General features: G+C 48.7%; 1 protein-coding gene and 1 long non-coding RNA gene across 2 annotated transcripts; both read left to right on the top strand.

Annotated features, from left to right (window-relative positions):
• Positions 1-28,084: 28,084 nt before the first annotated feature.
• LOC100381877 (uncharacterized) lies at positions 28,085-32,028 on the top strand. Its single transcript, NM_001347137.1, has 9 exons — positions 28,085-29,172; positions 29,260-29,439; positions 29,550-29,735; positions 29,847-29,932; positions 30,043-30,285; positions 30,386-30,500; positions 30,694-30,915; positions 31,005-31,081; positions 31,222-32,028. The coding sequence occupies exons 1-8, from the start codon at positions 28,184-28,186 to the stop codon at positions 31,036-31,038; spliced, it is 2,055 nt and encodes a 684-aa protein (NP_001334066.1). The 5' UTR covers positions 28,085-28,183; the 3' UTR covers positions 31,039-31,081; positions 31,222-32,028.
• A 2,901-nt stretch (positions 32,029-34,929) lies between these two features.
• On the top strand, positions 34,930-38,931 carry LOC103639173 (uncharacterized). The gene is made up of 4 exons (XR_559277.3): positions 34,930-35,372; positions 36,794-36,875; positions 37,058-37,138; positions 38,604-38,931. It is a non-coding gene; the product is annotated as an uncharacterized lncRNA (long non-coding RNA).
• The last annotated feature ends 32,698 nt before the right edge of the window (positions 38,932-71,629 follow it).

Raw genomic sequence — 71,629 nt, 5'->3', positions numbered from 1 at the left:
TTGGCCTTCCTTGTTGGCCTCCAACGGCTCCTAGCTGCCTTGGTGAGAGCACCTAGAGGGGGGTGAATAGGTGATCCTGTAAAACTAATAGCCACAAAACTTGGTTAAGTGTTAGAATGATAAAACCAAGTGACTATAGATCGAGCTCTTGCGAGTCACAATAATCACACAGAAAAGCAATCATAAGAGACACGCGAGTTATCCCGTGGTTCGGCCAAGTATAATACTTGCCTACTCAGAGCACCTAGAGGGGGGTGAATAGGTGATCCTGTAAAAACTTCAAACTTACAGCCACAAACTTGATTAAGTGTTAGAGCAATAAAGCTAAGTGGCTAGAGAGGAGTTCTTGTAAAACACACCAACCACAAAGAGATAAACACAGAGACGCACAGTGGTTTATCCCGTGGTTCGGCCAAGTTCAACACTTGCCTACTCCACGTTGTGGCGTCCCAACGGACGAGGGTTGCAATCAACCCCTCTCAAGTGATCCAAAGATCCACTTGAATACCACGGTGTTTCTTCCTTTCACTATTTCTCGTTTGCGAGGAATCTCCACAACTTGGAGTCTCTCGCCCTTACAAAAGATTATCACAAATGAACACGGAAGTAAGGATGGGATGAGCAACACACACAAGTCTACAGCAATACGCACACACACGTCCAAGACTTGAGCTCAAATGAATATCTCAAAGTTCTCACTAGAACGGAGCTCAAATCACTAAGAATGTCAAACGAGTGCGCAAAGACGAGGTGTGAATGATCAAGAATGTTCAAGGTACGCTTGGTGTCCTCCTTCATGCGCCTAGGGGTCCCTTTTATAGCCCCAAGGCAGCTAGGAGCCGTTGAGAGCAATCCAGGAAGGCAAATCTTGCCTTTTGTCGACTGGTGCATCGGACAGTCCGGTGCACCACCGGACACTGTCCGGTGCAGATCTCTTTCCTATTCTGGCGCAGCCGACCGTTGAAGATTTGGACCCGTTGGCGCACCGAACATTGTCCGGTGCACACCGGACAGTCCGGTGCCCCCATCAGGCCGTTGGCTCGGCCATGCGTCACGCGCGGATTGCACGGCCAACCGTTGGCCCAGCCGACCGTTGGCTCACCGGACAGTCCGGTGCTCCACCGGACAGTCCGGTGAATTATAGTCGTACGCCGCCGTTGAGTTCCCGAGAGCAGCCTTTTCACTAGAGCCAGCCTGGCGCATCGGACAGTCCGGTGCACCCAGACTGAGCAGAGTCTTGGCTGCTCGAGCCAAGTCTTTTCCATCTGTCTTTTCTCTGATTCTAGCACTTAGACAAGTATGTTAGTACACAAAAACCAATGTACTAAGTCTAGAATCATACCTTTGTATTGATTTGCACTTTGTCCACCATTTGGCATAGTTTAACACATGACCATTTGTGTTGGACACTTAATCACCAAAATACTTAGAAATGGCCCAAGGGCACATTTCCCTTTCACCTACTTCCACGTTGTGGCATCCCAATGGACGAGGGTTGCACTCAACCCCTTTCAAGTGATCCAATGATCAACTTGAATACCACGTTGTTCTTCTTTCTTATACTTTCTCCCGTTTGCGAGGAATCTCCACAACTTGGAGCCTCTAGCCCTTACAACTGATGATCACAAAGAAGCACAGAAGTAAGGGAGGGAAGAACAACACACACAAGACTCAAAACCAGAGCACAATCACGCACACAAGCCACAACTTGAGCTCAAAACACAACTCAAGGAGTTCTCTACTCAATTGGAGCTCAAGTCACTATCTCAAAGAGTCGAATGCGTGAGAATGGAGTCTTGGTGCTTGGGAATGATCAAGGAATGCTTGGGTGACTCCTCCATGCGCCTAGGGGTCCCTTTATAGCCTCAAGGCAGCTAGGAGCCGTTGGAGGCAATCTTGGAAGGCTAATCTTGCCTTCTATCGGGTGGCACATCGGACAGTCTGGTGTACCACCAGACAGGCACTGTAGCATGTCTGGTGCGGATCTCCTTCCTAATTTGGCACAGCCGACCGTTGCAACTCTAGCGTCGGTTGGCGCACCGGACACTGTTTGGTGCACACCGGACAGTCCGGTGCCCTTTCCGACCATTGGTGCGGGCCACGTGTCGCCCTCAGATCACGCTGCCGACCATTGCGAAGTTGACCGTTGGCTCACCGGACAGTCCGGTGCCTCACCGCCGGACAGTCCGGTGAATTTTAGCCGTACGCCGTTGAACTTTTCCCGAGAGCGACGACTTCGCCGCGGCTGACCCACCGGACAGTCCGGTGAATTATAGCCACACGCCGCCGTCGAGTCCCGAGAGCGGCCTGTTCACCTTGGACCCGTCTGGCGCACCGGACACTGTCTGGTGCTCCACCGGACACTGTCTGGTGCACCACCGGACAGTCTGGTGCACCCAGACAGAGCAGCAGTTGGCTGTACACAGCCAACACTTTTCCAATCCAATTTTTCTTGTTTCTTGCACTGAGACACAAAACATTAGTACCCAAATCAATGTACTAAGTCTATAAACATACCTTCTTGTTGATTTGCACTTCATTCATCATTTTGCATATAATAACTCACACAATATGTGTTGGACACTTAATCACCAAAATATACTAGAAATGGCCCAAGGGCATATTTCCCTTTCACTTGGGGCTATAAAAGGGACCCCTAGGTGCATGGAGGAGTCACCCAAGCTTACAAGAAAGATCCTAAGACTCCAAGACTCCATTCTCGCGCATTCGATTCTTTGAGATAGTGACTTGAGCTCGATTTGAGTTGAGAACTCCTTGAGTTGTGTTTTGAGCTCGAGTTGTGACTTGTGTGCGTGATTGTGCTCTCGTTTTGAGTCTTGTGTGTGTTGCTCTCCCCTCCCTTACTTTCGTGCTTCTTTGTGATCATCAATTGTAAGGGCAAGAGGCTCCAAGTTGTGGAGATTCCTCGCAAACGGGAGAAAATCTAAGAAAGAAGAACACCGTGGTATTCAAGTTGATCATTAGATCACTTGAAAGGGGTTGAGTGCAACCCTCGTCCATTGGGACACCACAACGTGCAGGTAGGCAAGTGTTATACTTGGCCGAACCACGGGATAAACCACTGTGTCTCTTGTGTTGATCTCTTTGTGATTGTCTTGTCCACAAGAACTCGCTTCACAACTTCTTAGTCACACTAACATAACCAAGATTTGTGGCTATTAGTTGTTGAATTTTTCAGGATCACCTATTCACCCCCCTCTAGGTGCTCTCAATTGGTATCAGAGTCGTTCTCTTCACGTAAGGGACTAATCGCCCGAAGAGATGGATCCTAAGGGAAAGGGAATGGTGGTCAATGACAAGGAGAAGGAGTCTTTCCTCAACGAGCCTAGAGATGACAAGCCAACCGACTCAAGTTCGAGTCATAAGAAAAGAGATGGAAAGAAGAAGAGGCGCATCAAGAAGATCGTCTACTACGACAACGATGAATCTTCCTCTTCACCAAGAGACGACGACGACGAGAAAAAGAAACTGGTTAATTCAAATTATTCATTTGATTATTCTCGTATTCCTTTTAATTCCAATGCTCATTTGCTTTCAATTCCTCTTGGTAAACCTCCACACTTTGATGGAGAGGACTACTCTTTTTGGAGTCACAAAATGCATAGTCATCTATTCTGTCTCCATCCTAGTATTTGGGAGATAGTTGAAAATGGAATGCAATTTGATAGTACGGATAACCCTATGTTTATTAACGAGCAAATTCATAAAAATGCACAAGCTACCACTATTTTGCTATCATCTTTGTGCAGGGATGAGTACAACAAGGTGAGCGGCTTGGACAACGCCAAGCAAATCTAGGACACCCTCAAAATATCGCATGAGGGAAACGATGCCACCATGATCACCAAAATAGAGTTGGTGGAAGGCGAGCTGGGAAGGTTCGCTATGATCAGGTGAGAGGAGCCAACACAGACGTACAACAGGCTCAAGACCCTGGTTAACAAGATTAGGAGCTATGGGAGCACGAGATGGACGGACCACAACGTCGTCCGACTTATGCTCAGGTCTTTTACTGTTATTGACCCTCATCTTATGAACCTCATCAGTGAAAATCCCAGGTACACAAAGATGACACCCGAGGAAATACTCGGAAAATTGTGAGTGGGCGCATGATGGTCAAGGAGGCAAGGTATGTTGATGATGCATTAAACGGCCCAATGCTCATCTACGAGCCGCAGCCCGTTGCGCTCAAGGCAACAAGCAGCAAGGAGGTGCTACCAAGCAAGGTAGCACAAGTAGAGGCTGCCGGGCTCAACGAGAATGAAATGGCGCTCATCATCAAGCGCTTCAAGACCGCTCTTAAAGGACGCAAGGAGCACCCCAACAAGAACAAAACAAGGGGAAAGCGCTCCTGCTTCAAATGTGGTAAGATTGGTCACTTTATTGCAAACTGTCCCGATAATGATAGTGACCAGGGACAAGAAAAGAGCGGGAAGAGGGAGAAGAAGAAGACCTACAAGAAGACGAAGGGCGAGGCACATCTTGGCAAAGAATGGGATTCAGACTGCTCTTCCTCCGACTCCAACGATGATGGACTTGCTGCCTCAGCCTTCAACAAGTCCTCGCTCTTCCCCAACGAACGCCATACTTGCCTCATGGCAAAGGAGAAAAAGGTAAGCGTTCGAGAAACCCCTAAGTACACTACTTCAAGCGATGATGATTCTAGTGATGATGAAGTAGATTATACCGATTAATTTAAGGGTTTAGATAGAGCAAAAGTAGATAAAATTAATGAGTTAATTGATGCTTTAAATGAAAAGAATAGACTTTTAGAAAAGCAAGAGGATATTTTGTATGAAGAACATGATAAGTTTGTTAGTGTGCAAAAATCTCTTGCTTTAGAGGTTAAAACGAATGAAATGCTTTCTTCTGAATTATCTGCTTGTCATAAAACTGTGTCTATCTTAAAGAGTGTTAATGATGATTTAAATGTTAAGCTAGAAGTAGCTAATAAATCTAGTTCATGTGTGGAACATGTTGTAATTTGCAATAGATGCAAGGATTTTGATATTAATGCTTGTAATGAACATCTTGCATCCATTACTAAATTAAATGATGAAGTGGCAAGTCTTAATGCTCAACTTAAGACTTGCAAGATAGATTTTGATAAATTAAAGTTTGCTAGGGATGCCTACACAATTGGTAGACACCCCTCGATTAAGGATGGACTTGGCCTTCGAAAGGAAGCCAAGAACTTATCAAACCAAAGGGCTCCCATTCCCAACAAGGAGAAAGGGAAGGCCCCTATGGCTAGTAGTAATCAAAAGATTCATGCTTTCATGTATAATAGGAAAATTGCTAGTCACAATAGGAGATATGATCATGATGCCTGTGATTCACATGCTATGTTTGCTTCAAGTTCTAATTTTAATGGTAGGCCTAGGAGAAATTTTGTGTCTCATGCTCCTAAGAAAATGTGTAATAAACCTACCACTGTCTTTCATGCTTGCAACACTACGTTTGTACTTTCATGTAAAAATGAAAAAGTGGTTGCTAGAAAATTGGGATCCAAATGCAAGGGAGATAAGACTTGTATTTGGGTTCCAAAGGCTATTGTGACTAACCTTGTAGGACCCAACAAGAGTTGGGTACCTAAAACCCAAGTGTAAATTGCCTTGCAGGTTTATGCATCCGGGGGCTCAAGCTGGATTATCGACAGCGGATGCACAAACCACATGACGGGGGAGAAGAAAATGTTCACCTCCTACGTCAAGAACAAAGATTCCCAGGACACAATTATTTTTGGAGATGGAAACCAAGGCAAGGTTAAAGGCTTGGGAAAGATAGCCATCACAAGCGAGCATTCTATATCCAATGTATTCTTAGTAGAGTCATTAGGATATAATCTCCTGTCTGTAAGTCAATTGTGCCACATGGGCTACAATTGCTTGTTTACAAATGTTGATGTTTCTGTCTTTAGAAGGAGTGATGGTTCATTAGCGTTTAAGGGTGTATTAGACGACAAACTCTACTTAGTTGATTTTTCAAAAGAGGAGGCCGATCTAGATGCATGCTTAATAGCTAAGACTAGCATGGGCTGGCTGTGGCATCGCTGTCAGCACATGTTGGGATGAAGAACCTTCATAAACTTCTAAAGGGAGAACATGTGTTAGGACTAACCAATGTCTGCTTCGAAAAAGATAGACCTTGTGCAGCTTGTCAAGCAGGGAAACAGGTGGGAAGCACTCATCACAACAAGAATGTGATGACTACATCAAGACCACTGGAGCTTCTCCATATGGACCTCTTCGGACCCGTCGCCTACCTTAGCATCGGGGGAAGTAAGTATGGTTTAGTAATTGTTGATGATTTTTCCCGCTTCACTTGGGTATTCTTTTTGCAGGATAAATCAGAAACCCAAGGGACCCTAAAGTGCTTTCTAAGGAGGGCTCAAAACGAGTTTGAGCTCAAGGTGAAAAAGATAAGAAGCGACAACGGGTCTGAGTTCAAAAATCTGCAAGTGGAGGAGTACCTTGAGGAGGAAGGCATCAAGCATGAGTTCCCCGCTCCTTACACACCACAGCAAAATGGTGTGGTAAAGAGGAAGAATAGTACGCTTATCGACATGGCGAGGACGATGCTTGGAGAGCTCAAGATGCCTGAGCGGTTTTGGTTGGAAGCTGTGAACACAGCTTGCCACGCCATAAACCGGCTCTACCTTCATCGCCTCCTCAAGAAGACCTCGTATGAACTTCTTACCGGTAAAAAACCCAACGTCTCATACTTTCGTGTATTTGGGAGCAAATGTTACATTCTAGTGAAGAAAGGTAGAAATTCTAAATTTGCTCCCAAAGCTGTAGAAGGGTTTTTACTAGGGTATGACTCAAATACAAGGGCGTATAGAGTCTTCAACAAATCATCGGGTTTGGTTGAAGTCTCTAGCGATGTTGTATTTGATGAGACTGATGGCTCTCCAAGAGAGCAAGTTGATCTTGATGATGTAGATGAAGATGATGTTCCAACAGCCGCAATACGTACCATGGCGATTGGAGATGTGCGACCACAGGAACAACAAGAGCAAGATCAACCTTCTTCCTCAACGATGGTGCATTCCCCAACTCAAGATGATGAACAGGTTCATCAAGAAGAAGAGTGTGATCAAGGGGGAGCACAAGAAGAACCAACTATGGAGGAAGAAGCACCACATGCACCTCCAACTCAAGTCCGAGCGACAATCCAATGGAATCACCCCGTTGACCAGATTCTGGGTGACATAAGCAAGGGAGTAACTACTCGCTCAAGATTAGCTAACTTTTGTGAGCATTACTCGTTTGTCTCTTCTATTGAGCCTTTCAGGGTAGAAGAGGCCTTGCAGGATTCAGACTGGGTGTTGGCCATGCAGGAGGAGCTCAACAACTTCAAGAGAAATGAAGTTTGGAGCCTGGTGCCACGTCCAAAGCAAAACGTTGTGGGAACCAAGTGGGTATTCCGCAATAAGCAAGACGAGCACGGGGTGGTGACAAGAAACAAGGCTCGACTTGTGGCAAAAGGTTATTCCCAAGTCGCAGGTTTGGATTTTGAGGAGACTTTTGCTCCTGTGGCTAGGCTAGAGTCTATTCTCATTCTATTAGCCTATGTCGCTCACCATTCTTTCAGGTTGTTTCAAATGGGCGTGAAGAGCGCTTTCCTCAATGGGCCAATCAAGGAGGAGGTGTATGTGGAACAACCCCCTGGCTTTGAGGATGACATGTATCCCGACCACGTTTTTAAGCTCTCTAAGGCGCTCTATGGACTTAAGCAAGCCCCAAGAGCATGGTATGAATATCTTAGAGATTTCTTAATTGCTAATGCTTTCAAGGTTGGTAAAGTCGATCCCACTCTTTTCACTAAGACTTGTGACGGTGACCTTTTTGTGTGCCAAATTTATGTCGATGACATAATATTTGGTTCTACTAATCAAAAGTCTTGTGAGGAGTTTAGCAGGGTGATGACACAGAAATTTGAGATGTCGATGATGGGCGAGTTGACATACTTCCTTGGGTTCCAAGTGAGACAACTCAAGGACGGCACCTTCCTCTCCCAAACGAAGTACACTCAAGATCTTCTCAAGAGGTTTGGGATGAAGGACGCCAAGCCCGCGAAGACGCCAATGGGAACCGATGGACATGTAGACCTCAACAAAGGAGGTAAGTCCGTTGATCAAAAGTGAGAGCACCTAGAGGGGGGGTGAATAGGTGATCCTGTAACACTTCAAAATCTTAAGCCACAAAACTTGATTAATTGTTAGCACAGTAATTTGCCAAGTGGCTAGAGAAGGATCTCAACACAACACAATAACCAAGAGATATCAATCACAGAGATGGCACGGTGGTTATCCCGTGGTTCGGCCAAGACCAACGCTTGCCTACTCCACGTTGTGGCGTCCCAACGGACGAGGGTTGCAATCAACCCCTCTCAAGCGGTCCAAAGACCAACTTGAATACCACAGTGTTGCTTTGCTTTACTTAATCCCACTTGCGAGGAATCTCCACAGCTTGGAGCCTCTCGCCCTTACAAAAGATGTTCACAAAGAACCACGGAGCAAGGGAGGGATTAGCAACTCACACACGACACAAAGATCACAGCGAATACGCACACACAAAACCCAGACTTGAGCTCAAGAGACTAGCACACTAGAACGGAGCTCAAATCACTAGAATGTCGAACAAGTGCGCAAGAATGTAGTGTGAGTGATCAACAATGCTCAAAGGATGCTTAGTTATCTCCTCCATGCGCCTAGGGGTCCCTTTTATAGCCCCAAGGCAGCTAGGAGCCGTTGACAGCAAATCTGGAAGGCTGATCTTGCCTTCTGTCGACTGGTGCACCGGACAGTCCGGTGCACACCGGACACTGTCCGGTGCCCGATTTCTTTCCTTAAACGGCACAGCCGACCGTTGGCCGCCAGAGAGCCGTTGGCGCACCGGACATGTCCGGTGCACACCGGACAGTCCGGTGCCCCCTTCTAGCCGTTGGCTCGGCCACGTGTCCCGCGCAGATCGCGCGGCCGACCGTTGACCCGGCCGACCGTTGGCTCACCGGACAGTCCGGTGCACACCGGACAGTCCGGTGAATTATAGCCGTACGTCGCCGGTGAATTCCCGAGAGCGGCCAGTTCGCCCGAGTCAGTCTGGCGCACCGGACACTGTCCGGTGCACCACCGGACAGTCCGGTGCTCCAGACCAAACTGCCTTTTGGCTGTACACAGCCAACTTTTCTCTGACTCTATTTCTCCTGTTTCAAGCACTTAGACACAATACATTAGTCTTCAAAACAATGTACTAAGGCTTAGAAACATACCTTTACTCTTGATTTGCACTTTGTCCATCCATGGGTATAGATTCACATTTAAGCACTTGTGTTGGCACTCAATCACCAAAATACTTAGAAATGGCCCAAGGGCACATTTCCCTTTCAATCTCCCCCTTTTTGGTGATTTATGCCAACACAACATAAAGCAACTAGAACAAGTGCAAAATCACTTCAAATAAAAACTCAAATTTGTTTTGGTTCAATTTTGGCATATATGGATCATCCTTTGCCACCACTTGGTTTGTTTTTGCGAATCAACCTCAAATTTCTATCTCTAAGTCAAACACACATGTTAAGGCATAAAGAGAGTCATTCCAAGAGTATTTGATTCAAGATTTCAAAAACTCCCCCTTTTTTTCATAATCAACATTTCTCCCCACAAGAAGCCAAATTTTGACAAGAGAGACAATAAAAGAGTTTTGACAAAACAAAAAAACTCTATTCTACTATTTTCAAAATCTCTCAAGTGGTAGCTGATCCATTTATCGCTTTGGCCCTTTATTTTCTCCCCCTTTGGCATCAAGCACCAAAACGGGATCAATCTTGGCCCTTTAACCCCATTGCCTCACCAAAATCTTCAATTAAGAGCAAATAGGCAATAAGAGTTAAAAGATGAACTTGGAAAAGTTACTCTTTTCATCGGAGTGCAGTGGAAGTCTTGCATGGTCCAGGTCCACCTTTTCCCTTTCAATTCTCCTTCGAGACTAAATCAAGCAAACTCAAGCATATGGTTAGTCTCAAAGGGTCAAGTTGTAACACATCTCCCCCTAAAACTGTGCATCACTTTGCAACGGACTTGTGAGGTCCAGGGAGTGTTTGTACAACTTGAGCACCATACTAAGCAACAAAATGCAAAAAGGAACATGATCAAGAGCATAAATACATGTATGCTACAATTCAATCCAAGTTCCGCGAATCTAAGACATTTAGCTCACTACGCAGCCTGCAAAAGGTCTTCTCATCTAGAGGCTTGGTAAAGATATCGGCTAGCTGGTTCTCGGTGCTAACATGAAACACTTCGATATCTCCCTTTTGTTGGTGGTCTCTCAAAAAGTGATGCCGGATGTCAATGTGCTTTGTGCGGCTGTGTTCAACAGGATTTTCCGCCATGCGGATGGCACTCTCATTATCACATAGGAGTGGGACTTTGCTCAGATTGTAGCCAAAGTCCCGGAGGGTTTGCCTCATCCAAAGTAGTTGCGCGCAACACTGTCCTGCGGCAACATACTCGGCCTCAGCGGTGGATAGGGCAACGGAAGTTTGTTTCTTAGAGTTCCACGACACCAGGGACCTTCCTAAGAATTGGCACGTCCACGATGTACTCTTCCTATCGACCTTACATCCAGCATAGTCGGAATCTGAGTATCCAATTAAGTCAAAGTTAGACCCCTTAGGATACCAGATCCCGAAGCAAGGCGTAGCGACTAAATATCTAAGAATTCGCTTCACCGCCACTAAGTGACACTCCTTAGGATCGGATTGAAATCTAGCACACATGCATACGCTAAGCATAATATCCGGTCTACTAGCACATAAATAAAGTAAAGACCCTATCATTGACCGGTATGCTTTTTGATCAACGGACTTACCTCCTTTGTTGAGGTCGGTGTGTCCGTCGGTCCCCATCGGAGTCTTTGCGGGCTTGGCGTCCTTCATCCCAAACCGCTTCAGCAAGTCTTGCGTGTACTTTGTTTGGGAGATGAAGGTGTCGTCCTTGAGTTGCTTCACTTGAAACCCAAGGAAGTAGTTCAACTCGCCCATCATCGACATCTCGAATTTCTGCATCATAACCCTGCTAAACTCTTCACAAGACTTTTGGTTAGTAGAACCAAATATTATGTCATCGACATAAATTTGGCACACAAAAAGATCACCGTCGCAAGTCTTAGTAAAAAGAGTTGGATCGGCTTTCCCAACCTTGAAAGCATTAGCAATTAAGAAGTCTCTAAGGCATTCATACCATGCTCTTGGGGCTTGCTTAAGTCCATAGAGCGCCTTAGAGAGCTTGCACACGTGGTCGGGGTACCGTTCATCCTCGAAGCCAGGGGTTGCTCCACGTACACCTTCTCCTTGATTGGCCCATTGAGGAAAGCGCTCTTCACATCCATTTGGTACAACCTGAAAGAATGGTGAGCGGCATATGCTAGCAAGATACGAATTGATTCTAGCCTAGCCACAGGAGCAAACGTCTCCTCAAAGTCCAATCCTGCGACTTGGGCATAACCTTTTGCCACAAGTCGAGCCTTGTTCCTCGTCACCACCCCGTGCTCGTCCTGTTTGTTGCGGAACACCCACTTGGATCCCACAACATTTTGCTTGGGACGAGGCACCAGTGTCCAAACTTCATTGCGCTTGAAGTTGTTGAGTTCCTCCTGCATGGCCAATACCCAATCCGGATCTAGCAAGGCCTCCTCTACCCTGAAAGGCTCAATAGAAGAGACAAAGGAGTAATGCTCACAAAAATTAACTAATCGAGATCGAGTAGTTACTCCCTTGCTAATGTCACCCAAAATTTGGTCGACAGGATGATCCCTTTGAATCACCGCTCGAACTTGGGTTGGAGGTGCCGGTTGCGCTTCTTCCTCCATCACGTGATCATCTTGTGCTCTCCCTTGATCACACGCCTTCTTTTGATGAACCTGTTCATCGTCTTGAGTTGGGGGATACACCGTTGTTGAGGAAGAAGGTTGATCTCGTTCATCTTGTTCCTGTGGCCGCACTTCTCCAATCGCCATGGTTCGTATAGCGGCCGTCGGAACATCTTCTTCATCTACATCATCACAATCAACAACTTGCTCTCTTGGAGAGCCATTAGTCTCATCAAATACAACGTCGCTAGAGACTTCAACCAAACCCGATGATTTGTTGAAGACTCTATACGCCTTTGTATTTGAGTCATAACCTAACAAAAACCCTTCTACAGCTTTGGGAGCAAATTTAGAATTTCTACCCTTCTTCACTAGAATGTAGCACCTGCTCCCAAATACACGAAAGTAAGATACATTGGGTTTGTTACCGGTTAGCAGCTCATACGACGTCTTCTTGAGGAGGCGGTGAAGGTAGACCCTGTTGATGGCGTGGCAAGCCGTGTTCACGGCTTCCGACCAAAAGCACTCGGGGGTCTTGAATTCTCCAAGCATAGTCCTCGCCATATCTATGAGCGTCCTGTTCTTCCTCTCTACCGCACCATTTTGCTGAGGTGTGTAGGGAGCGGAGAACTCGTGCTTGATCCCCTCCTCCTCAAGGAACTCTTCCACTTGAAGGTTCTTGAATTCGGACCCGTTGTCGCTCCTTATCTTCTTCACCTTGAGCTCAAACTCATTTTGAGCTCTCCTTAGGAAGCGCTTGAGGGTCCCTTGGGTTTCAGACTTATCCTGCAAAAAGAACACCCAAGTGAAGCGGGAAAAGTCATCAACAATAACTAGACCATACTTACTTCCTCCTATGCTCAGATAGGCGACGGGTCCGAAGAGGTCCATATGTAGCAGCTCCAGGGGTCTTGATGTTGTCATCACATTTTTGGTGTGATGAGAGCCTCCCACTTGTTTCCCTGCTTGACAAGCTGCACAAGGTCTATCTTTTTCAAAATGAACATTAGTTAGACCTATCACATGTTCTCCCTTTAGAAGCTTGTGGAGGTTCTTCATCCCCACATGTGCTAAGCGGCGATGCCACAGCCAGCCCATGCAAGTCTTAGCCATTAAGCATGCATCTAGACCGGCCTCTTCTTTTGCAAAATCAACTAGGTAAAGCTTGCCGTCTAGTACACCCTTAAAAGCTAGTGAACCATCACATCTTCTAAAGACAGACACATCTACATTTGTAAACAAACAGTTATATCTCATATTGCATAATTGACTAACAAATAGCAAATTATATCCAAGAGACTCTACTAAAAACACATTAGAGATAGAGTGCTCATTTGAGATTGCAATTTTACCTAACCCTTTTACCTTGCCTTGATTCCCATCACCGAATATTATTGAATCTTGGGAATCTTTGTTTTTGACGTAGGAGGTGAACATCTTCTTCTCCCCCGTCATATGGTTTGTGCATCCGCTGTCAATAATCCAGCTTGAACCCCCGGATGCATAAACCTGCAAGGCAAATTTAGGCTTGGGTCTTAGGTACCCAACTCATGTTGGGTCCTGCAAGGTTAGCACAAATATCCTTAGGGACCCAAATGCAAGTTTTGTCTCCCTTGCATCTTGCCCCTAATTTTCTAGCAACTATCTTCCTATCCTTTCTACAAATAGCAAAAGAAGCATTTAAAGCATGATATATTGTAGAAGGTTCATTTACTTTCCTAGGAACATTAACAACATTTCTCCTAGGCAAATTATGAACAGCATTTCTCCTACCAACATTTCTATCATGCACATAAGAAGAACTAGAAGCAAACATGGCATGAGAATCAAAGGCATTATATGCATTACAACTCCTATAAGCATTTCTAGATTGTCTCCTATCATGGTACATAAAAGCATGGTTCTTTTGCACACTACTAGCCATAGGGGCCTTTCCTTTCTCCTTGGCGGAGATGGGGGCCTTATGGCTTGTCAAGTTCTTGGCTTCCCTCTTGTAGCCAAGTCCATCCTTAATTGAGGGGTGTCTACCAATCGTGTAGGCATCCCTTGCAAATTTTAGCTTGTCAAATTCATTCTTGCTAGTCTTAAGTTGGGCATTAAGACTAGCTAATTCCTCATTTAATTTAGAGATTGAAACTAAATGATCACTACAAGCATCAATGTCAAAATCTTTACACCTATTACAAGTTTCAACAATTTCTACACAAGAATTAGATTTACTAGCTACTTCTAGTTTAGCATTTAAATCATCATTAAAACTTTTTAACTTAGCAATAGTTTCATGACAAGAAGATAATTCACTAGAGAGCATTTCATTCCTCTTAATTTCTAGAGCAAGAGATTTCTGAGCTTCTACAAATTTATCATGTTCTTCATACAACAAATCCTCTTGCTTTTCTAACAGTATATTCCTATCATTCAAGGCATCAATCAATTCATTAATTTTGTCTACCTTAGTTCTATCTAATCCCTTGAATAAGCATGAGTAATCTATCTCATCATCATCACTAGACTCATCCTCACTTGAAGAAGCATAAGTACTAGTATTAGGAGTGCTTACTTTCTTATCCCTTGCCATGAGGCAAGTGTGACGCTCGTTGGGGAAGAGGGATGACTTGTTGAAGGCAGTGGCGGCGAGTCCCTCATTGTCGGAGTCGGACGAGGAGCAGTCCGAATCCCACTCCTTGCCAAGATGAGCCTCGCCCTTTGCCTTCTTATAGTTCTTCTTTTTCTCCCTCTTATTCCCTTGATCCTGGTCACTATCATTGTCGGGACAGTTAGCAATAAAATGACCAAGCTTACCGCATTTGAAGCATGAGCGCTTCCCCTTGGCTTTGGTCTTGCTTGGCTGTCCCTTGCGGCCTTTAAGCACCGTCTTGAATCTTTTGATGATGAGAGCCATCTCTTCATCATTAAGTCCGGCCGCCTCAATCTGTGCCACCTTGCTAGGTAGCGCCTCCTTGCTTCGTGTTGCCTTGAGAGCAAGGGGTTGCGGTTCGTTGATCGGACCATTCAAGGCGTCGTCCACGTACCTCGCCTCCTTGATCATCATTCGCCCGCTAACGAATTTCCCAAGAACTTCTTCGGGCGACATCTTGGTGTACCTGGGATTTTCACGAATATTGTTCACCAAATGAGGATCAAGAACGGTAAATGACCTTAGCATTAGGCGGACGACGTCGTGGTCCGTCCATCGCGTGCTCCCGTAGCTCCTTATTTTGTTGATAAGGGTCTTGAGCCGGTTGTATGTTTGTGTTGGCTCCTCGCCCCTTATCATCGCGAACCGTCCAAGCTCGCCTTCCACCAACTCCATTTTGGTGAGCAAGGTGACGTCGTTTCCCTCATGAGAGATCTTGAGGGTGTCCCAGATTTGCTTGGCATTGTCCAGGCCGCTCACCTTGTGATACTCGTCCCTGCACAAAGAGGCTAGCAACACAGTTGTAGCTTGTGCATTTTTATGAATCTGTTCATTAATAAACACAGGACTATCCGAGCTATCAAATTTCATTCCACTTTCCACAATCTCCCAAATGCTTGGATGGAGAGAAAACAGGTGAGTACGCATTTTGTGGCTCCAAAATCCGTAGTCCTCTCCATCAAAGTGAGGGGGCTTGCCAAGTGGAATGGGGAGCAATTGAGCATTTGAACTATGCGGGATGCGTGAATAATCGAAAGAAAAGTTTGAGTTAACCGTCTTTCGTCTATCGTGGTCGTCGTCGTCCTTTTGGGAGGAGGAAGATTCGTCGCTGTCGTAGTAGACAATTTCCTTGATGCGCCTTGTCTTCTTCTTCCTCCCGTCTTTTCTTTTGTGGCCCGAGCCTGAGTCGGTGGGCTTGTCATCATTGAGCTCGTTGACGAAGGTCTCCTTCTCCTTGTCGTTGATCACCATCCCCTTGCCCTTAGGATCCATCTCTTCGGGCGGTTAGTCCCTTTCTTGAAGAGAACGGCTCCGATACCAATTGAGAGCACCTAGAGGGGGGGTGAATAGGTGATCCTGTAACACTTCAAAATCTTAAGCCACAAAACTTGATTAATTGTTAGCACAGTAATTTTCCAAGTGGCTAGAGAAGGATCTCAACACAACACAATAACCAAGAGATATCAATCACAGAGATGGCACGGTGGTTATCCCGTGGTTCGGCCAAGACCAACGCTTGCCTACTCCACGTTGTGGCGTCCCAACGGACGAGGGTTGCAATCAACCCCTCTCAAGCGGTCCAAAGACCAACTTGAATACCACAGTGTTGCTTTGCTTTACTTAATCCCACTTGCGAGGAATCTCCACAGCTTGGAGCCTCTCGCCCTTACAAAAGATGTTCACAAAGAATCACGGAGCAAGGGAGGGATTAGCAACTCACACACGACACAAAGATCACAGCGAATACGCACACACAAAACCCAGACTTGAGCTCAAGAGACTAGCACACTAGAACGGAGCTCAAATCACTAGAATGACGAACAAGTGCGCAAGAATGTAGTGTGAGTGATCAACAATGCTCAAAGGATGCTTAGTTATCTCCTCCATGCGCCTAGGGGTCCCTTTTATAGCCCCAAGGCAGCTAGGAGCCGTTGACAGCAAATCTGGAAGGCTGATCTTGCCTTCTGTCGACTGGTGCACCGGACAGTCCAGTGCACACCGGACACTGTCTGGTGCCCGATTTCTTTCCTTAAACGGCACAGCCGACCGTTGGCCGCCAGAGAGCCGTTGGCGCACCGGACATGTCCGGTGCACACCGGACAGTCCGGTGCCCCCTTCTAGCCGTTGGCTCGGCCACGTGTCCCGCGCAAATCGCATGGCCGACCGTTGGCCCGGCCGACCGTTGGCTCACCGGACAGTCCGGTGCACACCGGACAGTCCGGTGAATTATAGCCGTACGTCGCCGGTGAATTCCCGAGAGCGGCCAGTTCGCCCGAGTCAGTCTGGCGCACCGGACACTGTCCGATGCAACACCGGACAGTCCGGTGCTCCAGACCAAACAGCCTTTTGGCTGTACACAGCCAACTTTTCTCTGACTCTATTTCTCATGTTTCAAGCACTTAGACACAATACATTAGTCTTCAAAACAATGTACTAAGGCTTAGAAACATACCTTTACTCTTGATTTGCACTTTGTCCATCCATGGGTATAGATTCACATTTAAGCACTTGTGTTGGCACTCAATCACCAAAATACTTAGAAATGGCCCAAGGGCACATTTCCCTTTCAAAAAGGCATACCGGTCTATGATAGGTTCCTTGCTTTATTTATGTGCTAGTAGACCGGATATTATGCTTAGTGTATGCATGTGTGCTAGATTTCAATCCGACCCAAGGGAATGTCACCTTGTGGTCGTTAAGCAGATTCTTAGATATTTAGTTGCTACGCCTTGCTTCGGGATCTAGTATCCAAAGGGGTCTACCTTTGACTTGATTGGATACTCAGACTTCGATTATGCTGGATGCAAGGTTGATAGGAAGAGTACATCAGGGACGTGCCAATTCCTAGGAAGGTCCCTGGTGTCTTGGAGTTCTAAGAAACAAACCTTTGTTGCCCTATCCACCGCTGAGGCCGAGTATGTTGTCGCAGGATAGTATTGTGCGCAACTACTTTGGATGAGGCAAACCCTCCGGGACTTCGGCTACAATCTGAGCAAAGTCCCACTCCTATGTGACAATGAGAGTGCAATCCACATGGCAGATAATCCTGTTGAACACAGCCGCACTAAGCACATAGACATCCGACATCACTTTTTGAGGGACCACCAACAAAAGGGAGATATTGAAGTGTTCTATATTAGCACCGAGAACCTGCTGGCCGATATCTTTACCAAGCCTTTAGATGATAAAACCTTTTGCAGGCTGCGTAGTGAGCTAAATGTCTTAGATTCGCGTAACCTGGATTGATTTATAGCATACATGTGTTTATGCCTTTGATCAAGTTACTTTATGCATTTATGAGATTTGTTGTTTATTTATGGTGCTCAAGTTGTGTTAGGGATCCCCGGACCTCACAAGTCCATGTGCGAGTGATGCACATATTTAGGGGGAGAAGTGCTACAACTTGACCCCTTGAGACTAACATTTGTGTTTGAGTTTACTTAATGTAGTCTCAAAGGTGAATTGAAAGGGAAAGGTGAACTTGGACCATGCAAAGACTTCCACTGCACTCCGGTATTAGTGTACTCACCTCCAAGTTCATTCTTAAGCTCCTATTGCCTTTTTGCTCTTAATTGACATTTTTGGTAAGGCAATGGGATTAAAAGGGCAAAAAATGATCCCGTTTTGGTGCTTAATGCCAAAGGGGGAGAAATTAAGGCCAAAGTAATGGATCAGCTACCACTTGAGAATTTTGAAAATAGTAGAATTAGAACTTTTGATTTGTCAAAATACTCTTATTGTCAAAGTTTGGTCTCTTGTGGGGAGAATTTATGATTATGGGAAAAAGGGGGAGTTTTTGGATCTCCGGTGCGCCAACTGCCACGGCGCTGCAACGGTCATCTGCGCCAATTTAGGAAGGAGATCCGCACCGGACATGCTACAGTGACTGTCCGGTGGTGCACCATACTGTCCGGTGCACCACCCGACAGAAGGAAACTTTGGTCTTCCTTATTGGCCTCCAACGGCTCCTAGCTGCCTTGGGGCTATAAAAGGGACCCCTAGGCGCATGGAGGAGTCACCCAAGCTTACAAGAAAGATCCTAAGACTCCAAGACTCATTTCTCGCGCATTCGATTCTTTGAGATAGTGACTTGAGCTCCATTTGAGTTGAGAACTCCTTGAGTTGTGTTTTGAGCTCGAGTTGTGACTTGTGTGCGTGATTGTGCTCTTGTTTTGAGTCTTGTGTGTGTTGCTCTCCCCTCCCTTACTTATGTGCTTCTTTGTGATCATCAATTGTAAGGGCAAGAGGCTCCAAGTTGTGGAGATTCCTCGCAAACGGGAGAAAATCTAAGAAAGAAGAACATCGTGGTATTCAAGTTGATCATTGGATCACTTGAAAGGGGTTGAGTGCAACCCTCGTCCATTGGGACGCCACAACCTGGAGGTAGGCAAGTGTTATACTTGGCCGAACCACGGGATAAACCACTGTGTCTCTTGTGTTGATCTCTTTGTGATTGTCTTGTCCACAAGAACTCGCTTCGCAACTTCTTAGTCACACTAACATAACCAAGGTTTGTGGCTATTAGTTGTTGAATTTTACAGGATCACCTATTCACCCCCCTCTATGTGCTCTCAATCTCTTGTGGCTCTATTAGACGACGGGTCAGGATACACAAGCCACACTCTTGTTGTCACAAAGAGGGGCTACCAATCATAGTTGCATGGATAGGATGACATATTATAACAATGGTCAGGCGAATCTTGATCACTAAAGCTCTTCCTGGATAAGAGGATCAAAACTAACTAGCCTAGTGACTAATACTAGTAGTGACTTATAACACCGGCAAGCCAGACGTGACTTGATAAACAAATACTAGCACATCCTAAGCCTTGAGTTAAAGTTCTAAACTACCGCAACAATAACCAAGAAATAAAGGTAAAATAAAGTAATTCTTGAGTGTAATAACAATGTAGACTAGAGATAGAACTCACAATAGCATACAATATAACTGGATTCCACTTAGTAGTCGAAAATATAGAAGCAATATATCCAAATACTTTAAGATAGATCTGAAACTCCCGAGGCAAAAGCTCGGACTCACTCTAACTCTAGGGACTAACATAAGCTAATAAATACAAAGAGAAAACTCTCTAGGGTGCATCTACTTTGAACTTTCTTCTCCTCTCTACAGATGAGCTCCTAAGGGCTATTTATTGCCTCTCCAAGGCCGAGGGTACTTATAGTTGCCTAAGGTGGGTTAAGTCGGTTGAAGAAACATGAGATGGCACACTGGCGGCTTACACATGGACGGACGACTAGGGAGGGGCCAGCCAGCCTCCCATCTTCAATCCAAGGATGATCCTTGCTCATCTAAGTCAGTTGAAGGTCGGTCGACAATTGGAATCGTTCATTGTTGGATTAGATGTATGCTTTCTTATCAACCCTTAGATTCAAGCCCATGGATTGATGGCATGCCATTTTCCGGCTTGAACATGTGTCAACCATGTAAAAGTTGTGTTGATTTGAGTAGTGACACGTGTGGATGCTGAATTGGAGGCAAGGTGGGCAACCAGAGTAGCCGGGCGGCATCTCCTTGGCCGGTCAGCCATGGACGTGGTCGGGACCATGTTTGTATGTGGTCTTGGCCAAATGCTTTCCATTATTACCTATTTTTGCCAATTTTTGTCACATATATTCAAAGCAGCGGTGATCTTGACGTCTACTTACTGTTTATTAATGGGCCAAAGAAAAAATAGGCGAGAATAGTCGTCAATCACCCGACCCTCAATAACCAATGATACCTACGTTTACTTAGGCCTTGTTCGGTTACAAGGAATGAAATCCATATCCCATCATGGATTTCATCCGGATCTAGATTAGGTGAATCCATACCTCACACCTAATCTCATGGTGGGATTAAATGCATCATTTAATTCATGTATCTTTCAAAGCTAGTTATTTTCAAAGCTGGTTATTCTTTTGCTCCATGGATTATAATATAAACTTGTGCAATATCTTTATCGATTTGTTTCATACCTAATGAGTTATGGATAGAACTCATGCCTTCCATATAGTTTTAAAAAAAATCCCAAACCCTTGCATTATAATCCACGATGAGTTTAACCGAATAAATTTTTTTATGTAGACTTGTATTATTTTTGGAGCATAGATTGTGACATGAATTTAATTCTAATCCATACTAATCTAGAGCTGGATTGATGTAAACGAACAAGTCTGTTTTTCCATCCCGCGTGATACCTACGTACCAACCAGGCGTGTACGTCTCGAGGGCGTGGCATCATATCTCGGCTCAGATTCTTGTCTTACTTGCCCTGAAGCAAAACAACGCATCTTGCAGGTTAATCAAGGCCCCCGTACGCGTCGGGCATCTTGTACTACACGTGAGTGAGTGAGTCATATATGGCTGCTTGTTTAGGGCTTGTTCGTTTCTGTCGGATTGCACCTGGAATCGTTCCAGCTACTCAAAGTTTATATAAATTAGAGAAGCAATCCGGTTAGGAATCGTTCCAACTCACCAATCCGACACAAACGAACAAGCCCTTAGCCGGAGTCCTGATGGGCAATAGAGGCAAAGCGCGAGGCTTATATGGTTTGGTGAGACACAGCAAAACGAAGCCTATGATTGAAGCCTACTTACGTAGATAGTCATCATCAGTCGCTCTCACACTTGAACAGCGACACTTGGTTTTATTTTCGCACTTGCTATGGAGTCGACTGTCTGTTAACTATTGCTGTCGGCCAGTTCTCCAGCTCCGAACAGAGAGACTAGCTCGCCTATCAGGAGATCTGTTTGCATTGATAAGCTACTCTCGTGTCTGAATAGTCTAGGCAATAGTGGAGTGACGTTAGTTTTCGACGGATGACACCAACTTTTGCCACTTAAGGTGTTGGTTAGGTATTGATAGACCCATTTCTTGTGCGTCTCCTCAAGAGACTAGATCTGTTATTCAGTGCTCAATATATATGTGTAAATCAATTTCTGTAGGCAACCTGTCGTGGTTTCGGAAACCGGAGAACAATAAGATTTGTGTTCGATGGGAGAAACTAGCGCAAGACCTTGAAGAAAAGCAATGCGCTTCCACAGGAAATGATATTGTCGCACCTTGATATAAAAAAATTGGTATCATTGTCTTTCATCAACTTATATATGTGTTTTCTCCACTTCTACGTGAACTACAATTTGCTACCAATTACGCACCTCGCCCCAAAATTTGCATAAAATTTACTGCTCGCATGATATCCATGTTGCATTTACTCATATAATTATAGACACAGACTCTCATGTCCTAAATATAGGATCCTCTATGCCGGAGCCATATTCTCGTTTTGTACATTATTTCTAGCATTTTATTTTTCTAAATAACATGATCCGTTTCCTAATAACATGATCTAAGACTGGAGCTGCAAATGTTTTTTTACCCTAAACACTTTTTTTTTTGTTTTTTACGACTCAAGTGTAGTGCTGTTTTTTTTGTTGGAGATGTTCATGGAAATATAGGTCTATAGCAAGGAAAGATGGCCTAGGACCGTGATTGCAGGGTGTTGGAACTTGCTCTCAGTTGCAAGGGGATCCAACAAAGGGTGAACAGTGACGTCAACAGGGTTCTCGCGCTAGATGGCAAAAGCTCTGTTAATCTGGCCTCTCACGGGCACTGTGCGGGGGTATTTATAGGTACCTGAGCGCCCAGCGCCTTGTGTTAAGGACGCATGTGCCCTCGGCTACCTAGGTTATCCCCAGAATATTCCCATAAAGCAGGGTTACAGACTGTAATTACAGGAACGCCTTTACAAATTAGGCCCGTAACGCACAGCGGCCACGCATGGCCCGTTGCGATGGGCCGGAGCATACGTTGGCCTCCGAGCTGGATGAGGCCGCTCGGTGGGAAGACCTCGTAGCGGGCCTTCGTCTGATGCCGTATCAAGCGAAAGGTGTCCCTGACCGTTTTGTCTCCGTCGGACCGGCGACTACGGCGAAGGCCTCGAGCGAAGGGTGGCGTCTTTGCCTTCGCCCCAACATTTGCCCTCCGAGGGACCAGTTCGACAAAGTCACTTGGTGCCGAAGACGTCGCTAGATGGCGGAGATGCTGCCCTCGCTCGAAGTGGTTCCGCGGGGGTTTTTGACGTGACCGTTGATTGACAGCGTACTGTTGGATTGCGGGTTTCCCGACGCGACACGCCCTGTTGGAGTGCGGGTTCCCCGAAGAGTCGCGCCCTGCCTATAAAAGGGGGCGGGGGTCGGTGCTTTTTGAACTTCACTTTCCGCGCTCCGTGAAAACCCTAGCCGCCTCTTTTCACCGTCCTGTTGCTCGTCTGCCCGCCGCGCTCTTGTTCGCCGGAGATCTGGCTCGAGTGAAGACATCCTTCCCCCGGGGCCGCGCACGTCCTCATCAACTCTCTAGCAAAACCATCAGAAACCCCAAGTCCTCCCATAGCAGTACCTAATTTTCTCTTTTTAGAGGATGGGGCGGCCGCCGGCGAAGGGTCGTCTCCAATCTCCACCACCGGCTTCTTCCCACGGCGGTCCACAGCACTTGCCTCGCCTGTTCAATATTTGATGAAACCATCTCCCATATGGACACCCAAGCCGTAGATGTAAAGTGTGCAGTGGTGATTATATTGGTCCCGATCGAGGCGAGGGAACTGCTTTGCTTCCTTCACATCACTCCAACCATCCCACACAATTTCACTAGCAACAACCTTCGAGCATGTGCTTTATAGGGAGTATATATTTTATTGATATTTACTTTGCGATTTTGTTCTGTGCCATCTAGTATTAATATTTCTAATCTCAATATAAATTAGTTGTCGGACAATGACAGGTCATTCCTGACGGCTCCATTTTCTATTAATAAGATTAAAAAAGTGATTTTCAAGATGAAGCATAATAGTGCTCCTAGTCCGGATGGTTTTCCTGCGGAATTCTTTCAAAAATTTTGGGATTTGATTCAAATGAATATTTTGCATTTATTCAAAGATTTTTATGATGGAAATCTTAAGATTGAAAGACTGAATTATGGGATGATTACTTTATTACCAAAGGTTGATAATGCGGCTGACATGAAGAATTTTAGACCTATCTGTCTTTTGAATGTGTGTTACAAAATTATATCCAAAGTTCTGAATAACAGACTTGCGAGTTGTATCACAAAAGTGATAAGTGATTCTCAATACGGATTCATTAAAAACAGATATATTATGGATGGGGTCATCTCCCTCAATGAAATTCTTCATGAGGTTAAGAGAAAAAAAATTAAAGTGGAGTGGTTTTAAAAATTGATTTTGAAAAAGCCTATGACAAAGTAAATTGACATTTCCTCTACACTATGATGGGAAAAAAGGTTTTGTGAGCACTTGGTGTGATTGGGTAATGAGAATTGTGCGCGGTGGCAAAGTAGCCATTAAAACTAATGATACTCTGGGGCCTTACTTCACTACTCATAAAGGGGTTAGGCAAGGGGATCCTTTTTCTCCTCTTCTGTTCAATTTGGTTGCTGATGGTTTAGCATGCATGATTCATAAAGCTCAAGTTGAGGGTCTGATTGTGGGGTCTGATTCCTCATATCATTCACAATGGGTGTTGCTGCTTACAATATGCTGATGATACAATTTTTCTTATTCAAGATTGCTTAGAAGGTGCCAGAAATCTTAAATTCATATTGTGTTTGTTTGAAAGCATGTCAGGTTTGAAAATTAACTTTCACAAAAGTGAAATTTTGTGTTTTGGAAATGCTAAGGAGATTGACTATTTGTATGCTGATATCTTCACTTGTCCTATTGGTAGTCTTCCTATGAAGTATCTTGGGGTGCCAATTGATAATAATAAGATAAATAAAAGTCTTTGGGTGCCCATGATTGAGAAATTGGAAAAAGGGCTTGCTGGATGGCAGGGAAGATTCCTGAGTCTAGGGGGAAGACTTACTCTTTTAAACAGATGCTTATCCAATGTTCCTTTATATATGCTCTCGATTTATCCTGCCCCTAAGTCGGTTATTAAAAAAATTAATATTCTTAGGAGGCGTCTTCTCTGGCAAGGGGGTCGTCAGTCCAAAAAATTTCATTTAGTGGATTGGTTGTCGGTGTGCTCTCCCAAAAGTCAGGGAGGTTTGGGTGTTCTGAATCTTGATTTTATGAATGATTCCTTATTGTCTAAATGGCTTTGGAATATAGAAACTTCGAATGGCTTATGGCAAAAAATTATTACCAGTAAATATATTAAGGGAAAACCCCTTATTTTGATCAAGTAAAAACAAGGTGATTCTCATTTCTGAAAAAAAATCCTGAGTCTGCATGATAATTTTTACAAATTTTGTAAAACTGTTGTGGGTAATGGTCTGAAGACTAGTTTTTAGAAAAGTATTTGGATTGGTAATCTGTCTTTGTCTGTTCAGTTTCCTCTTTTTGACTTGGTCTATGACAAAGATATAACGGTTAATGATGCATTAACATCTAATTTTGAGGCTCTTACTTTTAGAAGAAGGATTGTTGGTAATTTGAGGGTCTTATTGGATGAGCTGGTAAGTTGTTGTAATCAGGTGACTTTGTCTGATCAGGAGGACAAAATTGTGTGGATTCTGGGAAGAAAAGGCTTCTCTGTTAATTCTATTTACAAAAAGAAAATGGAAGATCAAGTTTTGATTCCATATAAGTTTTTGTGGAAATCTAAATTGCCTCAAAAAATCAAGATTTTCTTTTGGTTGGTTGTGAGAAATAAAATTCTTACTAAGGACAATCTGAAGAAAAGGAACTGGAATGGTTCTTTGGAATGTTGTTTCTGTGGTGTTGATGAATCTATCGATCATTTGTTCTTTTATTGCTCCATTGCGAAATATATGTGGAGAGTGATTCAAGTGGCTTTGAATTTGAGATTGATTCCGAGTAGTATCAGCAACCTGTATGACAACTGGTTATGTAAACCAAAAGACAAAACTGCTAATTTGGTTTTGTTTGGTTGTGGAGCTTTATTCTGGGCTATTTGGCGCACTAGAAATGATTGGTGCTTTGGAAATAAACATTCGCTTGATCCTTCTAACATCATTTTTCTTTGCTGCTTCTGGCTGGACTCCTGGGCTACTCGTCAGAAAAAAAAAGGAGCAAAAAATGGTGGTCCAAGGAAGCAAGCTAATCCGAAAGACGGCAAGTGAGGCATTCGGGCGGGCCTTTGGGTGGTGTCCTTTAGACAGGCGTATTTCTGGTTAATCTTGAAGCTGGAACTTGGAAGATGGTGCTGGAGCTTGTATTTTTTTTTGGTGCTTGGCTTAGTTCAATTTCTTTTGATGCTTCTGCCTGTCTGGTATTGGGCTGTAAATAAGAAAGTCTTATATGATTAATCGTATGTCAAACTTCATCTGCTATCTTAGACTCTCCACTGATCTAGTTTGATAGTGTTTATAGTCTAGATAGTGTCCCAAACTTTGTAACTTTGCAAAAGGGGTTGCTGTTTTCTTAATAAAATATGGGGTCTGAACCCGGTCGCAAAAAGAAAGAAAAAACATAGAGAGAAGAAAAAAAATCTGGACTTGGCAACCGTGTATACGGTATACCCAATGTTAGTTAATTTTTTATGTCTTGTGTTTTTATTATAGTGATCAGTACTTAGGGTCTATTTGTTTATATAATCAAGATTATATATAAGGTTAAACAATTTAGATTATATAATCTAGAATAAATAATCTGAGCGTAGCTGTTTGGCAAACCCAGCTTATTGAAACTTTAATTATTAATTTTAGTCATGTGTTTCGTGGCCGGAGCCAGGGAAAATAGACGATTTTTTTTGTAAGGAGCGTCAATAGTGAGTAATTTCTTCTAAAATTGTCATAGTAAGTTTTTTTTTCAAATAAGCTGAAATAAGTATTGTTGAGCAGCTTATAAAATTATGATAATAAGGTCTAATAATGTGCTTGTTCGTTTCTTATCTAGATTATTTAAACTGGATTATGTAATTTGAACATATTATAAGCTAGAATAAATTGGGCCTTATTCCCCTCTTTCTCAAGTCCTTCTTATTAGCTAGCTCATATATTATCTGAGCCTATAAGTTTTGTCTGCATTTATATCTAATCATCCATATGTGTAAGGAGGTAGCCTATGTTGGAGAAATATTTTTCAGTTTTAATTTAATCTATGTGACGACATTTATGTGTATGTGTGTATCACTACTCACATAAGCAGTAAACAATAGTAAAACATGCACAATTACTAAGAACAGAATGTACCCTACGGAGAGATCGATGCTCAAGACATCAGTGGATCCATTCACACGAGACATCTCGTGTATATGTTGGATGTAAGTCATACGCAGTCGACGCGGGCATATGTACGCAGTGCAGTCCCTCGAACGACGTCGGTGATGAGGAACTTGATCAGTGTTGGTCGAGCGAACGAAGCGAGCAGTCGCGAGTATGCTCCCCAAAACCCGATTTGTCGCACCCCGTGCAAGTGTCGCTCTGAGCTTGTCCGTTACTAGCCATAACATAGGAAACGGCCAGTAACGTACGACAGTAATGTACGGTCATCACTCTAGGCAAAATATGCAACCGTTTGGAAGGAATGTTCGGACCAAGATCCGATCGACCACGACCCAGCCGGCGGCATGCGCGCGTGGTAGTCCTTCATATTTTTTCTCAGCTTCTCAGTAGATGTAACAACGGTCCACCTATTTAAGTTGATTGAATTGTCCCTTTAACTTTCGGTATAATAGTAAATTATTAGTACATCGTAGCATTAAAACGAGCCTTTAACATTGAGTATTATTGAATATTAATTTGGTCCGGAGCCACATTAATTCAACAGTTTATACTATACCATTAGCAGCAGAGTTAAGCTATTCTCAGCATAAACACAAGCGGAACTGGAAAGAGAGAGAGAGCACGGGAGTACACTACACGCACACACCGGTCAGTATGGGGCACGCGCAGCGCGTGGAAAAAATAATATAATATATTGCAGTTGTATAGAGTTGGTATATAAAGTAAATATAATCGTAGAGAATTGTACTGTAGAGTAGATAATTTTGCTGACGATGATATATTATTCGTTTTAGAGTAAGAATTTAGGATAGTATAAGCGAGGATAGCCTAAACATCATGTACAACCTAGGCCAAAGCGATGGCCACGTGTTCCGGAGCGCGCGCATGTGGTCCTATAATTCTCCTTGTTGATGTCTATACGAGTATTCACCAGTTTTCTATTTAAGTTAAATATGTTGTTAGTGAGTGCATCATTTGATATTGATTTTACTCTAGCTTCACATTTGTTATTATAGTTTCTCAATCCTTAAGCCCAAGTGCCCAACAGCCCCCGGCGCGCGGGCGAGCCGACGAGAGTGGGAGTGTACGGCAGCGGTAGGGTGGGTTTGCTCTTTGATTGGCCGCGGCTAAACACCAAACCTTGGGGAAATGGAGCTGCTCAGTGGTGCAGTGGCGGAGCGGGAGCTTGGGGAAGCGGAAGCTTGCGAGCAGCCAGAGCACTAGCCATTACCCAGCGCTACCCTACACTGACAAGTCCATCGATCTGATCGCGCTGCTGCTGAGTGCAGTGTGTATACAAAAGGCCGTGAAGGCGGTAAGACCGAGCTGCAAAGGGGTGTGAGGGAGAAGCGAGAAGCCCGTGAGCTGAGCTGCTGCGGTGCTAGGGAGCCAGGGTTTCGTTTCGTTTCGTCTCGTCTGGCCCCTCTTCTCTTGGCGCGGCCATGGACGCCTACGAGGCCACCAAGGTGGTGTTCTCCCGGATCCAAGCGCTAGACCCGGACCACGCCGCCAAGATCATGGGTCTCCTCCTCATCCAGGACCACGGCGAGAAGGAGATGATTCGTCTCGCCTTCGGCCCCGAATCTCTGCTCCACGCTGTCATGGCCAAGGCGCGCAAGGACCTCGGCCTGCTCCTCCCGGCCTCGCCGACCTCCGTCGCGGCCGCCGGCCACGCGCCGTTCCTGCAGCTCCCACGCCAAAACTCCGGGCGCGCCGGCGCCCCATCGCCGCTCTCGGTGTCCTCGCCGTCGTCATGGGGGCACGCGCCGGCGTTCTCCAGGAGCAATAGCACGAGTAATGGTACTGGCACCGCGGAGGAGGCGGCGGGGGCTGGGGAGGAGCTGCCCAGTCCCGTGAACGGCGGCGCAGCGCCGTTCTTCCCTCATCAGTCCGGGGACGCGCTCCTGGACGACTTGCAGCTGCAGGAGCAGCTTGCGTTCCTCAACGAGGGCAGCGCGAACCCGGCCCACCAGCTCCCGGGTTTCGTCGGCGGGGAGTGCCGGAGCCCCGGTCCGGGTGATGCCTCTGGGATGTTCGCGTTCGGCCTCGGGTGGCCCAACGGCGGCCCAGCGCACCGCCGGAGCTCGTCAGTCAACGAGTTCTGCCTTGGCGGCGGCGGCGGCGGCGATGGTTTCGGGTGGAAGCCCTGTCTCTACTACGCGCGCGGGTTCTGCAAGAACGGCGGCAGCTGCAGGTTCGTACATGGCGGTCTCTCAGACGACGCTGCTGCCTTCGCTGGCGCCAAGATGGAGGCAGCTGCCGATCAGCAGCAGCAGCAGCAGTGCCAGGACTTCCTCATCCGTTCCAAGAGCCAGCGCCTCGGCTCCGCCGCCTTCCCCTACTCCTCCACCGGCTCCCTCCCAGGCTCGCCCTCCGCCGCTAGCAAGTGCCTCAGCTTTCTGCTGCAGCAACAGCAACAGCAGCACGACAGGTAGAGAAGCCGCCTTTACAAGTTCTTTCCCCCAAACTCGAATCATTCGCACCAAAGCTCCAGCCTTTTTCGCCTGTTCGCGTGCAGAGCCGCGGCGGCCGCGTCTCTGATGCTGGGCGGCGGCGACGAGGCGCACAAGTTCATGGGCCGGCCGCGCCTGGACCGTGCTGACTTCGCGAACATGATGAACCCGGGCTCGCGGCAGATTTACCTGACATTCCCGGCCGACAGCACGTTCCGCGAGGAGGACGTCTCCAACTACTTCAGGTATGCTATGCATGCACACATGTTAATGTGATTGATGCTGCAATCTTTGCTTCGGTAGAAGAACCCCGTTTGGTTGGTTGACCCTCGCGCTTCTTGGCAATGCGGCGCAGCATCTACGGTCCAGTTCACGACGTGCGCATTCCCTACCAGCAGAAGCGCATGTTCGGGTTCGTCACCTTCGTGTACCCAGAGACGGTGAAGCTCATCCTGGCCAAGGGCAACCCGCACTTCATCTGCGACGCACGCGTGCTCGTCAAGCCCTACAAGGAGAAGGGCAAGGTCCCCGACAAGTGCAGGCATGCACTGCGAGTTCATCCTTTGCTTGCTCCCAGCGACCGCAATGGCGGCCGCCCTACGTGCATGCAGTTGCTCCGGGGATTGACTGATTTGCTGTTCTCGCTCCGCAGGAAGCCGCAGCAAGGGGACTTCTCCGGCTGCACGACGCCCACTGGCGGGCTGGACGGCGGGTACCCCTTTGATCTGCACCAGCTCGGTAAAAGGACCCCCCAGCGATGTCCTCTCTCCTTGATCTTTGGTTGGTTGTGTTGGCGAACTTGGGCCAGTCGTTGATGCCTGTGTGGTTTTTGTTGTGGTGATCGTCAGGCGGCAGGATGCTGCAGCACTCGAGCAGCGCCAACGAGCTGCTCCTACGCCGAAAGCTGGAGGAACAGCAGCAGGCCATTGAGCTCCAGAGCCGTCGCCTCATGGGTCTTCAGCTTCTCGACCTTAAGGCTCGCGCTGCTGCTGCAGCAGCATCGCCACTGCCGACACCAATTGGCGATGCCTTCGCGTCCAGCCAACCTGTGAGCACCACCGCAGTCGAGTCGCCATCGCCGCCAGAGTCCGGTAGGCGTCGCAGGGGAGCACGTTGGTCACTTGCGTAGTTGAGTAAAAACCAAATTGTTTCAAATGTTACTGATCACTGTGATTCCTTGGCCGTTGACAGGGCAGCAGCTGCTCAAGCTGAGGAGCGGATTTGCTCTGGAGGGGAAGGTCAACGGTGGTGATAAGGAGGAATCTGCTCGCGAGGCGAGCCCAGACGCCGCTGATAGCGACCAAAGGTGGATTAAACTACACTAAACGACCCATCATCGTCGTCCTCATTCTTCTTGCTTGTCTGTCATGATTTTCCCACACTTAGCTTTCATGAATCATGATCCGATAGATACAGATATATTCGACTTGGGAAACGTTCAGCAACCATCTGAGTGTGTGTCGTCAAAAGGCCTGATCGTTGCTTGTTCCATGACACAGCGGCGGAGAGCACAATTTGCCGGACAGCCCATTCGCATCCCCTACGAAATCTGCTGCGCTTTTGCATGACAGTTTCACTGCCACGGAGACCGAGAGCACCGCCGCGTCCCGTGTTGGCGTGGATGCCGGTGTCGGGAGCAAGATCGACGGTGGAAGCAACCATCTCCGCCCCCCCGCGTTGGAAATCCCTTCGCCCAGCTCCTACTTCTTCCCCATGCACAGGTTTGTTCGCCTCTACTTTCGGTGTGGCGGTGCGGATTATGTCTGTCATCCACGAATGAAGAAATAATGTCTCTGAATGCAATGAGCAGGCTGTCCTCCGATCACGGAGCCATGGGGATGTAAAGTTCACCATTGTAGGCGAGTTATACCCCCCAACCTAATCATAGTAAGCACTAACGGCATCTTTATTCCGACTTGGCTTCTCAAATAACAGCCTTTCTGCTTTACTAATTATTCTGCCCTCTCTCTGTCTCTCTCTCTTATTTTTTCTCTCTCTCTTCTTTCGCTGCTTTGTGGTTGTGACAGGAATACTAGAAGCCAAGAAAAGCGATGGTGGAATATATAGGGAAAAAAAAAGGAGTCGAGTGTCAGCATAGTGTTAGCTCCCTTATGTTCTAGTACCTTTTTTAGAGGATAGTTCTACTAAACCACAAGAGAAGAAGATGCCATTAGCCTTGATTAAGAAAACGGCAGCATATGCAGTATTGCCAGATATAAGTATATATATATTATATATACAAATAATCCAGTGTCACCCTAGTCTTTAGAGAGAGATATATAAATAGTATCTGTACTTAATGTTTACCAGTAGCAGGCAGGTAACATGAGCACAAAGATGTTACTGTGACACTGTCCTTGATGTACTCTACAATGACAGGCCCCCCAACCCACCCCACCCCCACTAGGTTTATTATACTAAATGCGAGGTTAATCCACGATTCTGGTACCAGCCACATGTCACATGTAAAGAGCAGTACAGCTACAGCCTGCTGCGAGATTCATCAGATATTGTATACTACTAGGCCACTAGGGAGGCCCAGTGACTGTAGAAGTGCACATGACCATGGCAGTTGTCTGTAAGCTATTTTAACTGCTACTAGTGCAAGATCCCAAGCCAGGATAGAGAGTCATAGAGGTGTGTGTGTATGCGTGGGTGTCTCGGTATGGGTCTCCTAGTATGTCCGCAGTCTGCAGAGACAGGTCGCTGCAGAATACTACTACAATACTACTAGTACATGATTGTATTGACCTAGTTGCGTGGATGTAGTTGACAGTTTGACACCTCTATCTACAGACAGAATGGAAGTAAAAGTGAGAAAGAAAGTTTGTGCGAGTGCTTTTGCCTCCATTGATCCATCTTTCAAAACCTCGAAAGGTGTGCTTTGCCCCTCCAGCGGTCCAATTGATCCACCTTTCAAGATCTCAAAGGTACCGGGATCAGGTGTTGCTGCTGTTGTGAGATGGGTGTGAGGATCTTGACTGAAGAATGATGGCGGTAGCGGGTAGCCTATGAGTGAATTTATTTAAGTGTCCAAAAGGCTTATTTTGGAACGCAGGAATTTCAGAGAAATCGTATAGGAAATTTACAGGAATCGTGAAGCTGTGATCTATTCAGATGTGGCTGTGGTTGTTTGCAGCTATATATACAGTGGAATCTAATTTATTTTTGCACCCATAACAGTTTCTGCAGCAATTAAAAGTTGGCCAGCCGAACAGCTTTAATTCACAAGAAAAACGTAGGAAACAAGAAAAAAAATTCTTTGTTCCAAAGTAGCACTAATTCTTATTTCCGCCAGGATATTTTAATTATTTTGTTATCCTACAACATTCCTACCAGCAGAATGCAATGCAGGTCAGATTCGTTTCGATCAGCTTTAGTCGTGACCCTAGAACATTGCATCAAGTACAATCATGTTTGTCCCAGAGTATCTTTGATTACCTGATGCAAAGCCCGAGGCAGCAACATCAGCATGGGCGTCCACATCAGTGCATGCCGTGGAATTAACGATGATTTTGTGAACCGATGCAGTAGTGACTCGTTTGCCTGATTGAGCTGTAAGCGCCGTCTAGATGTGGTCTGCAGATGCCAACACGGGCCGGCGACTTTTAAGAAACCAAACCCAAAAAAAAATGAATTCGAGGCAAATAAAACTGCAGCTCGAATTGTTGTTGATTTTGTTAGCAAGTTTTGTCTGGTGGCATTAGACTAAATCTGTAGCATGGACTTTACCCTAAATTACTGTTTAGTTTAAGATATAAACATCAGTAACTAACTAACTAACTAACTAACTATTAGTACATTATTTAGTCGTACGTGCACATTAGTGTTCGAAGTACTTATGAAACCGAGCGCTTATATTTGGAGGACGTTAGCAAGTATTCTAAAAGAAATCATGGTAGACCGTAGTAACTGAAACGTGACGAAGTAGATAGAGTAATACTCCTATCTCTTTTACACCTATGTCCTACACAAAGAGAGTCCGCAGTAGAGGCGCGTATTGGAGTTCAGTTGACTAGCATCTCTGTCCGTACGTTTCGCACGCACACAACACAACAGGATCGCCTGGTCCGGTCCGATGCGAGTCGAGTACTCCTAGTAGTACTCGGTATCTCCGTCTCCCCACCCTGGCAGGCCTAGTCACGCCCATGTGGCCTGCGCAGTGTGCCCCCAGCTTTTATCATAGCCCTGCCCTGCGCCCCCGGCACGTACCGGTCTCTCGCGGGGCGCCGGCCCCAGCCCCAGCCTGCACTGCACACATGCATGGCGTTGCCGCGGAGGACTACACTTTTGGAGCTCCTCTTTTCCTTCCTCACCCCTTTCAAAATTTGGAGCGGTTCCCGTAACAAGACATCCTCACCTTTATTTTTTTTCTCTCCCTCTCTTGCTAATAAAACAACATCGAATAGGACCTAGTACTAGCTACTACTAAGTCACTGGTGGTTCGGTTTGACGGTGCTTGCTTGTCAGGTTAATGAGCCTCAAGCTCTGCCGTATTATCAGCAGCCAGAATTCCCGGGAAAAAGGTTGCTTTCGAAAAGCCTTTCCTGTCAAAGGAAGGAGGAGCCCCCCCTGCCCTTGGGCCTTGGCACTGTACAGTAGCGTCGTAAAAGCCCTCTGAATCCCCCCCCCCCTGCTGCCTGCACATGCGCGCAGACGCAGCCGGCAATCGTTACCCAATGAACAGAGTCGGACGGACGCATGGCCGCGACACGACAAAAGCTAAAGCAGGGCGCGAACACCAAGGCGCCCAAAGGACAACTCCTTCACCCGATTTTTTCTTTTTACGAGTATTATTTGAAATTAAGAGAAGCCAAACGGGCGGGCGAAAGCGAAACCACAGTGGTCAAACCCGAAGCCGCGACCAAATCGGGGTCATTAGGCCCTGTTTGGCACAGCTGGTGCTTGTTGAAAAAGCAGCTTATCTGAGAAGCTGGTGAAAAGCAGCTTCTGCTTGTTGGCTGCTTTTAGTGTATTCTGAGAAGCAGCTGAACTGCTAAGCTGCTGCAGAAGCTGCCTGTTTGGCAGAATCTCTGCTTAAATTTGTGAAGAAGCTGAAAATAAGTTGTGCCAAACAGGGCCTTAGTGCCGCGGTCCAGTCGAGGGGCTAATGGATCTCACTATAGTCACTACTGCAGTGGGCATAGCATCTCAGGACAAGCAGGCTGTGAGCGGGACAAGCCGGGGCGCTACACGCCACCGCGATCACATCCCGGGACCCCGCGTGTTCCCCCGCTCCGCACCGCACCCACGGCCACGGGACACTGCCACCCATGCACGCCGCTGCGCCTGTGGTGTGCTCAACGAGGACGAGGCGAGGAGGCGGCCGCTGCTGGGGCTCCTGCTCACCCGCCCGGGCCGCGCGTGGGAACGCAGCCATGCCCCCATGCCCACAGCGTCCACGTACGCGGCGTAGCGTGCTAGGGCAGGAGAGGGAGCCAGGAACCGAGCCCCTGCCGCGTTCGCGCTCGTGGTCAAAGCAACAGCAAGCGACGGAGAAGGAAGAGGCGGTGGCCGTACCCGTACCCCTCTCGGCTCGGTCCGGCTCCGGCGTTGGCTCTGGGCGTGCGCATGTGCCGCCATGTGCGGGCTGCGGCGCGGGCCCCGTGCTGTGTTGCGCCGCCCATCGCCCGTTTGTCCCTCGCGCGTGCTACCCGGATTCCGGGCGCCGCGGATGCGGATGCGGATCGCGGGGGCGCCTGACCTGCATGCGTTCCCGTACCAATTGATAGCACATTTCTATATATTAAAGCAGGCCCAGTAGCTCCTCAGCCAGTGTGTCCACGTAGTCCAAAATTTTACAGCCGTCCGATGGTTTGCACAGTTTCAAATCCAATAGTCCAAAAAGCAGCGCTGTTTCCTTCACTCGGTCCTACACGGGCTTTTATTCTTCCTAGCCACTACTTCACACTTCTGGACGGGAGACGAAGCGACCACACCGAAGGAAAGAAGCCAGCGGCTTTTTTCTATTCACAGTGTCATCATCTTCTGCCCGGAGTCGACGCCGCTCGCAACTTCACTGTTTCCCCCATCCCATCCACTACTCCTGGCGCTACACCGGTTATATCCGCCACAGCGTCATAGCAGCTTCACAGTAGAATCGCTGCCGTCGCCGACGACTGTCAAGATCTCCACAGTTTCTCCGATTGCTTCGTCATTTTATCAACGTTTGGCATAGGTACAAATGTATTTTCCCCAATCAGAGCATCATACATCCGAGTGTCCTCGCTATTAGGGTTCACAAATACATATACATGTCTTTTCCCCATCAGATCTTCGTCTATCTGCTTGCACTTGAGTGTCCTCACTATTAAGGTTTGCAAATACATATGTCTTTTACCCATCGGAGGTCTGTTTATCTGCTCGCACTTGGTAACTTCCCAATGCAAGTATTGGTCGTCTGTTCAGTTATATTTCCCAAATACATATGTCTATCTGCTCTCACTATTAGGGTTTTGTGCTTCCACATTTTCAATGGCGGTCGGTCACGACTAATTTAGCTATACTATCCTCACCCTCTTTAATGTAGTGATACTGATTTTGTCGCTGTCGGCCATTGTAAGTATCTGTCATCCATTTATTTCGTATCCGAGCTCTCTGTGTGTACACATTTTTTTAATAGCGGTGGGTCACAACTAACTTATCTACGTCATCCTCGCCCTCTTGGACTTGAGTTGCATTTTCCTTCAAAAGCGTCCTTTGGTGTAAAAAGCATCCTTTGGTATAAGTGGTACTGATTCTTTGGCGTCGTGCTGCATAGCATCCTTTGGCGTGTAGTGGTACTGATTTTTTTTTGTCGTCGTGCCATTTTCATTCAAAAGCATCCTTTGGTGTAAGTGATACTGATTTTGTCGCTTCGTGCCGCATAGCATCCTCTGGTGTGTAGTGGTACTGATTTTTTGCGTCGTGTCGTGTATAGTCCATATGCTCGCTAGATTTCGTCTACACATAACGCATTCTTGCTACATTTCCTATACACATGATGTTTATTTTGTATTTATAGTACATCACCATATAATCGATCGTGCATTTACTGCTTACTGCTTTGTCATTATTAAATTAATTTGACAGTAAATTATAGCTTGGGAGTGTAGTGGTACTGATTTTTTCCCGTCCTGCCGCATATAGTCCATATGCTCGCTAGATTTCCTCTACACATTACGCATTCTTGCTACATTTACTATAAACATGACGTTTATTTTGTATTTATAATACTTCACCATATAATCGACCATGCATTTACTGCTTACTGCTTTGTCATTATTAATTTGACAGTAAATTATAATATTCGGTTTGGAAGCACGGGCTTCATCAAATTTTACATATTTGCTCGAGGAAAAAATCTGCTTCATCAAGATACATTTGATTACACATTCCTTTTCCTAATAGTGTCCTCCAATATAACTTTTTCCCAATAGTGGTACTATTACATATTTCTTCTTTGCATAACTATCTATTGCTTTGTACATTTACTCTAAACATTATGTGTGCTTGCTGCATTACCTCTAAACAAGACGTTCATTTTTTGAATCTATAGTACCATAGCACATATTTGTCCACACATTCACTACTTACTGTTTTGTTAATTTCAATTTATAGTAAATCCTTATCTTTGGTTTGGAAAAGAAGGGCTTCATTAACTTCTACATGTCTGGTCAGGGAAAAAACCTGCTTCATCAAGGTACATTTCATTATAGAATCCTTTTCATAAACAGTGTGCTTTACTATCTACTGCTTTGTACATTTACTCTAAACATTATGTGTGCTTGCTGCATTACCTCTAAACAAGACATTCATTTTTTGAATCTATAGTATGCTAACGTATTGTTGTTTATCAAAAATCATTACAATTGCTGCATGTAGGCCAAGCGTATGCTAACGTATCTTAGCTCACAAACCTCTGCTTCGGAAAAGGTTGACTTTTCAAAACAAAAGGCGCCACAGGTAAGTCTCTAATAAAAGCTCGGATGGTACTATTAAAATGAATCTATCTATAAAAACATTACTACATACATTCATTTTTACTTAACATATGCCAGAAAGCACTTTAGAGGACACTAATCCTAAAAATGCTACTTTTGAATCTCCACCAAAAAGGTTTGCTCTACCAACTCTAGCTCATACCTTTCAAAACAATCAGACCTATGTACACTACCTAATTACTAGCCAAAAAAAGTAGATAATGCTAGACTCATGAAAGTAGTCTTTGATTGTTTTTTACAAACCAGATTTGCTTCTATTATATAACTATAAATCTTATTGTCCCTCCTTACCAAACAATTGTTATTTTCTCTATTACAACAATACTTCCAATAAAAGTGCTCAAATACAAATCTAATTATAATAACAATATGTACATAGGGAAGCTCTAATCTTCCCCTCTCTATTGATTAATGATTTTAACTGCAAAATTAGATCTTCTCAATATTAATTATTTAATAACAATATGTATTATGTTACTAGAAATATGGTAGTATTGCTTTTCATTTCTTTCTTATTACACTTCCTTTTTATTCATCTGAGTACTGTTGATGGCATTACAAATCTCTCATCTTCTTGCTACCTAACGCCAGTACTTTAACATCTCCTCTACCGATCATACATGAATACCATGATATATATATATATCCAAAGCATTTAAAGAATGCTTCTCTAGCCTATTCTCCAAAAGAACAACCTCATCTCATGTTAATAGAACTTTATTTTGATGCAACATATATTAATATGGACCCTGCTATCCAGTTACCATTTATTCAATGCCACATACTTACCTGAATTTATTTTCCTCCAATAATTCCTACCTAATGTTGGTCTACATTTTTTCTAATATGAATCTTCATTAGCAACTTTGTGATTAAGCATTGACATGCTTTCATAAGTAATATACCATTCTTTATATCACTTCTTACATAAACAACAACGGTCTATGAGACAATAAGCTTTGTACATAGCATCACTACAATTTATTCAGGCACAATGGTCTTGGAAGCTGATTCTGCTTAGTGTCTACTACTACAAGTTCATGTCGTCACATTCTTCACTACAAATATATGCTAAGAACTATTGTACTACCGCTTATATGTTAAGAATCAGCATGTTCATCAAATCAACTTGAAAGTACCAGCTTATGCTACTGCACAAGTCTTTTATTGTTTTTTGCAAACCACATTTCTTTCTATTATATAACTAAAAATCTTATTGTCTCTCCTTACCAAAAAAAACTGTTAATTTTCCTGTTGCAATAATACTTCAAACAGAAGTTCTCAAATAAAAAATCTAATTATCATACTTACAATTTGCCAATAAGTACTAGAATACATTTTCCCTTATTTATCAGGAAAGTAATATCCTATTGCGTGCCATTTAATTTTATAAATATTTAACTTTTATTCTCTGTTCCCTATTGTAGACGCAAGGAGCTTGATTCAAGCTGCAATTTCAATGACTACAATGTTACCAAGACTCCAGGATCGCTCCATCCAATAAATAATATATCAGCAACTTTGAACTATCTTTTCTCACTATGTAGTCATGAACAAACTACTTAGATGTAAATATGCGGCAACCATCATTTGCTACAATACACTGATGATCAATCTGCTTAGATATATACTATGCTACTATGTAGTTATGAACAACCTACTTAGATGTAAATATGTGGCAGCCATCTTTTGCTACTATACACTGGCAATCTGTTTAGATATAAATATGTGATAATACAGTGTTTGTCCCATAAATATTATGCCAGACTAATATGTTTCTTTTATTCCTAGCTACATCACACATTTTTTTCTACCTATGCATGTATGTATATATCTCAATTATTGATACTCTATCATCAGTACTTCACTTTTACAACCTTAAATCGAATAATTTTTTTATTTCTATCAATCAACAGCATATGTCAGGTAATTATTACAACAAATTTGCATGTTTATCATCTATTTTTATTCAATTATTTTTATTAAAAAACATTTCTATAATACTATTTCTATACACATTACATTGTTTATATGCGCGCGCTGACGCGCGCGAGTGACTAGTTATTATAGTTCTACTTGCCGTAATCTATGCCCAGATACCCCTTCGGCGACCGCACCGCGCCGCGCCGGGCGCCACTGTTTGCACATATATATATCCGTTCATGTAATCATGTTCCTTTACACCGTATATATTAACGTGGTAAGGGATCATCACACGAACTATTTTTCGTGGTACCATGTTTTTTTTATCAAATCTATATGGGAGATCTGATCTAACTCTACACGGTTAGTGAAAAATAAGACATCTGTCGTCGCATTCGCCGCTCCTAATAGCTCATCGAACTTGGATCTAATAACATCCTTTCAGAAAGTCCAAGGTGTAATCCTATCATATGCCGTTTATAGTAGCTAAAGCTACAAGTTATAGCATTACTGTACAAGCCTACCAATGATACCGAAGCCATGATTTTGGGCTCGGATGCTAACGCTAGATACTTACCTTCAGTTTTGGAACATATCCGAGCAAAACCCCCCCTACTCCCCTACAAGCTGTGGATTCAAATCCCCACCTATTAGAGCATCTCGAACAATGCCTCAAACTAGTGCCTCAAATTGAAATATGAGACTCTACATAGAAAAAAATATTCCAACAGTGCTCTATTTCATAAATTTTTGTCAAAAAACTATAGGGCACTCTCTCAAGTGACTCAAATATACTACACCGTAGTGAGCTGCCCTATAATCTAGATTTGGGGCTTTACTGTTGGAGCGAGGTGTTTTGTTGGTGCCCTAATGTTGATGCCTTTTCATAGCGCCAAACACCCAATCAAGAACCGTGGCGGTGCCTTCTGCACAGGGGCGGACGATTCGCGCGCAGGGGCCGGACGGTCCGCGGCCTGGTGCGAGGCGCGGTGGTGCTCTCTGCGCAAGGGCGGACTGTCCGCGGCCTGGGGCCGGACGGTCCGCGGCCTGGTGCGCGGCTAGGGCTCCTGCCTGACGGCCGGACGGTCCGCGCCCTGGGGCCGGACGGTCCGCGCGTACGCAGGGACGGCGGAAGATCGCCGACGGCGCCTGGATCTCGCTCCCGGGAGGGACCCCGTCGGGGAGTAGAGATCCTAGGTGGTGTCTAGGCTCGGGCTGGTCAACCTAGACTCCTCTAATCGACGTAGAGCCGAAGAGAGACGAAGAATTTGGGGATTGGATAGCTAAACCTAAACTAGACTAGAACTACTCCTAGGATAAAATGCGAAATAGAAGTTGTATTGATTCGATTGATAATTACAAATCGGCCGTAGACCTCTCTTTATATAGAGGAGGGGGGTTGGACTCTTTACACGACTGGATTCCGGGTTAATTCCGCAAATCTAGCCAACAAACATAGCACAAAACTCGGAACCCTAAACTACTCTGCGCATGCGCGGACCGTCCGGCCCACAGGCGCGGACTGTCCGGACCGCGGACCGTCCGGCCTCAGGGCCGTACCGTCCGGCCGCTCAAAATGGTGCTCAACATATGCCCCCCTGCCTTTTGGTGGAGCTGAGCAAACCAAAAGCAACTAACTCAATGTGATTACATCGGTTCTCTTAGGCATCCTGCCACACACTAGGATGGTACTGTTTGAGGAAACGCCCATTCAAAGCCTTAGGCAAGTCTTTGCCTTGTAATGTTTGTAGCAAATAGGCGTTGCCAGACATCACCTGTTTTACTTTATAAGGGCCTTCCCAGCTTGGTGACCATTTCCCGAACTTTCGGTCTTTATTCCTTAGAGGCAGAATGGTCTTCCACACCAGGTCCCCTACTTGAAATGATTTTGCTTTGACCTTCTTGTTGTAGGCCCTAGCTACCATGATTTTGTCCTTTTCTATTGCTCCCAAAGCTATCATCCTTTTGTCAGTCACCTCATCAATATTATCCATCATTGAATCATAATAATTGGTAACAGTTAGATCATTTTGTCTGGCGAACCTAATAGCATTCAAACTTATTTCCACAGGCAACACTGCTTCCTGCCCATAGACAAGCTCAAAAGGAGATACTTTAGTAGCCCTATGTTTAGATATTCTATGAGCCCATAAAGCCTCAGACAAAATCTTATACCAATGTTTAGGATTATCAGATATTTTCTTTTTTATCAAATTAATCAATGTCCTATTGCTAGACTCGGCCTGACCATTGGCCTGAGCATAATATGGAGATGAATTAAGCAGCTTAATTCTGTATAATTCAGCAAATTCACGTACCTCCTTTGACATAAAAGAAGTACCTTGATCTGTAGTTAAGGTCTGGGGAATGCCGAATCTATGAATGATATGCTCAGTTATAAACTCAATTACCTCCTTGTGTGTCATGTTCTTTAGAGCAACGGCTTCAGTCCATTTGGTGAAGTAGTCAGTGGCAACTAACACAAACCGATGCCCCTTTGATGATGAAGGATGAATTTCTCCAATAAAGTCTAATCCCCATCCTCTGAACGGCCAAGGCTTGATGATAGGATGTAATTCGGCTGCAGGGACCAACTGTAGGTCGCCGAATTTTTGACACACTTGGCAACCCTTGTAGTACTTGAAACAATCAGCTATCATACTAGGCCAATAAAAACCAGACCTTCGCAACAACCACTTCATCTTTGGAGCTGATTGATGGGTACCACAAATTCCCTCATGTACTTCGGCCATGGCTAATATAGCGTCATCTGGGCCCAAGCACTTAAGCAGGATGTCATTGACTGTTCGGCGGTAAAGTTCATCACTCATCAAAACATACTTGAAAGCTGTTCGCCAAATGTTCTTATTGAAAGTCGCCTAGAGGGGGGGTGAATAGGGCGAAACTGAAATTCTCAAAAATGATCACAACTACAAGTCGGGTTAGCGTTAGAAATATAATAGACTCCACGAGAGAGGGTGCAAAACAAATCGCAAGCGAATAATCAAGTGAGACACGCGGATTTGTTTTACCGAGGTTCGGTTCTCTCAAACCTACTCCCCGTTGAGGAGGCCACAAAGGCCGGGTCTCTTTCAACCCTTACCCTCTCTCAAACGGTCCCTCAGACCGAGTGAGCTTTCTTTTCTCAATCACTTGGAACACAAAGTTCCTATAAGGACCACCACAAGATTGGTGTCTCTTGCCTCAATTACCAGTGAGTTTTGATCGCAAGAAAGATTGAAAGAAAGCACGATTGCAAAAGCCAAGCGACAAGAGCGACAAATAACACACGGATCACTTTTTCTCTCAAGTCACTAATCACTAATGATCTCTTTTCTCAATTGTGAAACTTGGAGAGATGGAGGCTTTGAATGTGTCTTGGAATGGATTGCTAGCTCTTGTATTGAATGTTGAAGGTTGGAATGCTTGGGTGTGGTGAATGGAGGTGGTTGGGGTTGTATTTATAGCCACCAACCATTTCCTAGCCGTTACTCCATTCTGCTGAGCGCGGACGGTCCGCCCGCCAGGTCCGGACGGTCCGCCCCTGTAGATCAACGGCTGAAAATGCAACGGTCAGCAGTAACGGCTATATCAACGGCTATATTGCATTTAATGCGTCGTCAGATGTCAGACAGACCCAGTCGCGGACGGTCCGGTCGTGCACCCCGGACGGTCTGCGAGCCCGCTATAATTCATTCTTCCGAACCCGTCACCTTCGGGTTTTTCGGATCCTTGCCTACCGGACGGTCCGCGCCTGAGGCCGGGCGGTCCGAGCGAGGTCTCAGACGGTCCGCGCTTATCCTCCGGACGGTCCATAGTGCAGACTCGGATTTTTGCATTGGTTCTGTCCGAGGGTCATCCTTGTGTCGCGGACGGTCCGCCGCAAGGGCCCGGACGGTCCGCGCTTGGCCTATTTTTCCAAAAAGCTTCTCCTGTCCGGAATAATCTACGGTATTCCGGACAGTCGATTTAGTATAGTTGTAGATGAACCTTTGACACCTGAAGAACATATAATCTAGAGCAAACTAGTTAGTCCAATTATTTGTGTTGGGCAATTCAACCACCAAAATCAATTAGGAAGTAGGTGTGAGCCTAATTCCCTTTCAATCTCCCCCTTTTTGGTGATTGATGCCAACACAAACCAAAGCAAATATAAAAGTGCATAATCGAACTAGTTTGCATAATGTAAGTGCAAAGGTTGCTTGGAATTGAGCCAATATAAATACTTACATGATATGCATGGATTGTTTCTTCATTTTTAACATATTGGACCATACTTGCACCACAAGTTTTGTTTTGCAAATTCTTTTGTAAATTCTTTTCAAAGTCCTTTTGCATGATAGTCAAAGGTAAATGAATAAGATTTTGAGAAGCATTTTCAAGATTTGAAATTTTCTTCCTTTGTTTCAAATGCTTTTCCTTTGACTTAAACAAAACTCCCCCTCAAATAAATTCTCCTCTTAGTGTTCAAGAGGGTTTTAAGACAACAATTTTGAGAATACTACTTGCTCCCCCTTTAGAACATAAAGATATACCAATTTGAAATTTACCAATTGAACATCATTAATTTTTTAAAATTAGGGTGGGGGTGATGCGGTCCTTTTGCTTTGGGCCAATACTTTCTCCCCCTTTGGCATGAATCGCCAAAAACGGATACTTGGAATGAAATATAGGCCCTTACTAGGTACTTTCTCCCCTTTGGCAAGGAAAACATATAAGAGAAGATTATACCAAAGATGGAGAGTGATGCAGAGCGACGGCGAAGGATGAGTAGTAGAGTGGAGTGGAAGCCTTTGTCTTCGCCGAAGACTCCAATTCCCTTTCAATATACCTATGACTTGATTTGAAATATACTTGAAAACACATTAGTCATAGCATAAAAGAGACATGATCAAAGGTATATTTATAAGCTATGTGTGCAAATTAGCAAAAGAAATTCCTAGAATCAAGAATATTGAGCTCATGCCTAAGTTTGGTAAAAGTTTGTTCATCAAGTGGCTTGGTAAAGATATCGGCTAATTGATCTTTAGTGTTAATGTATGAAATCTCGATATCCCCCTTTTGTTGGTGATCCCTAAGAAAATGATACCGAATGGCTATGTGTTTAGTGCGGCTATGCTCAACGGGATTATCCGCCATGCGGATTGCACTCTCATTATCACATAGAAGGGGAACTTTGGTTAGTTTGTAACCGTAGTCCCGCAGGGTTTGCCTCATCCAAAGCAATTGCGCGCAACAGTGGCCTGCGACAATATACTCGGCTTCGGCGGTAGAAAGAGCGACCGAATTTTGCTTCTTTGAAGCCCAAGACACCAAGGATCTTCCCAAGAACTGGCAAGTCCCTGATGTGCTCTTCCTATTAATCTTACACCCTGCCCAATCGGCATCCGAATGACCAATCAAATCAAATGTGGATCCCCGAGGGTACCAAAGCCCAAACTTAGGTGTATAAGCCAAATATCTCAAGATTCGTTTTACGGCCGTAAGGTGTGATTCCTTAGGGTCGGCTTGGAATCTTGCACACATGCAAACGGAAAGCATAATGTCCGGTCGAGATGCACATAAATAAAGCAATGAACCAATCATCGACCGGTATACCTTTTGATCCACGGACTTACCTCCCGTGTCGAGGTCGAGATGTCCATTGGTTCCCATGGGTGTCTTGATGGGCTTGGCATCCTTCATTCCAAACTTGGTTAGAATGTCTTGAGTGTACTTTGTTTGGCTAATGAAGGTGCCCTCTTGGAGTTGCTTGACTTGGAATCCTAGAAAATACTTCAACTCCCCCATCATAGACATCTCGAATTTCTGTGTCATGATCCTACTAAATTCTTCACATGTAGATTCATTAGTAGACCCAAATATAATATCATCAACATAAATTTGGCATACAAACAAATCATTGTCAAGAGTTTTAGTGAATAAAGTAGGATCAACCTTGCCGACTTTGAAGCCATTTGCAATAAGGAAATCTCTAAGGCATTCATACCATGCTCTTGGGGCTTGCTTGAGCCCATAAAGCGCCTTAGAGAGCCTATAGACATGGTTAGGGTACTTATTATCTTCAAAGCCGGGAGGTTGCTCAACATAGACCTCCTCCTTGATTGGTCCATTGAGGAAGGCACTCTTCACGTCCATTTGATAAAGCTTGAAGCCATGGTAAGTAGCATAGGCTAATAATATGCGAATTGACTCAAGCCTAGCTACGGGTGCATAGGTTTCACCGAAATCCAAACCCTCGACTTGTGAATACCCCTTGGACACGAGTCGAGCTTTGTTCCTTGTCACCACACCATGCTCGTCTTGCTTGTTGCGGAAGACCCACTTGGTTCCTACAACATTTTGGTTAGGACGTGGAACTAAATGCCATACCTCGTTCCTTGTGAAATTGTTGAGCTCCTCTTGCATCGCCATCACCCAATCCGAATCTTGAAGTGCTTCCTCTACCCTGTGTGGCTCAATAGAGGAAACAAAAGAGTAATGCTCACAGAAATGTGCAACACGAGATCGAGTGGTTACCCCCTTATGGATGTCGCCGAGGATGGTGTCGACGGGGTGATCTCGTTGTATTGCTTGATGGACTCTTGGGTGTGGCGGCCTTGGTTGTTCATCCTCCTTGTCTTGATCATTCGCATCTCCCCCTTGATCATTGCCGTCATCTTGAGGTGGCTCATGTCTTTGATCTTCTCCTTCATCAACTTGAGCCTCGTCCTCAATTTGAGTTGGTGGAGATGCTTGCGTGGAGGAGGATGGTTGATCTTGTGTATTTGGAGGCTCTTCGGATTCCTTAGGACACACATCCCCAATGGACATGTTCCTTAGCGCGATGCACGGAGCCTGTTCTTCACCTATCTCATCAAGATCAACTTGCTCTACTTGAGAGCCGTTAGTTTCATCAAACACAACGTCACAAGAAACTTCAACAAGTCCCGAGGATTTGTTAAAGACTCTATATGCCCTTGTGTTTGAATCATATCCTAGTAAAAAGCCTTCTACAGTTTTAGGAGCAAATTTAGATTTTCTACCTCTTTTAACAAGAATAAAGCATTTGCTACCAAAAACTCTAAAATATGAAATATTGGGCTTTTTACCGGTTAGGAGTTCATAGGATGTCTTCTTGAGGATTCGGTGTAGATATAACCGGTTGATGGCGTAGCAAGCGGTGTTGACCGCCTCGGCCCAAAACCGATCCGGTGTCTTGTACTCATCAAGCATGGTTCTTGCCATGTCCAATAGAGTTCGATTCTTCCTCTCCACTACACCATTTTGTTGTGGAGTGTAGGGAGAAGAGAACTCATGCTTGTTGCCCTCCTCCTCAAGGAAGCCTTCGATTTGAGAGTTCTTGAACTCAGTCCCGTTGTCGCTTCTAATTTTCTTGATCCTTAAGCCGAACTCATTTTGAGCCCGTCTCAAGAATCCCTTTAAGGTCTCTTGGGTATGGGATTTTTCCTGCAAAAAGAACACCCAAGTGAAGCGAGAATAATCATTGTCGGCGTTTCGAGACAGGGGGGTCCCTAAGCCGACGAGTGAGTGTGCTGCGTGCCCCAGCCTAGATGGGTCGAGCGCGTGGGCGAGCGCGAAGGGGGGAGAGGCGAGGTGGCCGGAGTCGAGCGTGAGAGAGGTGGAAGTCCCGCGGCCTTCGTGTTCGTCCCGCGCCCAGGTCAGGTGCGCTTGCAGTAGGGGGGTTACAAGCGTCCACGCGGGTGAGGGAAGCGAGCGGCCCCAAGAGAGCGCCTGTCCCGTCCTCGGTCCCGCGCGGCCAACCTTTTCTAAGAAGGCCCTGGTCCTCCCTTTTATAGTCGTAAGGAGAGGATCCAGGTGTACAATGGGGGGTGTAGCAGAGTGCTACGTGTCTAGCGGAGGGAGAGCTAGCGCCCTAGGTACATGCCAATGTGGCAGCCGGAGAGATCTGGGCACCCTGCTGGCGTGATGTCGTGGCTGTCGGAGGTGCGGCGGAGCCTGGCGGAGGGACAGCTGTTGGAGCGGTCAAGTCCCTGCTGACGTCGTCCTGCTTCCGTAAGAGAGCTGGGGGCCGTCGTCGTCATAGAGCTTGTGGAGCGCCATCATTGCCCCTCCGGCGGAGCTGGCCGGATGGGACGCCGGTCTTGTTCTCCGTGACCCGAGTCGATTCGGGGTAGGATGATGATGGCGCTTCCTGTTGACGTGGCGGTCTGTGCCCTAGGCAGGGCGACGTGGGGGTTCCTCCGAAGCCGAGGTTGAGTCTGCCTTCCGTTGCCGTGGCCGAGCCCGAGCCATGGGGTCGGGCGAGGCGGAAGTCGTTCGGCCGAGGCCAGGGCGGAGTCCGAGCCCTAGGGTCGGGTGAGGCGGAGTTTCATCGTCTTCCGGGTCTTAGCCCGAGTCCGAGCCCTGGGGTCGGGCGGAGCGGAGTTTCGTCGTCTTCCGGGTCTTAGCCCGAGTCCGAGCCCTGGGGTCGGGTGGAGCGGAGTTCGCCGTCTTCCGGGTCTTAGCCCGAGTCCGAGCCCTGGGGTCGGGCGGAGCGGAGTTCGCCGTCTTCCGGGTCTTAGCCCGAGTCCGAGCCCTGGGGTCGGGCGGAGCGGAGTTCGCCGTCTTCCGGGTCTTAGCCCGAGTCCGAGCCCTGGGGTCGGGCGGAGCGGAGTTCGCCGTCTTCCGGGTCTTAGCCCGAGTCCGAGCCCTGGGGTCGGGCGGAGCGGAGTTCGCCGTCTTCCGGGTCTTAGCCCGAGTCCGAGCCCTGGGGTCGGGCGGAGCGGAGTTCGCCGTCTTCTGGGTCTTAGCCCGAGTCCGAGCCCTGGGGTCGGGCGGAGCGGAGTTCGCCGTCTTCCGGGTCTTAGCCCGAGTCCGAGCCCTGGGGTCGGGCGGGGCGGAGTTCGCCGTGGTGCCTTTGGCAAGGCCTGACTGCCTGTCAGACTCACTCTGTTGAGTGGCACTGCAGTCGGAGTGGCGCAGGCGGCGCTGTCCTTCTGTCAGACTGGCCAGTGGAGTGGTGGAGTGACGGCGGTCACTTCGGCTCTGCCGGGGGCGCGTGTCAGGATGGAGGTGTCAGGCCACCTTTGCGTTAAATGCCCCTGCAATTTGGTCAGTCGGTGTGGCGATTTAGTCAAGGTTGCTTCTGAGCGAAGCCAAGGCCTCGGGCGAGCCGGTGATGTGTCCGCCATAAAAAGGGGGCCTCGGGCGAGACGGAAGTCTCTCGAGGTCGGCTGCCCTTGGCCGAGGCTAGGCTCGGGTGAAGCGTGATCGAGTCACTCGTGTGGACTGATCCCTGACTTAATCGTACCCATCAGGCCTTTGCAGCTTTATGCTGATGGGGGTTACCAGCTGAGAATTAGGCGTCTTGAGGGTACCCCTAATTATGGTCCCCGACAGTAGCCCCCAAGCCTCGAAGGGAGTGTTAGCACTCGCTTGGAGGCTTTTGTCGCACTTTTTTGCAAGGGGACCAGCCTTTCTCGGTTGCATTTCGTTCCGGTGGGTGCGCGCGAGCGCACCCGCCGGGTGTAGCCCCCGAGGCCTCGGAGGAGTGGTTACACTCCTTCGAGGTCTTAATACCTCGCGCAATGCTTCGGCTGGTCTGGTCGTTCCCTCATGCGAACTGGCCGTAGCCCGGGTGCACGGTCGGGGTCCAAGCTCTCGGGCTGGTATGTTGACGCTGTCAACGATTTGGCCGGAGCCGGTTTTTGCGAGAGCAGCCCCCGAGCCTCTGCACAGGGCGAGAGGGCGATCAGGGACAGACTCGACTTTTTACATATGCCCCTACGTCACCTTTCCGCAAGGAGGAGGGGGGGAGTGCGCCATGCTACCCTCGATGGGCACCGAACATGGTGTCTCCGGTGAGCTGCAAGCGGGTAATCCGAGTGGACGTCCGTGCCCCGTTCGTTGGGGGTCGGCTAGGGGCCCAGAGGCACGCCCAAAAGTACCTGCGGGTGATTTGCCAGACCCGGTCCCCTGGCGACGGGGTCCGAGGGCTCGATGCCTCCCTCCGATGGGATTCTGTTACAAGATCGTTCCCGCTGGTCTCGGAAATGTCCTAGGGTACCTCGGGAGCGCAGCCCGAGCCTTGGTTATGTATCGAACGTACCCCTGGTCATCCCTTGCTCGGTGTCTGAGGCGACTGTGAACCCTTCGGGGGCCAGCCTTCGAACCCCTGATCAGTAATGGGCGCGGAGCCCGAGTAGCCTGAGGCGGCCATGGAACCCTTCGGGGGGCTGGCCTTCGAACCCCTGACCAGTAGTGGGTGTCGGGCCCACGCGATCTGAGGCGGCTGTTGAACCCTTCGGAGGGCCAGCCTTCGAACCCCTGATCAGTAGTGGGGGGCTCGGAGCCCGGTTCCTTCGCGGAGAAGGATCCCTTTCGGGGTATCCCCCTTTCCCGGTCCCTGTTGCAAGAGATAGAGAAAGAGGAAAACGGAAAAGGATACGAAATCGGACGACGTGGCGTACCTTTTCTGACGCGGTTATTACGGCGAAGGTGAAGCGCCGCGCGCTCCTCCCGTCAGAGGCGCCGCCTGTCCCGCCGCGGAGTTAATGCGACGGGGCGAGTGGTTGGCGGGGCGGCCGTTGCGCGCGTGCGATCCGTTCGAGGAACGGGTCACGGGTGCACCGTCTCCATGCCGTGAGAGGAGGCTCTCTTGCTGTCCCAGGATGGGACGTGAGCCTGGCTGACGACGTGACTGCTGCGCCCGCCCGCCTGCCACCGCTATTACTGCCGGCCCTCTTTCGGTCGCTTTGACCGACGCGCCAGGCTGGCGCTGTTGGGTCGTCTCGAGTCGCGGCATTGGCTCCGCAACCGAAGAGGCGCGATGGTGGCACAAGTGGCGGTGCGGTTGCTTGCAGGCAGCAACTGGCGCGCCGGTTGCTCGACGCGTGGGCCTGGGTTCCCAAGCTGGCGTGTCAGAAGTTGGAGAAGCGCGTCCATCTGGCGCGGTTGCATGCCGCCTGCATGGCTGCCCGCCCCTTCTGCCCGTTGGTCTGGGCGGAAATGGGGGGTCGCTTGTAACCGCTGGACGGTCGTGCGCACCACGCGCGGCGGTTCGGCTTCTTCTGCCCTGAGCCGGCTTGCATGACATGCGGGACCCAGCCCCCGAGTCGCAGGGGAGGGCCTTGGAGCGTGTTGGAGAAGACTCAGCCCGTGGCGCCTGGGGGCGCACGTAGGGAGAGTTGCCTTTAAAAGGAGGGAGACTCCTTTCGGAAGGCAACCATGTCTTCTTCCTCCCTTAAGCGCCGTGTCTTCCCATCTTTCAAGCCCCCGGATGGGGGGTATCCGCCGCCTCTCCGCCTCCTCGTTGGAGGAACGCAACTCCATGGGAGTTGGTACCTCTCAGCCATCGTTCGGCTTCAAGGATTTTCATCACGCAGCCTGGCCACGCTCCGCCACCGGTGGCCACCCAAGATGGTGACCTCTAGTTCGACGGTGGGGGAAGCGGGCCAGGCCGCGGCCTCTACTCCTCCCTCGGCCTCAAGGATTTTCGTCATCCAGGCCAAGATGGAAGATGAGGCGAGTCGGGGGGCCGCCCCCGCGTGGGTCGGCTGCCCTTTTCTTCCCCCCGCGCCCGGGGGTGAAGGGCGTCCTTGAGCCCCACGGAGACTTCCTCCAGCCATGCCGGGATATGTAGGGCGCTAGTGGCCCTGGATCTCCGTCTCCCTGCCTGAATGGCTGGTTCTCGTCCTCAGCGGGGGGGAGTCCTCCTGCCGTGACACCTGCCCCAAAGCTGCTGCCTAAGCCGCTTCGCTGTCTAGGGCAGGGGTGGTTGTCGTCGCGGTTGGAACGGGCGGCAGCGAGCCGCTCATCGTTCTTCAGTTACTCCGCAGGCCTTCCCCCTCGGAGGGGGGTTGTTCGTACCTGCGGAGGTGGGAACCGGAGTTCCGTTAGTAGTGGCATCTTGAATGCCAGTGTTTTTTGTTCATTGTGGCTGTCGGGGCCTGAACATGTATGTAATTTCGGCACGGAGCCGTGTTTTTTCCTCATTTTCGAGCACTAAGTCTCGCCTGTTGATTATCTGAACCGCTTTACTAAGCATGAGTCGCCCCGTGTCAAGGTGCCGGGTGAGGTATCCGTATCCCGGAGGCGTAGGAATCCCTCGGCCCGTTCGGCCTTGTTGTCTGGGGTTCCTCTAGCTTAGTTAAAGAGACCCCTCGGCCGCCCTTCGGTGGACCGAGGCCAGGGGTAGCGATATCAGTATGAACAGAGGCGGAGTTGGCTCGAGAATGGGAACCTGGTTGGCCGGAGCCTAGTCGTGTTGTCCGTCAGCGGAGCCGACGCCGAAGTCGATCAGTCGAGACCTCGGGTCGGGCTGGTGCCCTTGGAAGCCGGTTGACCGAGGCCCCAGGGGTAACCGGTCGAGCCGCCTGCTCGGGCCGGATTCCCGGAGGAGTCCCTGGGCCGCGTCACCGCCCGAGGCTGGGTCGGGCTTTGCTGAAGACGTCGTCGATGCCGAGGGTGCTACGGCTCCCTTCAGCGTAAAGACCCGAGCCTGCAGGATCAGATCATCTTGTAGCGTGTGCTTTCTGCGGCCGCCGAGGCCAGAAAAAACACACCCTCGCCACGCTTGCGAAGCTGCGCCTTTTTTTCTCTTGTTTCGAGCATCTGGACTCTGTCGGTAACAGGGATGTTTGTGTGAGCGAGAGTTGCTTTTCGCGGAAGGGACGAGTGAGGTATCCGTATCCCAGAGGCGTGGGAATCCCTCGGCTCGGTCGGCCTTGCCGTTTACGCGTACTTTCACCCGTCCATGAGGCCCTGTCCCCGACTTAGTCGAGAAAGCTTGAAGGACTGCTTCGGCAGGAGAGCTTCCGAACGTGAAGACTTGTTCGGTCCACGGAGTCGCTTTATCCGAGCGCAAGTTACTTATCGCAGAAGGTGATGAGTGAGGTATCCGTGTCCCGGAGGCGTAGGAGTCCCTCGGCTCGGTCAGCCTTGGCTGCTTACGTGTACTCCGTCGTTTCCAGGATCCGCTTTCCGAAGTAGTCAAGAAGCACGAAAGAAATCCTGCTAAAAAGAGATCCTTTTTCGAGGAAAAATTCGACGCAGAGGGGGTCTCCCCCCTTTTAGCCCCCGAGGGAGGGTCGGGCTTTGCCGAGGCTAAGCCGACCCTTCCTTGACGACTAAACTTTGCGTAGGCGCGAGGTATATGAACAACTTGAAAACATCTTAAGGGTAGAAGCGACGTAGCTGTTTGATGTTCCAAGCGTTGCCGTAGATCTCGCCTTGATGGTTGGCCAGCTTGTATGTTCCGGGCTTCAGAACTTTGGCGATGACGAATGGCCCTTCCCAGGGGGGCGTGAGCTTGTGCCTCCCTCGGGCGTCTTGCCGCAGCCGAAGCACCAGATCGCCCACCTGGAGTTCTCGGGACCGGACCCCTCGGGCGTGGTAGCGTCGCAGGGACTGTTGGTACCGCGCCGAGTGTAGTAAGGCCCTGTCCCGAGCTTCCTCCAGCTGGTCCAGCGATTCCTCTCGGCTAGCTTGGTTGCTTTGTTCGGTGTAGGCCCTCGCCCTCGGGGAGCCGTATTCCAGGTCAGTGGGCAAGATAGCTTCAGCCCCGTAGACCAGGAAAAACGGCGTGAAGCCCGTGGCACGACTCGGCGTCGTCCTTAGGCTCCAGACCACCGAGGGGAGTTCCTTCATCCATCGCTTGCCGAATTTGTTGAGGTCGTTGTAGATCCGAGGCTTGAGCCCTTGTAGAATCATGCCGTTGGCACGCTCTACTTGCCCATTCGACATGGGATGAGCCACGGCGGCCCAGTCCACCCGGATATGGTGATCCTCGCAAAAATCCAAGAATTTTTTGCCGGTGAACTGGGTGCCGTTGTCGGTGATGATGGAGTTCGGGACCCCGAAGCGATGGATGATGTTGGTGAAGAACGCCACCGCCTGCTCGGACCTGATGCTGTTCAGAGGTCGGACCTCGATCCACTTGGAGAATTTGTCGATGGCGACCAGCAGGTGCGTGTAGCCCCCGGGCGCCTTCTGCAAGGGACCGACGAGGTCCAGACCCCATACAGCGAAGGGCCAAGTGACGGGTATTGTCTGCAGAGCCTGAGCGGGCAGGTGCGTCCGCTTCGCATAGAATTGGCACCCTTCGCAGGTGCGGACAATTCTAGTGGCGTCAGCCACCGCCGTTGGCCAGTAGAAGCCTTGCCGGAAAGCATTTCCGACAAGGGCTCGGGGCGCTGCGTGGTGGCCGCAAGCCCCCGAGTGTATTTCTTGCATCAGTTCCCGACCTTTGGCGAAGGAGATGCATCGCTGGAGGATGCCCGAGGGGCTGCGATGGTAGAGCTCCTCTTCGTCGCCCAGCAAGACGAATGACTTGGCGCGTCGCGCTACCCGCCGAGCCTCGACTTGGTCGAGGGGTAGCTCTCCTCGACGGAGATATTGCAGGTACGGGGCCTGCCAATCTTGATCTGGCGTGGCCCCGCTCTACCCTTCCTCGACGTTCAGTGCCTCACCCTCGGAGGCCGAGGGTACCTTGGGCTGTGCCGAGGGTACCTCGGGCTATGCCGAGGGTACCTCGGGCTGAGCCGAGGGTACCTCGGGCTCGGGCGCGTCGTCGAGCTTGACGGAGGGTTGATGCAGATCCCGGGAGAAGACGTCCGGGGGGACTGTCGTTCGCCCCGAGGCTATCTTAGCCAGCTCGTCTGCGGTTTCGTTGTAGCGCCGAGCGATGTGGTTGAGCTCAAGCCCGAAGAACTTGTCTTCCAGGCGCCGAACCTCGTCGAAGTAGGCCTCCATCTTTGGGTCGCGGCAGTGGGAGTTCTTCATGACTTGGTCGATGACGAGCTGCGAATCACCGCGGGCGTCGAGGCGTCTGACCCCTAGCTCGATGGCGATCCGCAATCCGTTGACCAGAGCTTCGTACTCGGCCACATTGTTGGACGCCGGGAAATGGAGGCGCAGCACGTAGCGCAAGTGCTTTCCGAGGGGCGAGATGAAGAGCAGGCCTGCGCCGGCCCCCGTCTTCATCAGCGACCCGTCGAAAAACATGGTCCAGAGCTCCGGTTGGATCGGAGTCGTTGGCAGCTGGGTGTCGACCCATTCGGCCACGAAATCCGCCAACACCTGGGACTTGATGGCCTTCCGAGGGGCGAACGAGATCGTTTCGCCCATGATTTCCACCGCCCACTTTGCGATCCTGCCCGAGGCCTCTCGGCACTGGATGATCTCCCCCAGGGGGAAGGATGACACCACAGTTACCGGATGAGACTCGAAGTAGTGTCGCAGCTTCCGCCTTGTCAGGATCACATCATACAACAGCTTTTGAACTTGCGGGTAGCGGATCTTAGTCTCGGACAGCACTTCGCTGATGAAGTAGACCGGCCTCTGAACGGGCAATGCATGCCCTTCCTCTTGCCTTTCGACCACAATCGTGGCGCTAACCACCTGAGTGGTTGCGGCGACGTAGACCAAGAGGGCTTCTCCGTCCGCCGGGGGCACCAAGATAGGCGCCTTTGTAAGGAGCGCCTTCAGGTTGCCGAGGGCTTCCTCGGCCTCGGGGGTCCAAGCGAAACACTCGGCCTTCCTTAAGAGGCGGTACAGAGGCAGACCTCTTTCGCCGAGGCGTGAGATGAAGCGGCTCAGGGCCGCGAGGCATCCCATGACCCTCTGTACCCCTTTTAAGTCCTTGATGGGTCCCATGCTGGTGATGGCCGCGATCTTCTCCGGGTTGGCTTCGATGCCTCGCTCGGAGACGATGAACCCTAGGAGCATGCCTCAGGGCACCCCGAAGACACACTTCTCAGGATTAAGCTTGACTCCTTTCGCCTTGAGACACCGGAATGTCACTTCAAGGTCGGAGAGGAGGTTGGAGGCCTTCCTTGTCTTGACTATGATGTCATCGACGTAGGCCTCGACTGTGCGACCGATGTGTTCGCCGAACACATGGTTCATGCACCGCTGGTACGTTGCGCCCGCATTCCTCAAACCGAACGGCATGGTGACATAGCAGTACATGCCGAACGGCGTGATGAAAGAAGTCGCGAGCTGGTCGGACTCTTTCATCCGGATCTGGTGATACCCTGAGTAGGCATCGAGGAAGGACAGGGTTTCGCACCCAGCGGTGGAATCCACGATTTGGTCGATGCGAGGCAGAGGGTAGGGAACCTTCGGACATGCTTTGTTGAGTCCAGTGTAGTCTACACACATCCGCCATTTCCCCCCTTTCTTCCTCACAAGCACAGGGTTGGCAAGCCATTCGGGATGGAATACCTCTTTGATGAACCCTGCTGCCATTAGCTTGTGGATCTCTTCGCCAATCACTCTGCGCTTCTCCTCGTCGAATCGGCGCAGAGGCTGCCTGACGGGTCGGGCTCCGGCCCGAATATCCAGCGAGTGCTCGGCGACATCCCTCGGTATGCCGGGCATGTCCGAGGGACTCCACGCAAAGACGTCGGCGTTCGCGCGGAGAAAGTCGACGAGCATTGCTTCCTATTTGGGGTCGAGCCCGGAACCGATCCGGACCTGCTTGGTGGTGTCGCCACTGGGGTCGAGAGGGACGGCCTTGACCGTCTCCGCTGGTTCGAAGTTGCCGACGTGGCGCTTCACGTCTGGCACCTCCCTGGAGAGGTTCTCCAGGTCGGCGATGAGGGCCTCGGACTCGGCGAGGGCCTCGGCGTACTCCACGCACTCCACGTCGCATTCGAACGCGTGTTTGTACGTGGGGCCGACGGTGATGACCCCGTTGGGGCCCGGCATCTTGAGCTTCAGGTAGGTGTAGTTGGGGACGGCCATGAACTTCGCGTAGCATGGCCTCCCTAGCACGGCATGGTAGGTTCCTCGGAACCCGACCACCTCGAACGTCAGGGTCTCCCTTCGGAAGTTGGAGGGTGTCCCGAAGCAGACGGGGAGGTCGAGTCGCCCGAGGGGCTGGACGCGCTCCCCAGGGATGATCCCGTGGAAGGGCGCAGCGCCTGCTCGGACGGAGGACAGATCGACGCGCAGGAGCTTGAGGGTCTCGGCGTAGATGATGTTGAGGCAGCTGCCCCCATCCATCAGGACCTTGGTGAGCCTGACATCGCCGACAACGGGGTCGACGACGAGCGGGTATTTCCCCGGGCTCGGCACATGATCGGGGTGGTCGGCCTGGTCGAAAGTGATGGGCTTGTCGGACCAGTCCAGGTAGACTGGCGCCGCCACCTTCACCGAGCAGACCTCCCGGCGCTCTTGCTTGCGGTGCCGAGCCGAGGTATTCGCCGCATGCCCTCCATAGATCATGAAGCAGTCGCGGACCTCGGGGAATTCTCCTGCTAGGTGATCTTCGTTCTTGTCGTCGTCGCGGGCCCTGCCACCCTCGGCGGGCGGCCCGGCCCTGTGGAAGTGACGCCGAAGCATAACGCACTCCTCGAGGGTGTGCTTGACGGGCCCCTGATGGTAGGGGCACAGCTCCTTGAGCATCTTGTCGAAGAGGTTTGCACCTCCGGGGGGCTTCCGAGGGTTCTTATACTCGGCGGCGGCGACAAGGTCCGCGTCAGCGGCGTCACGTTTCGATTGCGACTTCTTCTTGCCTTTCTTCTTGGCGCCGCGCGGAGCAGACGCCTCGGGAGCTTCTTCCGATGGGCGGCCCTGGGGCTGCTTGTCCTTTCGGAAGATAGCCTCGACCGCCTCCTGGCCAGAGGCGAACTTGGTGGCGATGTCCATCAGCTCGCTCGCCCTGGTGGGGGTTTTGCGACCCAGCTTGCTCACCAGGTCGCGGCAAGTGGTGCCGGCGAGGAACGCGCCGATGACATCCGAGTCAGTGATGTTGGGCAGCTCGGTGCGCTGCTTCGAGAATCGCCGGATGTAGTCCCGAAGCGGCTCCCCCGGCTGTTGCCGGCAGCTTCGAAGGTCCCAAGAATTCCCGGGGCGCACGTATGTGCCCTGGAAATTGCCAGCGAAGGCTTGGACCAAGTCGTCCCAGTTGGAGATCTGCCCTGGAGGCAGGTGCTCCAACCAGGCACGAGCAGTGTCGGAGAGGAACAGGGGGAGGTTACGGATGATGAGGTTGTCGTCGTCCGTTCCACCTAGTTGGCAGGCAAGGCGGTAGTCCGCGAGCCACAGTTCCGGTCTCGTTTCCCCCGAGTACTTCGTTATAGTAGTCGGGGGTCGGAACCGGGTCGGGAATGGCGCCCGTCGGATGGCCCGACTGAAGGCCTGCGGACCGGGTGGTTCGGGCGAGGGACTCCGATCCTCCCCGCTGTCGTAGCGCCCCCCACGCCTGGGGTGGTAGCCTCGGCGCACCCTTTCGTCGAGGTGAGCCCGACGGTCGCGTCGATGGTGCTCGTTGCCGAGGTGGCCCGGGGCCGCAGGCGCGGTGTTGTGCGTGCGCCCGGTGTAGACCGAGGCTTCCCGCATGAATCGGGAAGTCGCGGCATGAGGTTCCGAGGGATAACCTTGCCTTCGGGAGGCAGTGCTCTCGGCCCGCCGGGCCGCAGCGCCTTCCAGGAGATTCTTGAGTTCTCCCTGGATTCGCCGACCCTCGGTGGTTGACGGCTCCGGCATCGCGCGGATGAGCATCGCTGCGGTTGCCAGGTTCTGACCAACCCCGCTGGATGCGGGCGGCGGCCTGATCCTGACATCGTTGGCGACGCGGTGCTGGAGACCTTGGGGCAGGTGACGTATTTCTCCGGCCAGGGGTTGGCCCACCCACGCCTGTCCGACGTCCCGACGGATTGGCTCAAGCGCTCCTGTTCCCTCGTTGAGCCTGGCCTGCGCCTCGCGGACTTGCTCGAGTTGTGGGTCGTAACCCCCCGCCGGAGCGGGGACCACAGCTAGCTCCCGTGGGATGTCGGCGCGAGGCACCGGCCTAGGGAGATCACCGTCCTCCGGCATGCCAAGATGGTTGCCTTCGGAGGGATTCCCTAGCTCGATGTGGAAACATTCGCGACTTGGGCCGCAGCTCTCGTCGCCAAGGCTGCGGCTTCCATCGGAACAGTCGGATAGGCAGTAGTCACATGCGGTCATGAAGTCCCGCACGGCACTGGGGTTGCCAAGTCCGGAGAAATCCCAAGTGATGCTGGGATCGTCATCTTCCTCGGACCCAGAGGGCCCGTAGGTCGAGACGTCCGTCAGTCGGTCCCAAGGCGACCGCATACGGAACCTCAGTGGGGTTGCACTCGCCTCAATGAGAGCGTCCGCCAAAACGAGGTCGTTTGGCGGGTTGAGGCCGAGTCGAAATGACGCAAGATGGGAGTTAGTCGGTACCTTTTTGTCGACGAGGAGCGACGTAGTCACATCGGGGACTGGTTGCACCGTCAACTCTGGTTCGAGGGCGACGTCCTGCAGGCTTTCCGCGAGCGCGCCGGCGTCGTCCTCTTGCTCGGGGTCAGCGTGCCGCGGGGGGACGGCGCTTGCCTCCGTCTTGAACGCGAGGTCGACGTCCGGCGTGCCTTCCGTCGGGGCGTCGGGGGCGTCGATTCGCTCGACGGCCGACGAAGCGCGGCCTCCCACCTGGCCTTGACGGCCCGGCCTCCTCCTCCGTTGGCGGGGGAGAGAACGGAGCGAGCCCGTATGTTGCCCTTCCACCACGCGGGGAAGACGTCGTCGATTCCGCCGCCGGCGGGCGGGTTGTCGGCCACCATTGTCGTAGTCACGCGGCGGTGGAAGAAGTATCATGTCGTAGCTGCCGTCGAAGGACATGAACTCAAGAGTCCCGAAACGAAGCACCGTCCCGGGCCGGAGAGGTTGCTGGAGACTGCCTATCTGGAGCTTGACGGGGAGCTGTTCGTCAGCACGCAGCAGGCCCCTACCTGGCGCGCCAACTGTCGGCGTTTCGAGACAGGGGGGTCCCTAAGCCGACGAGTGAGTGTGCTGCGTGCCCCAGCCCAGATGGGTCGAGCGCGTGGGCGAGCGCGAAGGGGGGAGAGGCGAGGTGGCCGGAGTCGAGCGTGAGAGAGGTGGAAGTCCCGCGGCCTTCGTGTTCGTCCCGCGCCCAGGTCAGGTGCGCTTGCAGTAGGGGGGTTACAAGCGTCCACGCGGGTGAGGGAAGCAAGCGGCCCCAAGAGAGCGCCTGTCCCGTCCTCGGTCCCGCGCGACCAACCTTTTCTAAGAAGGCCCTGGTCCTCCCTTTTATAGTCGTAAGGAGAGGATCCAGGTGTACAATGGGGGGTGTAGCAGAGTGCTACGTGTCTAGCGGAGGGAGAGCTAGCGCCCTAGGTACATGCCAATGTGGCAGCCGGAGAGATCTGGGCACCCTGCTGGCGTGATGTCGTGGCTGTCGGAGGTGCGGCGGAGCCTAGCGGAGGGACAGCTGTTGGAGCGGTCGAGTCCCTGCTGACGTTGTCCTGCTTCCGTAAGAGAGCTGGGGGCCGTCGTCGTCATAGAGCTTGTGGAGCGCCATCATTGCCCCTCCGGCGGAGCTGGCCGGATGGGACGCCGGTCTTGTTCTCCGTGACCCGAGTCGATTCGGGGTAGGATGATGATGGCGCTTCCTGTTGACGTGGCGGTCTGTGCCCTAGGCAGGGCGACGTGGGGGTTCCTCCGAAGCCGAGGTTGAGTCTGCCTTCCGTTGCCGTGGCCGAGCCCGAGCCATGGGGTCGGGCGAGGCGGAAGTCGTTCGGCCGAGGCCAGGGCGGAGTCCGAGCCCTGGGGTCGGGCGAGGCGGAGTTTCGTCGTCTTCCGGGTCTTAGCCCGAGTCCGAGCCCTGGGGTCGGGCGGAGCGGAGTTTCGTCGTCTTCCGGGTCTTAGCCCGAGTCCGAGCCCTGGGGTCGGGCGGAGCGGAGTTCGCCGTCTTCCGGGTCTTAGCCCGAGTCCGAGCCCTGGGGTCGGGCGGAGCGGAGTTCGCCGTCTTCCGGGTCTTAGCCCGAGTCCGAGCCCTGGGGTCGGGCGGAGCGGAGTTCGCCGTCTTCCGGGTCTTAGCCCGAGTCCGAGCCCTGGGGTCGGGCGGAGCGGAGTTCGCCGTCTTCCGGGTCTTAGCCCGAGTCCGAGCCCTAGGGTCGGGCGGAGCGGAGTTCGCCGTCTTCCGGGTCTTAGCCCGAGTCCGAGCCCTGGGGTCGGGCGGAGCGGAGTTCGCCGTCTTCCGGGTCTTAGCCCGAGTCCGAGCCCTGGGGTCGGGCGGAGCGGAGTTCGCCGTCTTCCGGGTCTTAGCCCGAGTCCGAGCCCTGGGGTCGGGCGGGGCGGAGTTCGCCGTGGTGCCTTTGGCAAGGCCTGACTGCCTGTCAGACTCACTCTGTCGAGTGGCACTGCAGTCGGAGTGGCGCAGGCGGCGCTGTCCTTCTGTCAGACTGGCCAGTGGAGTGGTGGAGTGACGGCGGTCACTTCGGCTCTGCCGGAGGCGCGTGTCAGGATGAAGGTGTCAGGCCACCTTTGCGTTAAATGCCCCTGCAATTTGGTCAGTCGGTGTGGCGATTTAGTCAAGGTTGCTTCTGAGCGAAGCCAAGGCCTCGGGCGAGCCGGTGATGTGTCCGCCATAAAAAGGGGGCCTCGGGCGAGACGGAAGTCTCTCGAGGTCGGCTGCCCTTGGCCGAGGCTAGGCTCGGGTGAAGCGTGATCGAGTCACTCGTGTGGACTGATCCCTGACTTAATCGTACCCATCAGGCCTTTGCAGCTTTATGCTGATGGGGGTTACCAGCTGAGAATTAGGCGTCTTGAGGGTACCCCTAATTTTGGTCCCCGACAATCATCCACAACAACTAGACAGTACTTACTCTCGCCGATGCTTATGTAAGCGATCGGGCCGAATAGGTCCATGTGTAGGAGCTCCAGTGTGATAGTCGCCTAGAGGGGGGGGGTGAATAGGGCGAAACTGAAATTTACAAATATAAACACAACTACAAGCCGGGTTAGCGTTAGAAATATGATCGAGTCCGCGAGAGAGGGTGGAAAACAAATCGCAAGCAAATAAGAAGTGTGACACGCGGATTTGTTTTACCGAGGTTCGGTTCTCGCAAACCTACTCCCCGTTGAGGAGGCCACAAAGGCCGGGTCTCTTTCAACCCTTTCCCTCTCTCAAACGGTCCCTCGGACCGAGTGAGCTTTCTCTTCTCAATCACTTGGAACACAAAGTTCCCACAAGGATCACCACAAGATTGGTGTCTCTTGCCTTAATTACAAGTGAGTTTGATCGCAATGAAAGATTGAAAGAAAACACGATTGCAAAAGAGCCAAGCGACAAGAGCGACAAATAACACACGGATCACTTTCTCTCTCAAGTCACTAATCACTAATGATCTCTTTTCTCAATTGTGAAACTTGGAGAGATGGAGGCTTTGAATGTGTCTTGGAATGTATTGCTGGCTCTTGTATTGAATGTGGAAGGTTGGAATGCTTGGATGTTGTGAATGGAGGTGGTTGGGGTTGTATTTATAGCCACCAACCACTTCCTAGCCGTTACTCCATTCTGCTGAGCGCGGACGGTCCGCCCGCCAGGTCCGGACGGTCTGCCCCTGTAGATCAATGGCTGAAAATGCAACGGTCAGCAGTAACAGCTATATCAACGGCTATATTGCATTTAATGCGTCGTCAGATGTCAGACAGACCCAGTCGCGGACGGTCCGGTCGTGCACCCCGGACGGTCCGCGAGCCCGCTATAATTCATTCTTCCGGACCCGTCACCTTCGGGTTTTTCGGATCCTTGCCTACCGGACGGTCCGCGCCTGAGGCTGGACGGTCCGAGCGAGGTCTCAGACGGTCCGCGCTTATCCTCCGGACGGTCCATAGTGCAGACTCGGATTTTTGCATTGGTTCTGTCCGAGGGTCATCCTTGTGTCGCGGACGGTCCGCCGCAAAGGCCCGGACGGTCCGCGCTTGGCCTGTTTTTCCAAAAAGCTTCTCCTGTCCGGAATAATCTACGGTATTCCGGACAGTCGATTTAGTACAGTTGTAGATGAACCTTTGACACCTGTAGAACATATAATCTAGAGCAAACTAGTTAATCCAATTATTTGTGTTGGGCATTTCAACCACCAAAATCAATTAGGAAGTAGGTGTAAGCCTAATTCCCTTTCAATCTCCCCCTTTTTGGTGATTGATGCTAACACAAACCAAAGCAAATATAAAAGTGCATAATTGAACTAGTTTGCATAATGTAAGTGCAAAGGTTGCTTGGAATTGAGCCAATATAAATACCTATAAAGTATGCATGGATTGTTTCTTTATTTTTAACATTTTGGACCACGCTTGCACCACATGTTTTGCTTTTGCAAATTTTTGTAAATCCTTTTCAAGGTCCTTTTGCAAATAGTCAAAGGTAAATGAATAAGATTTTGAGAAGCATTTTTCAAGATTTGAAATTCTTTCCCCCTGTTTCAAATGCTTTTCCTTTGACTAAACAAAACTCCCCCTAAATGAGATCCTCCTCTTAGTGTTCAAGAGGGTTTTGATATATCATTTTGAAATACTACTTTCTCCCCTTTTTGAACACAATAAGATACCAATTTGAAATTTACCAATTAAAAATCTCTAATTTTAAAAATTAGGTGGTGGTGGTGGTGCGGTCCTTTTGCTTTGGGCTCATACTTTCTCCCCCTTTGGCATGAATCACCAAAAACGGAATCATTAGAACCCTCGAAGTACTATCTTCCCCTTTGGTCATAAATAAATGAGTTAAGATTATACCAAAGACGAAGTCCTTTTGTTCTCTCCCTCAAGGATGGAGAGTGTCATGGAGCGATGGCGAAAGATGAGTTATGGAGTGGAAGCCTTTGTCTTTGCCGAAGACTCCAATTCCCTTTCAATACACCTATGACTTGGTTTGAAATAGACTTGAAAACATATTAGACATAGCATATGAAAGAGACATGATCAAAGGTATATAAATGAGCGATGTGTGCAAATTAGCAAAAGAAATTGCGCGAATCAAGAATATTGAGCTCATGCCTAAGTTTGTTAAAAGTTTGTTCATCAAGAGGCTTGGTAAAGATATCGGCTAATTGATCTTTAGTGTTAATGTAAGAGATCTCGATATCTCCCTTTTGTTGGTGATCCCTAAGTAAATGATACCGAATGGCTATGTGTTTAGTGCGGCTATGCTCGACGGGGTTATCCGCCATCTTGATTGCACTCTCATTATCACATAGCAAAGGGACTTTGGTTAATTTGTAACCGTAGTCCCGCAGGGTGAGAGCACCTAGAGGGGGGGGGGGGTGAATAGGTGATCCTGTAAAAACTTAAACTTAAGCCACAAAAACTTGTTAAGGGTTAGTACAAGTATGGCCAAGTGGCTAGAGAGAACTCAAAACACGATAGCCACAAGAAAGCAATCACAGAGTTGACACGGTGGTTATCCCGTGGTTCGGCCAAGTACAAAACTTGCCTACTCCACGTTGTGGCATCCCAACGGACGAGAGTTGCACTCAACTCCTCTCAAGTGATCCAATGATCAACTTGAATACCACGGTGTTTTTCTTTCCTTTGATCTTTTCCCGTTTGCGAGGAATCTCCACAACTTGGAGTCTCTCGCCCTTACAATTGAGTTCACAAAGAAATACGGAGTAAGGTGGGAATGAGCAACGCACACAAGACTCGAAAATCAGAGCAACAACACGCACACAAGTCGCAACAAGAGCTCGCAACGCAACACAAAGAGTTCACAACTCCACAAGAGCTCTATATGCTATCACAATGAAACGAATGCGTGAGATTGATGTCTTGGTGCTTAGAAGAGTTGTAGGAATGCTTGGTATTTTCCTCCATGCGCCTAGGGGTCCCTTTTATAGCCCCAAGGCAGCTAGGAGCCGTTGGGAACAAATCTGGAAGGCCATCTTTGCCTTCTGTCTCGTGGCGCACCGGACAGTCCGGTGCACACCGGACACTGTCCGGTGCCCGATTTGTTTCCTTAAACAGCGCATCCGACCGTTGCTGTCAGAGTCAGATCTGCGCACCGTTGGCGCACCGGACATGTCCGGTGCACACCGGACAGTCCGGTGTATCTTTCCGACCGTTGGCTCGGCCACGTGTCGCGCGCCGATCGCGCGGCCGACCGTTGGCCCGGCCGACCGTTGGCTCACCGGACTGTCCGGTGCACACCGGACAGTCCGGTGAATTTTAGCCGAAGTCGCCGGAGAAAAACCCGAGAGCGGCCTCTTCGGCTGGGGCAGCCTGGCGCACCGGACACTGTCCGGTGCACCACCGGACACTGTCCGGTGCACCACCGGACAGTCCGGTGCCCCAGACCGAAACAGCCTCTTGGCTGTACACAGCCAAGTCTTCTCTTCTCTTCTTCTTTCTGTTTCTAACACTTAGACAAGATGTTAGTACACAAAACCAATGTACTAAGGCTTAGAAACATACCTTTACTTGTGATTTGCAACTTGTCCATCCATGGGCATATTTTCACATTTTGGCACCTGTGTTTGCACTTAATCACCAAAATACTTAGAAATGGCCCAAGGGCACATTTCCCTTTCAATCTCCCCCTTTTTGGTGATTTATGCCAACACAACATAAAGCAACTAGAACAAGTGCAAAATCACTTCAAATAAAAACTCAAATTGGTTTTGATTCAATTTTGGCATATATGGATCATCTTTTGCCACCACTTGGTTTGTTTTTGCAAATCAAACTCAAATCTCTATCTCTAAGTCAAACACACATGTTGAAGCATAAAGAGAGTCATTCCAAAAGAGATTGATCAAAGATTTCAAAAACTCCCCCTATTTCCCATAATCAACACTTCTCTCCACAAGAAGCCAACTTTTGACAATAGAGACAATAAAAGCTTTTGACAAAACAAAAACTCTATTCTACTATTTTCAAAATCTCTCAAGTGGTAGCTGATCCATTTATCACTTTGGCCTTTATTTTCTCCCCCTTTGGCATCAAGCACCAAAACGGGATTAATCTTGGCCTGTTAACCCCATTGCCTCACCAAAGTCTTCAATTAAGAGCAAATGGCAATAAGATTTCATGAGATGAACTTGGAATTAGTTACCCTCTCATCGGAGTGCAGTGGAAGTCTTTCATGGTCCAAGTCCACCTTTTCCCTTTCAATCCTCCTTCGAGACTCAATCAAGCAAACTCAAGCAAATGGTTAGTCTCAAAGGGTCAAGTTGTGACACATCTCCCCCTAAACATGTGCATCACTTTGCAACGGACTTGTGAGGTCCAGGGAGTGTTGGTACAACTTGAGCACCACAATAAGCAACAAAATGCAAAAAAGAACATGATCAAAAGCATAACTACATGTATGCTATAATTCAATCCAGGTTCCGCGAATCTAAGACATTTAGCTCACTACGCAACCTGCAAAAGGTCTTCTCATCTAGAGGCTTAGTGAAGATATCGGCTAGCTGGTTCTCGGTGCTAACATGAAACACTTCGATATCTCCCTTTTGCTGGTGGTCTCTCAAAAAGTGATGCCGGATGTCTATGTGCTTTGTGCGGCTGTGCTCAACAGGATTCTCCGCCATGCGGATAGCACTCTCTATGTACTTTGCTCAGATTGTAGCCAAAGTCCCGGAGGGTTTGCCTCATCCAAAGTAGTTGCGCGCAACACTGACCTGCGGCAACGTACTCGGCCTCAGCGGTGGATAGGGCAACGGATGTTTGTTTCTTAGAGTTCCATGACACCAGGGACCTTCCTAAGAATTGGCACGTCCCCGATGTACTCTTCCTATCGACCTTACATCCAGCATAGTCGGAGTCTGAGTATCCAACTAAGTCAAAGGTAGACCCCTTTGGATACCAGAGCCCGAAGCAAGGCGTAGCAACCAAATATCTAAGAATTCGCTTCACCGCCACTAAGTGACACTCCTTAGGATCGGATTGAAATCTAGCACACATGCATACACTAAGCATAATGTCCGGTCTACTAGCACATAAATAAAGCAAAGAACCTATCATTGACCGGTATGCTTTTTGATCAACGGACTTACCTCCTTTGTTGAGGTCGGTGTGTCCGTCGGTTCCCATCGGCGTCTTTGCGGGCTTGGCGTCCTTCATCCCAAACCGCTTTAGCAGATCTTGCGTGTACTTCGTTTGGGAGATGAAGGTGCCGTCCTTGAGTTGCTTCACTTGGAACCCAAGGAAGTAGTTCAACTCGCCCATCATTGACATCTCGAATTTCTGCGTCATCACCCTGCTAAACTCTTCACAAGACTTTTGGTTAGTAGAACCAAATATTATGTCATCGACATAAATTTGGCACACAAACAAATCACCATCACATGTCTTTGTAAAAAGAGTTGGATCGGCCTTCCCAACCTTGAAAGCATTAGCAAGTAAAAAGTCTCTAAGGCATTCATACCATGCTCTTGGGGCTTGCTTAAGTCCATAGAGTGCCTTAGAGAGCTTACACACATGGTCGGGGTACCGTTCATCCTCGAAACCAGGGGGTTGCTCCACGTACACCTCCTCCTTGATTGGCCCGTTGAGGAAAGCGCTCTTCACATCCATTTGGTACAACCTGAAAGAATGGTGAGCGGCATATGCTAGCAAGATTCGAATTGACTCTAGCCTAGCCACAGGAGCAAAGGTCTCCTCGAAATCCAAACCTGCGACTTGGGCATAACCTTTTGCCACAAGTCGAGCCTTGTTCCTCGTCACCACCCCGTGCTCGTCCTGTTTGTTGCGGAACACCCACTTGGTTCCCACAACATTTTGCTTCGGACGAGGCACCAGTGTCCAAACTTCATTGCGCTTGAAGTTGTTTAACTCCTCTTGCATGGCCAACACCCAGTCCGGATCTAGCAAGGCCTCTTCTACCCTGAAAGGCTCAATAGAAGAGACAAAGGAGTAATGCTCACAAAAATTAACTAATCGAGATCGAGTAGTTACTCCCTTGCTAATGTCACCCAGAATTTGGTCGACGGGATGATCCCTTTGAATCATCGCTCGAACTTGGGTTGGAGGTGCCGGTTGCACTTCTTCCTCCATCACATGATTATCTTGTGCTCCCCCTTGATCACATGCCTCCTGAACCTGTTCATCGTCTTGAGTTGGGGGTAGCACCATGGTCGAGGAAGAAGGTTGATCTCGTTTATCTTGTTCCTGTGGCCGTACTTCTCCAATCGCCATGGTTCGTATAGCGGCTGTCGGAACATCTTCTTCATCTACATCATCACAATCAACAACTTGCTCTCTTGGAGAGCCATTAGTCTCATCAAATACAACGTCGCTAGAGACTTCAACCAAACCCGATGTTTTGTTGAAGACTCTATACGCCTTTGTATTTGAGTCATAACTTAACAAAAACCCTTCTACAGCTTTGGGAGCAAACTTAGAATTTCTACCCTTCTTCACTAGAATGTAGCATTTACTCCCAAATACACGAAAGTACGATACATTGGGTTTGTTACCGGTTAGTAGCTCATACGACGTCTTCTTGAGGAGGCGATGAAGGTAGACCCTGTTGATGGCGTGGCAAGCAGTGTTAACGGCTTCCGTCCAAAAGCACTCGGGGGTCTTGAACTCTCCTAGCATCGTCCTCGCCATGTCGATGAGCGTCCTGTTCTTTCTCTCTACCACACCATTTTGCTGTGGTGTGTAGGGAGCGGAGAACTCGTGCTTGATCCCTTCTTCTTCAAGGAACTCCTCCACTTGAAGGTTCTTGAACTCGGACCCGTTGTCGCTCCTTATCTTTTTCACTTTGAGCTCAAACTCATTTTGAGCCCTCCTGAGGAAGCGCTTGAGGGTCCCTTGGGTTTCAGACTTATCCTGCAAAAAGAACACCCAAGTGAAGCGGGAAAAGTCATCAACAATAACTAAACCATACTTACTTCCTCCTATGCTCAGATAGGCGACGGGTCCGAAGAGGTCCATATGCAGCAGCTCCAGGGGTCTTGAAGTGGTCATCACATTCTTGCTGTGATGCGCTCCTCCCACCTGTTTCCCTGCTTGACAAGCTGCACAAGGTCTATCTTTTTCGAAATGAACATTGGTTAGACCTATCACATGTTCTCCCTTTAGAAACTTGTGGAGGTTCTTCATCCCCACATGTGCTAAGCGGCGATGCCACAGCCAGCCCATGCTAGTCTTAGCTATTAAGCATGCATCTAGACCGGCCTCTTCTTTTGCAAAATCAACTAAATAAAGTTTGCCGTCTAATACACCCTTAAAAGCTAGTGAACCATCACTTCTTCTAAAGACAGACACATCTACATTTGTAAATAGACAATTATACCCCATATGACATAATTGACTCACAGATAGCAGATTATATCCAAGAGACTCAACTAAAAACACATTAGATATGGAGTGCTCATTAGAAATTGCAATTTTACCTAAACCTTTTACCTTGCCTTGATTCCCATCACCGAATACAATTGAATCTTGGGAATCTTTATTCTTGACGTAGGAGGTGAACATCTTCTTCTCCCCCGTCATATGGTTTGTGCATCCGCTGTCGATAATCCAGCTTGAACCCCCGGATGCATAAACCTGCAAGGCAAATTTAGGCTTGGGACTTAGGTACCCAACTCTTGTTGGGTCCTACAAGGTTAGTCACAATTTCCTTAGGGACCCAAATGCAAGTTTTATCACCTTTGCATTTTGCCCCTAACTTCCTAGCAATTACTTTTCTATTCTTTCTACAAATTGCAAATGAAGTATTCAAAGCACAATAAATTGTAGAAGGTTCATTCACTACTTTCCTAGGAGCATGAATAACATTCTTTCTAGGCACATGATGAATAGCATTTCTCCTAGACATATTTCTACCATGCATAACATGAGAACTAGAAGCAGTCATAGCATAAGAGTCATAAGCATGTGAATCAAACACATCATGACCTCTAAAAGCATTTCTAGAATATCTCCTATCATAGTACATAAAAGCATGGTTCTTTTGCACATTACTAGCCATAGGGGCCTTCCCTTTCTCCTTGGCGAGAATGGGAGCCTTATGGCTTGTTAAGTTCTTAGCTTCTCTCTTGAAGCCAAGTCCATCCTTAATTGAGGGGTGTCTACCAATTGTGTAGGCATCCCTTGCAAATTTTAGCTTATCAAAATCATTCTTGCTAGTCTTAAGTTGAGCATTAAGACTAGCCAGTTCATCATTAAGCTTGGAAATTGAAACTAGGTGTTCACTACAAGCATCAATGTCAAAATCTTTACACCTAGTACAAATTTCAACATGTTCTACACAAGAATTGGATTTATTTGCTACTTCTAATTTAGCATTTAAATCATTGTTGACACCTTTCAAAGTAGAAATGGTTTCATGACAAGTAGATAGTTCAAAAGAAAGCATTTCATTTCTTTTAACTTCTAAAGTATAGGATTTTTGTGCCTCAACAAATTTGTCATGCTCTTCATACAACAAATCCTCTTGCTTTTCTAAAAGTATATTCTTTTCATTCAAGGCATCAATTAATTCATTAATTTTGTCTATCTTAGATCTATCTAAGCCCTTGAACAAACATGAATAATCTACTTCATCCTCATCACTAGATTCGTCCTCACTTGAAGAAGCATAGGTAGAGTTGCGAGTACATACCTTCTTCTCCCTTGCCATAAGGCATGTGTGACGCTCGTTGGGGAAGAGGGTTGATTTGTTGAAGGCGGTGGCGGCGAGTCCTTCATTGTCGGAGTCGGACGAGGAGCAATCCGAGTCCCACTCCTTGCCTAGATGCGCCTCGCCCTTTGCCTTCTTGTAATGCTTCTTCTTTTCCCTCTTGTTTCCCTTTTCCTGGTCACTATCATTATCGGGACAGTTAGCAATAAAATGACCAAGCTTACCACATTTGAAGCATGATCGCTTCCCCTTGGTCTTAGTCTTGCTCGGCTGTCCATTGCGACCCTTTAGCACCGTCTTGAATCTCTTGATAATGAGGGCCATTTCTTCTTCATTAAGACCGGCCGCCTCAATTTGCGCCACCTTGCTGGGTAGCGCCTCCTTGCTCCTTGTGGCTTTGAGAGCAAAAGGTTGTGGCTCGTTGATTGGTCCATTCAAGGCGTCGTCCACATACCTTGCCTCCTTGATCATCATTCGCCCGCTGACGAATTTTCCTAGGACTTCTTCGGGCGACATTTTGGTGTACCTGGGATTCTCACGAATATTATCCACCAAATGAGGATCAAGAACGGTAAAGGACCTGAGCATTAGTCGGACGACGTCGTGGTCCGTCCATCGCGTGCTTCCATAGCTCCTTATTTTGTTGATAAGGGTCTTGAGCCGGTTGTATGTCTGAGTTGGCTCCTCGCCCCTTATCATCGCGAATCGTCCAAGCTCGCCTTCCACCAACTCCATTTTGGTGAGTAAGGTAACGTCATTCCCCTCATGAGAAATCTTGAGGGTGTCCCAGATCTGCTTGGCGTTATCCAAGCCGCTCACTTTGTTATATTCATCCCTGCACAATGAAGCTAGAAGAACAGTGGTAGCTTGTGCATTCTTATGGATTTGCTCATTAATGAATGAAGGGCTATCCGAACTATTAAAGTGCATTCCACTATCTACAATCTCCCATATGCTAGGATGGAGAGAGAATAGGTGACTACGCATTTTGTGGCTCCAAAATCCGTAGTCCTCCCCATCAAAGTGTGGGGGCTTGCCGAGTGGAATAGAAAGCAAATGTGAATTTGAACTTTGCGGAATACGAGAGTAGTCAAAAGAAAAGTTAGAATTAACCGGTTTCCTTTGTTTGTCGTGGTCGTCGTCCTTTTGGGAAGAAGAAGACTCATCGCTGTCGTAGTAGACAATCTCCTTGATGCGTCTTGTCTTCTTCTTCTTCCCATCTCTTCGCTTGTGGCCCGAGCCCGAGTCATTGGACTTGTCATCCCTTGGCTCGTTGACGAAGGACTCCTTCTCCTTGTCGTTGATCACAATTCCCTTCCCCTTAGGATCCATCTCTTCGGGCGGTTAGTCCCTTTCTTGAAGAGAACGGCTCCGATACCAATTGAGAGCACCTAGAGGGGGGGGTGAATAGGTGATCCTGTAAAAACTTAAACTTAAGCCACAAAAACTTGTTAAGGGTTAGTACAAGTATGGCCAAGTGGCTAGAGAGAACTCAAAACACGATAGCCACAAGAAAGCAATCACAGAGTTGACACGGTGGTTATCCCGTGGTTCGGCCAAGTACAAAACTTGCCTACTCCACGTTGTGGCGTCCCAACGGACGAGAGTTGCACTCAACTCCTCTCAAGTGATCCAATGATCAACTTGAATACCACGGTGTTTTTCTTTCCTTTGATCTTTTCCCGTTTGCGAGGAATCTCCACAACTTGGAGTCTCTCGCCCTTACAATTGAGTTCACAAAGAAATATGGAGTAAGGTGGGAATGAGCAACGCACACAAGACTCGAAAATCAGAGCAACAACACGCACACAAGTCGCAACAAGAGCTCACAACGCAACACAAAGAGTTCACAACTCCACAAGAGCTCTATATGCTATCACAATGAAACGAATGCGTGAGATTGATGTCTTGGTGCTTAGAAGAGTTGTAGGAATGCTTGGTATTTTCCTCCATGCGCCTAGGGGTCCCTTTTATAGCCCCAAGGCAGCTAGGAGCCGTTGGGAACAAATCTGGAAGGCCATCTTTGCCTTCTGTCTCGTGGCGCACCGGACAGTCCGGTGCACACCGGACACTGTCCGGTGCCCGATTTGTTTCCTTAAACAGCGCATCCGACCGTTGCTGTCAGAGTCAGATCTGCGCACCGTTGGCGCACCGGACAGTCCGGTGTATCTTTCCGACCGTTGGCTCGGCCACGTGTCGCGCGCCGAT

This window comes from Zea mays, chromosome 9, assembly GCF_902167145.1.
Source record: "Zea mays cultivar B73 chromosome 9, Zm-B73-REFERENCE-NAM-5.0, whole genome shotgun sequence".
Classification (NCBI taxonomy): Eukaryota; Viridiplantae; Streptophyta; class Magnoliopsida; order Poales; family Poaceae; genus Zea; species Zea mays.
Note: the sequence above shows the minus strand (reverse complement) of the source record. Positions and strands in the feature narration are given on the sequence as shown.

Bases quoted from the DNA above. Each gene is read 5' to 3' on its own strand.
- LOC100381877 (NM_001347137.1), top strand. From the start codon at position 28,184: ATGGACGCCTACGAGGCCACCAAGGTGGTGTTCTCCCGGATCCAAGCG. The intron at 29,440-29,549 runs GTATGCTATGCA...AATGCGGCGCAG, and splicing joins GACGTCTCCAACTACTTCAG to CATCTACGGTCCAGTTCACG. The intron at 30,286-30,385 runs GTAGGCGTCGCA...GGCCGTTGACAG, and splicing joins GCCATCGCCGCCAGAGTCCG to GGCAGCAGCTGCTCAAGCTG.